The sequence below is a fragment of the Gadus macrocephalus genome, chromosome 13, assembly GCF_031168955.1.
Source record: "Gadus macrocephalus chromosome 13, ASM3116895v1".
NCBI lineage: Eukaryota > Metazoa > Chordata > Actinopteri > Gadiformes > Gadidae > Gadus > Gadus macrocephalus.
Window position 1 is genome coordinate 12,807,800 of NC_082394.1, and position 72,089 is coordinate 12,879,888.

The 72,089-nt window shown below is 43.0% G+C and overlaps 3 protein-coding genes across 4 annotated transcripts in view; 1 reads left to right on the forward strand and 2 right to left on the reverse strand.

The window, feature by feature from the left end:
- Nucleotides 1–2,396: 2,396 nt before the first annotated feature.
- Nucleotides 2,397–12,499, reverse strand: LOC132470771 (protein Wnt-2b-A-like). The gene is made up of 5 exons (XM_060069639.1): nucleotides 11,721–12,499; nucleotides 8,986–9,206; nucleotides 7,022–7,299; nucleotides 5,059–5,323; nucleotides 2,397–3,414 (listed from the first exon to the last, which is right to left on the reverse strand). Exons 1-5 carry the CDS (start codon nucleotides 11,885–11,887, stop codon nucleotides 3,191–3,193), a joined length of 1,155 nt encoding a protein of 384 aa, XP_059925622.1. The 5' UTR covers nucleotides 11,888–12,499; the 3' UTR covers nucleotides 2,397–3,190.
- Nucleotides 12,500–16,774: 4,275 nt separating this feature from the next.
- On the reverse strand, nucleotides 16,775–30,167 carry LOC132470673 (CTTNBP2 N-terminal-like protein). Of its 2 annotated transcripts, none has more exons than XM_060069478.1 (7): nucleotides 30,010–30,167; nucleotides 26,586–26,693; nucleotides 21,696–21,926; nucleotides 21,032–21,139; nucleotides 20,418–20,606; nucleotides 19,435–19,605; nucleotides 16,775–18,602 (listed from the first exon to the last, which is right to left on the reverse strand). In XM_060069478.1, the coding sequence occupies exons 1-7, from the start codon at nucleotides 30,046–30,048 to the stop codon at nucleotides 17,664–17,666; spliced, it is 1,785 nt and encodes a 594-aa protein (XP_059925461.1). In that variant the 5' UTR covers nucleotides 30,049–30,167; the 3' UTR covers nucleotides 16,775–17,663. The 2 variants fall into 2 exon arrangements, with proteins under 2 accessions (XP_059925461.1, XP_059925460.1); XM_060069477.1 differs by having other exon boundaries at nucleotides 20,418–20,648.
- Nucleotides 30,168–43,731: 13,564 nt separating this feature from the next.
- Nucleotides 43,732–72,089, forward strand: part of LOC132471001 (potassium voltage-gated channel subfamily D member 3-like) — a 61,001-nt gene continuing 32,643 nt past the window's right edge. Inside the window, 2 exon segments of the mRNA XM_060069963.1 lie at nucleotides 43,732–44,143; nucleotides 45,062–46,234. Coding sequence (XP_059925946.1) covers nucleotides 45,135–46,234 — 1,100 coding nt within the window. The 5' untranslated portion in view covers nucleotides 43,732–44,143; nucleotides 45,062–45,134.

Genomic DNA, 72,089 nt, shown 5'->3' on the forward strand with positions numbered 1-72,089 from the left:
TCACGCTGGACCAAAATGGGCTTGCATAACCTTGTCTTCCACTCACCGAAAAAGAAAAAAAAAAAGAACATACCCTATTATGTCTATGTGGCCATGTATTATATATTATGTCTGTCTGGGGCAGATAAACATGGCTTAGCTTGGAGCCTCTAATGTAGGTCTCTGTTGGTGGTGTCAGTAACACCCTGGGTATTAACCACTCTGAGACCTCCATTTTTTACACTGCTCTATCAAACCACAACAGACCTTAACTTGGCTCTCACGATTTGAGCCCAAGCAGTCTGATTATCATAGGCGTCGATTATGGGGGGGACGGGGTTACATGTCCCCCCCATTATTTGAAATACAAATTTTGTCCCCACCACTTTTAAAAATGTGCAAACCAATTGCGACTGAAAAAATCCCCACATACTCAACCGAAATCGTCGAGTCTAAAATCATGCGATAGGCGCGCACGAAGACATAATTTATTAGATAGACCTACCTAATAAACCGTTGGAACACACAAGACCGGAACCCATAGCAACGCCGGTAAACAAACCCCGACTCCCGAGAAGCCGAATCCCCATGAACTCCCCGCGCTACGACCATCCGGAGGCGCACAGAGCTTTTGGCGGTGATATTATATATACAATTATATTATATTATATACTATTATATATAGAGCTCCGAGAGTCGCAAACGGCAACAATCACTTTCTCCTCCATGCTGCAGTTCACCCCGGACTGCACTGCACTGAGTTTGACGGTTGAACGCTGATTGGCTGTTACGTTACACATGTCACTCAGTGGCCACGCTGTTGAACGCTGATTGGCTGTCATCACGCGAAATTCGTGTCAAAGTTGAAATATTTCAACTCGAGCGAATTTGTCGCGCCACAAATCCTCGTGAACGCGCTCGCCTGTGCACGGCGAAAGTGTGGCGCGACAAATCAAAACAAATCAAAAAAATTCGCCCGTCTATACGTTCGTATGGGATCTTGTTGCCTCGTCGCGTTTGGTGTGAACACACTAGAGAAGTTTCAAGATAGACAGCCAAAATTGACATTTTTATTCAGAAAATAGCCGGTCCTTTTGCTTCCTGTAAAAGGCATGTTTGTGACACGATATGGATCATCTAGCCTGCATGTGGAGGGCCACATAAGGTAAGAAATTGGTTTACGTAAACGTTGCTGCTGGTTCTGTTTGCTCCTGATGACCTGGCCAAAGGTTATCCACGGTCCTAAGCGATTTTGATCTGATTCTGGTTGGTGCTCCAGCTAGTATGCATTGTATAGATTGCAGCTAGAAGCAGCTACACACGGTGCGATTGCTATGCCAATGTGGTTATAGTTGTTTTGTCTGATTGAGATATGTGACGACTTGGAGCCTGGTAGGCCTATCCGGACATAAATATGTTCTCGCATAACCTGTGTGATTATCCTAAACTGTAAGGGATTTTATTTGCGGGCAATTTGCTTATGTTATTGCAACGAGTGAAGTCTACATTGGTCCTTCGCAAGTGTTTACTGGTGGTCAGGATTTGGCAGATGCAATTCTCCTCCGGGCGCTTTCTTTTTTTTTTTTTTTTTTTGAATGCAGCATCACATATGCTACCAGCAGCCCTTGCTCGTCTTCAAAAGGCTGATGCTCAGTAGGCCTACCTCGTTTCATTTCGTACCCCCTTTACAGTCTGGCATTGTCTGGTAAACTTTTTTGATGTCAAGATAAGTGTTAAATTGCCACCACTGTTCTTTGTCCTGTGTGTATTAGTATTACTTATCCCGAGCCAATACCCTGGTGTTTCCAACGCCGTTTTGCAAAACAAGCCAAAACACAAACTGTGTATTCAACTTATTGTTCAATAGGATTTTCAACACCTGACTATACACTGAGCATATTGTAATGCAGCGTTGAACGGATGAATAGCTTACATAAGGGTACCCAGCACTTTTCAAACCACACTCAAGCTTATGGTTATTGTCCCCACCACTTCTAAAAACAAACTGACGCCCTTGCTGATTATACAAATGCAAACCTATATGTAAACCTTGCCTGATGTTCATCAGGAATTCTTATTTTGTTTCACTTCCTAATTCTGTTCCTGAATGGAAGAACATTTTGAATTCTGGGATATTTGAGTTCAAAAACAATGCCCCGCCTACACACTATCACATTTTGTACATTAATTTATGTCGTTTTGTTTCACCTTTCCTTTCGTTACATATGGAAAGCCCTTGGAGAATATTGACTTGCATTTAACCACATGTATCTGCCTGCCTGAATGAGGCTCAGTTAAAACAATTGTGTTGTCTATTTCTCAAATGTGCTGGGTCTTGGCTTGGTCACAGGAAGTACTTTGACCTTCAGGGGCTAGCCATGGCTGCAGGTGGTCTGCATTACATAAAGAACACTCTCTTGCAGAATATTGCAGATGTATTAATCTTATCATGACATGAGGACACCGGGACATCCCATAGCAGCTTTAGTATGATAAATGTATGACGTTAAATAAAAGACATTAAGAAGCATACATTTGGGAGAATGTACATCAACAACAGGGACTGATACTGGACATTGGAACTGCACATATTGTTATTATAAACTGAAGTTCATTAAGTCATGTTATATTTGGGTCACAATATAGAAATGTTTGTTTCAACAAGGTATGTGGCTGTATTTTAGCTACAGACACCGTATGTCTGTGGTCTCGGTGTGTACGATTAGTCACAGTTTGCTTACTCCTGAATCAAGCATTTTGCTAGTAGTAGGTCCCAAATAGTGTATTTTCTCTCCAAACTTTAAAAGTGATCAAATTAACTCAGTAAAGCATAATAAGCTACATCACAATAGTATAACACTGAAAAAAGTACCTCACCAAAAATGCTCACCTCAGACGAGGTTAGGATACAGCAATGTAAATAATGTTCAATCTTTAGAAAGGACAATATAGTTACAGAAGAACATGTAAGGAGCACGCATTAATCGACCGGGTCCTTCTCAGGTTTGTGTTCAATCAAACAAAGCATTTATGTTCTTAAAGGTCTTTTCTTCAGAAAGTAATTCTCAATGTTTAAATATCAGAGGCATTGAATGAAGTGAAGAGGGTGGATCATTTAGGAAGAAACTCGCAGTCATCGATTTTATATTGGCAACCATCCACAGGTGGACAGTTTAACTGAAGGATTGGTCCATCTCGGCCAACCTCGGGTTCAATCCAACCAATCGGGTCTCTTGTGAGGCTTGCATGTGTGTACGTCCACCGTGTCCTCACAGTCCTGGCACTCCACGGCGCAGCACCACTTAAACTTGCACTCGCATTTGGTGACGCGTTGGACACGCATGGTGTCATACCCGCGGCCGCAACACATGACCTCACAGCTGTCTGGGCCTCTGGATGACTTGTCACACTCGCGACCAGCTGTGCCCAAAGAACCTGTTGTAAAGGGGGAAAAAAAATGGGAGTCTTTTAGCCCCTCTTCCAACAGTTTATGATGAAGGACTGACCGCTCAGGCCATTCGTTTCATTCTTCAAAATGCAAAAAGTACAAAAGAAAAGACCTTCCATCCTCGGTGCAGGTATTTTAGTTTGGTGTTTCAAAGTTAAATCGTGTATTTATTGCTTGTGGTGTGTTTGCATGTTTGTGTTCAAATTTAAAGTTGATGTTCCTTTTTGGGATGTTTAGTAATCACAGGGATGAGCTTTGGCCATTATGTGCATCTTATTAGTGTTCATTTGGAGTATTATGACTTCTTTCTAACCCATCAACCAGATGTATATACTTACAAACGCTCATCCAACTGCATGACAAAGTGTTTAACCTTTAATCCCTCAAAATAGTTACCCTAAACTCACTTTCTCGTCACCTCCTGTCTCAACGTTGACGCCGAGAAAAGGTGAGAGACTGACTGCACTTAAAGTCATTAAGGACATCAAACAAAGTAATCAGGCCCGGCCCAAATTTAGAGCAGTGCGTGTTAATTAAGCACGCTGAAGATCAAGCCTAAGATAACATGTCCTGTCTAATAACAAGGCGATCCTTGATGAGAAGCAAAGCTTGTGAAGCCAGATATTCCCCCTCGGGTCTTAAGAGGGGAGAGCTCAAACGTTACCAAAGGAAGGGTTTCAGAAATAAGCCTGCATGTATCCTTAGGGTGTGAATTCCAATACAATGGAGATTACCGGCTAGCAGGGTCATCCGTCCATTTTAAGGTCACCTCTGTAGGGTTAGGGTTTGGACAGGGAGGGCGGGGATGGGGAGAGCCCAAGCTATCTTTCAAGTGTCTCTTTCACTTCATCTCTTTCCGCTCAGACAATCTGCTCATCTAGCTGAAAAGCAAAGAAGCCCTAGATCAGAATATGTTTTATCCTTGTCGGGGCGGTGTCCTCGGTTATTAATTAGAAGCTTATTAACCTCCTCAGTGTTCTCCTAAAGGAGTGGGAAGAGACGCCGAGACAAAGTCTTCCAAGGGAAAACAAACACATAGAGAGAAAATGAAAGAGGTCAGCTAATTGAACTTTAAGCCGTGGAGGAATGCAACCTTCAGCAAACACGTCTGTGGTTATCATAGATTTTGTGAAACTGACACAGGGCTGCAGCAATTCATGTCGTCTCTTCTCATGTCTGGTGAGAAACCTCATATTTCACATACTTCTTTTTAATGAAGATTCAGTTTATTATTGCAGATGTTTGCCTGGGAAAATCTGTGAAATATAACAACTGGAGTATATTAGAGGACGGATAGTAATGTTTGTGGCGTTATTAGAGTTGCAGGCTGGAGTGGAAGTTAGTGCTGAAGAAAGTTTGTTCGAAAAATAACAGGTGACCCTGGGGAGCTGTAAAGCTGCACTCGAGAAAGTGTACATAAAGCCCGGAGCGTCACGTTTTCAGAGGTGTGCAACGCGTGTCAAATCCCCACATGAACCGCATGTGAGCTGTGACTACGTCATTTATGGTTCACCGCGGTTTAACGCAGTTCACGCGTGGCTTAAAACCACTTCGGCATAGGTCAAATTTCACTCAAACACACACACACACACACACTCATAAAAGTCTGCAAAGAAAACGCCAACCCCCACCTGCTGAGCGATCGGTGAGGCAGTAGTCGGGGGAGTTCTCCACGTACACCAACTCGTTCTTGGTGCTTCCCTTGAAGTCCTGGTCGGCCACGGTGAAGCCCGTCCCGTCCTGGTTCATGGTCACCTCGATGGCCGTGTTGTACTTCTTGCGCAGGTAGTCCCCGGTGCGCCTGAAGTCGGACAGGGCCAGCCAGCAGGTCCTCACGGCGCAGGAGCCGCTCACCCCGTGACACTTACACTCCAGCTTCATGAAGCGCTTCACCGCCTGGAGCAAAGGTCAAAAGGGACACAGGGGTTAAACCAATGATGCTTCCCCCTGTGGCATGCTGTCTGGAGGGATCTTCCCTTAGCGTGCCAAATGGTAAGCCCACGTGCACTGCTGGGTCGATTATATGGCTGGCCAGTTTATATCCGTTCAACCTTGGGATAATGGTTCCAGATAAAGGTTTTCCAGGGCAAAATTTGAATATGTGTATGTTCTTTTTAGAAATTGCAATTTCATATTGGTTGTCTTTCCCTGCCTGAATCAGAGCTGGTTGAGACCACTGTTTTAGGATCATAAATTCACACTGAAAAATGTGTTACTCTAATAACGCAAAAAGCAACTAGATATCACGTTAGGTGGATATCAGCGGCTTTGGATCCACTCATCCGTCCTTGTCCAATTTGGTAACGGCTGAGCTTCAATGATGCCTGAAGTTTTCCGATGACACACGGGTTCTATAGTGGGAGATTAGGCCTACTTCCAATCATCCCAAAGCCAACAGGTGGTTTGAACATTGTGCAAAGTTTTTATGAAATTGCACGGCAGGACTAGTGCTATTCAACCGAAGAAAAAGCACACCGGAGTTATTGAGGGGGACGGAGGGCCATTGAAGCAAAAACCATGGCATACATGGCAATTGGTATGCAGAGCTTTTTTGGTATATTTTTGTCTTGTTTAAACCCAGAAATAGCTGCTACATTTTTTCATTGTTAAAACCCTTGTTAAACCTTTAAGAAGCATGCCACAACCTCTTATTTTTACGGCCACAACTGACTAGTGGGAACGCCAACATGGGAAATCAAATCCTGGGGACGATTTGTAACCTACCCTTCTACCTGAGTTGCAAATCTTAAGTTTTTTGGGGGAAATTCGGAAAACAAAAAAGATGCATTCAAATCCTGCATTGAGATTTGACTACTTACCTGAAAAATATAAGAATATCCGGGCTCTGCACTAATCAATAAGTTATTCAACGAAGGAGACGGTGGATACGATCTGGCGCACCGCAGAAGCATGTGCAACGAATTAGCCCCGACTCGTTACCAACTGTGTTCCATTGGTGTGATGCTTGCTTTCATCTTGCAGTGATTATAGAGTATCCATTGCCATCAAAACATCAGGCACCAGACAGAAAGCATGTGAACAAGGGTGTAACCAATCCAAGTGAACGTGGAAGATGACCCGCCTCACAACCTCTCATGGCCACTACCTCGCATTAAACTGTAACGAAAACACCCTCCACCCACTAAACACCAATACAAAAACACATCAATGGGTCCATAGCATGGAAGCCAAGCCCGTGGGAATCCTGTTTGCCAAACCGGAGAGTAACCTTGCTGTACATACAATCAGCAAGTTCCATGTAATATAAACTTCCATTTTCTATCCAAATACTGAAAACACTACCTCAAAAAGCGACCATGAAAATGTAGGTGAGAGATTTGGAATTTTGAGATTAAAGTTTTAACCCCCCCCCCCCCCCACCTCCCAATGCCTGTACTGCATGCTGAAAGAATACTTTTTGTTCCTCTTCAAACCAATGTCTCCATGTGGGATCGAATGATTTGGTGGCAGACTTATTCAGCGCAGCACAATCAATGCTTACATCGATATCACAGACGATAGGATTAAAACAATGCTGGGAAGCAGATGCCCAACAATTAAAGCATGTCCAGACTGCAAGGATCCCCATCTCACCATGCGACCACAGCGGTTGTTGTGCAGGTTCATGAGTGCCCGCGCGTCCTTCACCATCCTCTCCCGGGCATCCACAAAGTCCTTGGCGAACTTGATGCCGTAGTTGATGTTATCGCTGCAGCCGCCCCAGTCGAAGTCTCCCTTCTCGTCGCTGGCTCTGCCGCGCTTCTGGCCATCACAGCCGCAGATCTTCAGCTCACCCTGGCTGCAGGCCTTGGTGATGGCGTACACCACGCCGGCCGAAGAGATTGCGTACACAAACGCTGCCTCCCGGCTGCCTGCGTGGACGCAGAACAGGGAAAGAAAAAACTTGCGTGAAGTCTAAACAGCGAAAGGTGTTATAAGGTTTTTTGCCTTGAAACGGTGATGAAGGGTGATAGCAGATGCTCGTTCCTCATCTGGCGCTTTTAGATATTGCACCCGGACCTTTTGTGTGAAACAACAAAAAGGATATTTAAAGTCACAGACGTTTATGACACTTAAATTCTCCATGCATGCAACGCAATTGTTGAATTCCAAGATAGGCACCATATAAATGTATTTAATAATAATCTGTCTGGCCGATAGAATGCTGCTATTTAAAGCAGTGGAATCCTCCTCCATCCTTCTGGCAGTGGCAGCATGAAAAACAGTCTGCGTATGACAGATGGACCGACTGAAGTAACGTGGAGTCAATTTGGTAAGCTCTCCGTTGTGCTCCGCTCACTTCCACCTCGTCCTGACCCCCAGGGACGGCCGCTTCTCAGACACACTGCTGTGTTTTTCTTTTGAGGGGAGCTCCTTTTTTTTTCTCTTTTGGAAGGGGGTAATGGGGTGATGCCGGGTGGAGGAGGGGGCGAGAGAGAGCGGGAGGAGACGGGGGGGATGGTGGGGGGGGGGTTATTTGGTCTGGCTTTCCCACCCAACCTCGCTGCTCCTCCGTCCTGCTCACGCAATGGAGCAGAACAGGGGCGATATGTCAGGGAGTGAGGCTTTGTCTGGCTGCCAGAAACATCTACCCAAATATTTACATCTCCTATTACTGTTTATACATCATCCGTGTGGATCTCTCGATCTGCTACTTGTTTTCGGAGAACGTCCACTTTCCCAATCTTCCCTTCTTGTTCCCGGGGAAGGTGAAACCACAGCGCTTTACTCCGCTGTCACCTCGCGGTCCCCAGCCGTCGCTCCGGGGCCACAGAGGGTGTGTATAGTTTAGAGCAGGGCATGGGGTTTGTCGATAACTTGCCCTCCCTGTGTGGCCGCCCTGGCGTGCTGATGAGAGATGGTCTTCACTCTCTTACATATTTTTTCTGTCTGTCAATGATGGTGCCCATTGCACCCCGCTAACCCTCCCCGGGAGGAGGCATCCTCGCTCTTCATTCCTTCTCAAGCTTTCCTCCTTGATCATTTCACGAGGTTTACTTTCCCTTTAGGGAGCTACGGTGAGGGGGTGTCGTAAACATATTGCCTGTGAAGCCCTTTAAGACTGTAACTGTGATGAAGGGCTCTACAAACCATAATTGACTTGGCTTGACTTGAGGGTTTTCGAGGAATCGATGCCACTCCCCTTTTGTTCCCTACGTGAACTCTGAGGTTTCTGAGGTTAATCACCTCACACTCTGGAGTCCCTCTGTGGAGAAGGCTAAAGCTAGCAGTCCCACATGCTGGCTTCCCACATCCAGAGCATGTTGGAAGGTATGCATACAAAGCATTGCAAAAGCAGTTTACTCTTTGAATAAGTATTTCATGGCATGCAGGCCTATCATGCAGACACACTCTTTAAGGGTTCTTCCAACTCCTTTAGGAGAACACTGAGGAGGTTAATAAACAGCTTCTAATTAAAAACTGATGACAACGCCCCAGACACGCTCGCTCGCTCACTCACTCACTCACTCACTCACTCACTCACTCACTCACTCACTCACTCACTCACTCACTCACGAGTGGCAAGCATGGCAAGCATGCACAACACATTGACTCACTTCGCAGCATGACGCGGCCGAACACGGTGTGGTCTCGCTCCAGGGTGCTGCAGTTCCAGCGGTGCTGTCTGAACTGGTGCTGGCACTCCCTGATCCACTCCTTGGCCCCGTCGCCAATGGACTGCATCAGGTCCGGGTGACGCTGGCACAGCTGCCGCTGCTTGTTGACCAGGCCTGGAATGTTGTCGCAGATCACCCTGGCGCCCAGCGCTCCGATGTACCTGCACCGCAAGGTAGACCGTTAGCATCCCGTCACACACACACACACACACACACCCACCCACACACACACATCGCTTGATAAACTAACAACGGGCCGCAGGGTGTACGTTTCGACAGGGCTGGACGTCGTGCAAGGGACAGACGTCATTGTCCCTGGGTTTCCTGGTGACGCCCATAGGGCCTAAAAAAATGTTTTGTTTGGTTCCGGTTTCCGACCGACCCTGTCAATTTATGTGCGACCCAAATTATTTTATGAGCTTTAAAAAATAAATAATAATAATAATAATTATTATTTTTTTTATGCAAACTATAATCACGTTTTGGTACAGCACCTCTTCATTCTGTACAAGGATGAGCGAATTTTCTCGTTTTTAAATGAAAACAACCTACCTATCATTCGCTGCCGCTGGAAAAAATAAAATAAAAAAATAAAATAAATTCCCTACCTACCCATGACCTCAACTGACAACCAACAGGAACCAAACTTTTTTTTTTTTTTAGGCCTAGGTTGAAATCGATGGAGGGGTGGATTTTTTGGATCTGTTTCAGGAAAAGGCGTGTCATGCCATAGGATCTATTGGATGCATAAAGATAGATCCCTTGCCACTTCTATTCCAACTTGATGAGATTGATATTGTTACAGTAGCATCATGGTTTGGGTGTTTGTCTCCGGGCCCAAAGGTTCTCGGTTCGAAACCCCCATGCCCATGTCTGCATGAAGACACCCTTGAGCAATATGCCCTAATGGAACTCTACCTGCTCCTGAATGACATGTATCTACAAAGGAATCCCCCGCTGAGAATCAAGGCATTATCTAAATCACTAAATACTTACAAAAACATTCCAATTGATAACGGTGAAGAGGGCCAAGTGAGGGGAAGAGAGGCTAACTTTATCTAAAGTGCAAACCCGTGGTAACCCACCTTCCCCGGAACATCTCTTTATTCCATTCACGCTCACTTACTCACTCACCCCCCCTGTCACACACCTGCACCCTCTATCCTGATATCATCACGGGCCCCTAATCACAGCCGCCACCGCCATGTCGTCCATGGCCACCGAGAGAGCAGCACCCACACACACACAAACACACGCACACACACCCACACACACCGCAGACACAGCTATTTCCACTCCTGTTATGGCTGTGCCAGTGCCCCCCCGCCCCCCTCCACCACCACCACCCCATTCTTACGCTGACACCACTGAGTCCAGTGAGCAGTAAAGCAGAGCAGAGGAACGGCCAGTGTTTATTGTGTGTTGTACACAGAGGCTGTGCCAAAAGACTCCTGTGCTGGCTGGTAGAACACACGCGCGCTCACACACACACACACACACACACACACACACACACACACACACACACACACACACACACACACACACACACACACACACACACACACACACACACACACACACACACACACACACAGTCACAGTCACAGTCACAGTCACATGCAAGTGATAAAACATGAGATAGAGACAAAAGAGTGGACTTTTGTGTGCTTGTGTCGGGAGGGGGGTGGGGGGGTGATGGTCCTGTGCTGCTCATCAAAATGTTGCAATTGCTGCAAATGAGTAGTCATTGGATCAGTAAATGAGTCCATGTGGATTCATTATCACATTTGTCCTTAAATAGCATAGGAATGGACTGGAGAATACCAAACAATGTGCTATTTATGGCTTAGACTATTACATTTAAACTATTAATAGTAGTTATGAAGTAGTTATTATAAAATAAATTATTACTGAAGAAGATGAAGGAGAAGACCTTAAAGGCAAATAGGATTTATAAAGCAGATTGTGTGTGTGTGTGTGTGTGTGTGTGTGTGTGTGTGTGTGTGTGTGTGTGTGTGTGTGTGTGTGTGTGTGTGTGTGCTCTGGTGTGTTGGGTGTACTGGTGTGCTCGTCGGATCCCCAAATACCTCGAGAGAAATCATCAAGGAACACTCATTCATGCATCGGTGCCTGCACCTGCCAATTACTCCAAACAAGATGGATGATAGAGGAATGTTCCCTCTTGCCATTTATCTTCATCCTTACAGGCCTGAAAATGCCTGCAATTGGGCGTTCATCTATTCAAAAAATGGCAGTATAGATTGCTTACCTATTAAATCCTTTGACAGATAAATTGCCATTTCTTGTAATTTTCGGATGATTTTTTTAGGCAGTGTCGAATAAACCGAAACAATTGACTTGTCATGATGTAGGAAGGGTAGGCTAAATGTGAATTGGTTTCGTCTTCTCGCAAACAAACATTCAGAATGGGAAATCCTATCAATGGACTGCTCCCTATTGTAATGATCATGCTTTAAAATATACAAACGCATTAAATTCAATGTTTACCAAACTTTTCATCGCATGACTTTAGCCCAAACGTCTTAACACAACAAAACGTTTTCATTCGCTTTTTGAGCCCATTTGGACGATAGAATAATGAACAAGAATGTTGCGATGATTTAACTTAAAACAATCTCAGCATCCACAAACACAATCTAAATCGCACTCACCACCACGATGAATCCACCCTCGGTGTAAACATAAGCAGGAGTAAAGTAAATGTGAAGCATATCCTGGACGTGCGTTTGGACTGCCGGTGCCGGATAATTGTCCCGCTGCGTGTTCCACTCCTGATCCCCATTGTTCCATTTCTGTGAGCATTTCCCAGACACAACATTTTTCTCCCCCTATTTATTGGCAACGGCGTGTGTCAGCCATGATGCGTGTCTGGTGTTTCTCTGCTGTCCATTGAAGATAAAAGATAAAAACAAAAGGAAGTTTGGTCTTAAGTTTGAGCGTAGGGTATTCTCCATTTAACGTTTATCCACAAACTTAAGCTAGGCGTCCGACGACTTTTTCCATGTCTTCGATGTTCAGTTGAATAAGTTAATATTATTTAGAAAAAATAAAACAATAACACATCCCCCTTCAGTCGTTGAAATGAACGCCAAAATAAAGGTGGGTAAACCAAAATATTAGCTGTCAGGTAACTGTGGCCGGTTGCGAGGCGCGTCGGTATCCAGAGATGCGGTGGACAGCCGCGCACCTTTCCACTTCGAGAATGAAGATGCGCAGGACGCGTGCGGCGCTGGAGCGCGTGAGCTGTCCGTGCCCCCTGTGTCAGGCAATTACAAATAGTGCCACGCTGACTTATAGACGCTGCTTGTGTATATATTTAGACAGATAGAAAGTAGGTCTTGTTATGTTATGAGGGCATAGCGCTAGAAATAAGCTATCTGTCTTGACTTCTGTGGAACATCCACTTGTCCGCTGTCCTTGTCGCTTTAGCATGGAGTTCATTTGAGACAGAAAGTTAAGGCGCGCGCACGAACACGCATGCACGTTCACACACACACACACACACACACACACACACACACACACACACACACACACACACACACACACACACACACACACACACACACACACACACACACACACATCGATTTATTTTACCATGCTACATTTAGCATATCAATTGACAATTTGATAATTCTATAACCATTTGCTATAACCCGGATGTCTAGCAATATAACTTGATGTATAACTGAGGGAAATGCTACACAGTTTAATTGTCTTTGTAACCAATTGACTAAATTAAGCTAATGAACACAAATGTCAGACTATCGTATGATAAACTCCCTCATTGGTTTAAGGCTTCATGGAAGTGCGGCCCTGAGGTCTCTGTTAGAGTCAGATTAAAAGTATTTAAGATGAGTCAAGAGTAAAGCCATGCTATGGAGACTTTTTAGTTAATCAAATAATCCAAAATATTCCTGTTAACAAATGATGACACTGTGATGATGTTTTAGTGAGGATGGACTCGGGACTTTGGGTGTTCCAACTCTTATCTGAACAATTCTGGTTTCGATCCCTAAAGTCCACAGTGTAGACCTGTGTAACGTCAGACACTTCATGTTTGGTCTGGTGTTAAATAGCAATGTTCTTTGTTTCAGGTCATGTCTAATGGGATTGTGTTGGGAATGGGGAGCAATTGGAAGCCGCAGGTGGTTATGTTGTGTTTTTTTGAGAAGTTTGGACCTTTCCTTTAATTAAATATGTTTTGGGGTTTATGTTTGGACCTATCCTTCAATTGTATCCTTTGAATTTCAACGTGGGTTTATGAACGTCTAAAACCTTCATCTGAGACATCTGATGACTTTAAAGGGCCCGCTATTTGACTCCAAGGTGTCTGGGTGATTAACGATTGCTAGTCCCTTGTTGCAAATCTGCCCTCCCCTGTGACTTGGTGACATCACATGTTGGAGTATCCCCCTAGATGTGTAATGATGGATCAGTCTACCAGCTTTGAGTGGACAACCAGCAACTGGTAGGCGTATAGATACATCATACATCTAAGTGCACGCTACCACTTGTGATGTCACCAAGGCACAGGGCAGATTTCGAAAAAGCTTGTAAAAAGCCTAATCACACTCACACCTGGTGATAGCATATGGGCCCTTTTAGTATTTATTTGTTGTGTTTCAAGCATTAAACCAAGGTGTATATATTGATCAGAACATCAAAGCCATAGTTTTGGTCGAACTGCATTATACCTCATTGAGCTAGGTATGAGCTATGTGGTTCAATGTTAGATGCTGTTATGTTTCTTATGTAAATTCACTGTAAGTCTGAGGATGAGTGTTTCGCTAAGGATCGCTTCATCAATGAAGAGTCCATAATAGTTCATGTTTTCACTGCTCATTGAGAAAGAACATCCATGGAAACATACATTTGTTAATGGACTCTGATTCTTCTCAGTTCGTTTTCTGCCAGACACAGGCCTTTTGGCCGTCCTCTGCTCATGTGGAAACAAGTTTCCTGTCTGACGGAGAGTTCTAGCACTAACCTGGATAGCTAAACAGTGTCTAACACACACACACACACACCTGGCTTCACTTGTGAGAAGAAACCAACTCCTTTTCCCACCAAAACAGTGAAAATGAAAATTAAATTTGATTTTAAAGTACAAATCCATATCATTAGTCACGCACACCTAAATAATGGTCAAGTAAAATTGATCTGCCCAAAAAATTAGTGTGTGTGTGCGTGGTTACCTATATCTTACATCTATAAGACTGTTTTGGGTAACAAATTGGTACTCTTTATGCCCTGTATGAGGTGTACTTCTTATCATAGTGCCAGCATTTTACCTGCCAGGCTGTCTTGGCTGGGCAGGTTGCTAATGTTTCAGAGAGCAGGTCTGCTTGTCCTTTAGTTATGTCATCTTTGGATATGGAGCCCCTCAGATCCTCATTACATTTGACCCTGTCTTTGTTTACCACGGGACAAGCAATGGATACTACGGTGACAACTCTATAACAAATTGCTTGTGAGACAGCAGGTGATGGCAGTGTTAACAGCAGTCATCTCTCTCTCTCTCGCTCTCGCTCTCGCTCTCGCTCTCTCTCTCTGGCACAAGGAAGCTCCAGCTGTGATATATATGGAACTCTGTACTAAACATCCAGTGTCCTATTCAGGGACCATCTTATGGTCAAGGCTAAGTTTGGAAATGGAGAAGGGGAGGCAGGGGTTAAGAAGTTTATGATGTCATTGTGTGTGTGTACATTTGCGTGTGCAATGAGGCGTATGCATGTATGTTTGTCGGTGGGAGAGAGAGAGACAGTACAGTAAGAGTAGGACACAAGAAGACAACCGCCAAGTAATATGTGAAGCACGTTAGACTGGATCACCCAAAGAGTCTAGTGAGCTATCTGGTGTGTTACTTTGTTTTTAATAACTTTTCTATTCATCATAAAGAAAAGCAGATGTTGGTTTGAGAGGGTGACAATAGTATTTTAATTTACACCATGTTAATTGTTACCATGTTCATTTCTGCAGTTTAATTGTTATTAGTTGAATGGGTACCTTATTACGATTCATAAATCGCGACAGGTTTTGTCCCTTCTACAGAACCAAAATTATGATCTCTGCATTGCACAACCTTAAACATGGCTTTGGCGACCTTGGAATGACTCTTGATTAATCCCCAAACCCACTTTACCAGACTACTTACCCCTTCACGCTGTGTGTAAATAGACTTAGAAGGCTCAGCTTTTCTGACAAATGTAAATTATAGTGTTGATAGTTTCCTAAAACAAGTGATTGGGAAGAGTTTTTCGATGCTTTGGACAAAAAACGTCAGCTAAATTAATTTCATGCAATGTAGAAAAATTAGGAGACTCTAAATAGCGTTGAAAGAACTACATTTTAATCGGTAGTAGCTGGTATTTGGTAACTTGCCCTGGACCGATTTGGTTACAACTTTGCTTCAATTGTGATCCTTTATTTCCAATGTGGGGTGGAATGTTAATCAGGTTAATAGAGCAGAGAAGGTGAACACTAAACGGCTACTTCTCTTCCTAGCAGTCAAAGTGAGCTCTAAAAACAGTCAGGTGCTCTTGGCTGTCCTCCAAAACAGACCACCTGGCAAGTGTGTGTGTGTGTGTGTGTGTGTGTGTGTGTGTGTGTGTGTGTGTGTGTGTGTGTGTGTGTGTGTGTGTGTGTGTGTGTGTGTGTGTGTGTGTGTGTGTGTGTGTGTGTGTGTGTGTGTGTGTGTGTGAGATGAATCATTTACTGAGATCGTAATTCATAAACTACTAATCTTGTATTTATGATGAGGCATGTGACATGGAAAATAGTTATTAGAATAGCTTTATTAATCCTTTTTTTTGAAAAGGGATAAAATGAAACTGTCTGCAAGTAGGCCACATGCACAATAAATACCTTAAGATTTGCTACTACATTTTAAACACAGGACTACATTATTTGTTTATGTCTGACTACCTGCATTTATATAACACACTGACCTCTAGAGGACACTTGTTGTACATACATTGCAAGAGCCCTGGTCAAAATACAAGTACGATTTTTTTTTTTGTAACAGACCGCTCTCTTGTTACGGTTATTGGGACTTTTGTATTGGCAGTTAATTGCCTATTACACAAATGATGGAGCCTTTCCTTTGGAGCGGCATGTAGTTACCAGTTGGTTGCTGGTTTAATAGGTCAATGGGTTTAACTCCATCGGATGTAGGTTGTTCGGTGTTAACTGCAGAGGTCCTGCACTTTGGTTGATCCTGCAAACGGAATTATTCAATGCACTACATCTTGGTGTTGAGGGGAGATGTGGAAAAGCTTTGATTCAAACCAAATCTTCCAATGTGTTTAGGAATGCTTGCATGAATTGGCTGCTTGGTCCTCTTATGTTTCAACCAATTGACCTTTTCACTAGCCAGTGATGTTATGAAATTCTTTCTACATGTAAAATGTCACTTGCACTAATCCCATGTTCATTGTTGTCAGGCCCCTTGACGTCTTCTCGTATGCTTTATTAGACTCACCACCAGTCACTATTCATGAATTGTGCTCGACCAGTGTTCTTTCATTTTTTGGTCTTTTTGTTTTCATGAATAACTCTCAGGTGATCTCTGCACTTGGTACTCTTTCCCTAAAGCACTCTCTGTGACCCATTATTCATGGTTCACAGAGTTTTTATTCATCTTTTTTTTCCACTTGAAAATAACAGATGATAATCATTGAATTGTACTTGAACTATAAAATAATGTGGTTACTTCACTTAGTTTAATGCATTTTATCATAAAATACAGGTCTTTGAAATGTAAGCATTTTTTTAACAAAGAATCAAGCTTTAATTTGGGAGTAATAATAACAAGACCTCAACTAAATGTATTAAGTACAGATATGTGACTACAGATATGTTTAATCTATATATACAAAAAAAAGTGTACATTTAATCTGGTCAATATACATTCGTTTTTAGATGATATTGTCCATTTTCATATTGCTTAGGATAGTACTTTAAACATAAAAATAAAACAACTTCTAGGCCAACTGATGATCGATAACCCCATCAAATGAATTAATAAAGTGGCAATCTTCAAGATTTGTTTAATTCTCTTTGGCAAACCCTTGGTGTTAAGCAGGAATTGTTCCCGTAGATCCTAACGATGTTGTGACCGGCACCCAGTTCCTAACATTCATATACTGCAAATGCAAGGGCTTTTCTCAGTCACCATCCTTTTTCCTGAAGCGGCAATATATAGTGAGATTATTTAAAAGAAAATCTTTGAGATTGCCACTTTAATGCCAGAAATTTGTTTAATATACATTTAAAAACATAGCGTGACCAGACCAGCATATTGGAATATATGGGAAATAATATGAAAAGTACCCCTCATACTCGTAATAGTGCATTTGATTATAAAAATAAAATAAATATAATTACATGGATTTATCTGAGTTATTTCCTTGATCATCAAGGCTGAAGACACAAATTCCATCATGGCATCATGTGATCCTGCGGTACAGCAAAGAGACGTGAAATGATTGGTCATCTAATTTAGCTATAACAGCTGTAATTTCAGAAGCCCGTTGAGCCAGCAGCTGCTGCGTTTGGGTGAACCGGTTCAGCTAGCCGCTCCGCTCGGTTCAGTTAGAAGACACCACTCTGTCCAGCTCCTTCACTCCCTCCTGGCTGGAGGTGAGGCCGCAGCTCGCCGCGATGGGGCTTTCCGAGTAAAGAGCCGCCGACCTGGCCCCCAGGGAAGGCGAGGCTGGGGCCTGGGCCAGGCCCGGCTTCTTAGGAGGGATGGGCGGAGGGTTGCCCCTCTCCGCCCTCGGAATGGTCGGCGATCGGACCCCCTGGGCCCTCCCGATGACCGGCGACAGAGGCGCCGACAGGTTGCGGTAGTCCGTGCCAAAGGGCGAGTTGTTGGGCGCGGTGGGCTTCGCCGAGGCCCCCTGCTGAGCGGTGGTGAACCGGGACAGCACCTGGGTGACGGTGCTGCGGGCCAGCTGCTTGACCGGGGTGGCCTCCGGAGAGACACTCGGGGTCGGGGGGGCGGGGTCCTTCGCTGAGGGCGGCGGCGGCGCCGGTTGGCCGGCCTGCACCGGAGACGCAGGAGACGCAGAAGCAGGGAGGTCGGGATCCACGGTGCCCTGGAACTTATGGCGCGCGGCGTGGAAGCGCTGGTGGATGCCCGCCTGGTACGAGGACTGGAAGCTGCCCGGGCTGCCGGGGCTGGGGCGCTGGGCGGGGGGAGGGGAGGAGCCGCTGTTCTCGGGATCGCAGGAGGAGGAGGCCGCGGAGCTCTGGGCCTCCAACACGACTGGAACGACGCCGCTAGGGCTGAGAGGCGCGCCGTCTGCTTCCTGGTCGGGGGGGTGACCGTTGACTTCTGGCAGGAACGAGGGGACGTTTGGCTTTCCTTCTCCTTTAAAGCGCTCGGCTGCTGCTTGCTCTGTTTGACTGTTTGCCAGAGGTTCGCCCGTAGCACGTTGCTCTTTTCTCTCCGTGGATCCCACGCACTCCGCCCTCGGTTCTCCTCCTGAAGCCGTCCCCTCCGTCCTCCTCCTCAGTACTTCCAGCTGAAAGGAGAGAAAACCAGAGTCAGGCTGGAGGAAACAGAAAGGCCCAATCCCATTTCTACCCCTTACCCCTTCCCCTTACCCCTCCTCCTTGTTTTGAAGGGGAAGGGGTAAGGGGTAAGGGGAAGGGGTAAGGGGTAGAAATGGGATTGGGCCGAAGTCTGGGACTCCACTGCCAAACAGTCGTACATTTTCCTTTGTTAAATATGCTGCTCCCCCCCGCCCACGTCCCCCCCCCTCCTCCTCCCCCCCCCCCCTAATTACAGCTATTAGGTTTAACTATGAGACTCCCCAATACTTGACACAATAGATCCTTTTCCAACCAACAACACGAAACAAATGGACTGGAATAACCTTTCCAGGTTCAAGCTGTTGTTTACCTTTACAGTTCCAACCAACTCATTGTAATTGGACAAGAGGCATTCCATAAGTGCTGTTAAAGAGCATATCAGCACTTGGACTTTTAACCATACATGAATAACTCCGCTTTACAGGTGTTTCTAATTACCGTTAATACAATTAACGAGCGTAAGCTGTGAACTCATCGGAATCAAGACAGGCCTGTCCACAGCACCGTAAATGCACAGTAAATGGAATCATACAAATGAAGGTACGTGATACAAAAGTAGACCAACTAGCTGGCCTGCATTAACGGATAGGCCGATAGAGAGAAGCAGGAAAGTGTGCAGGAAATTCAGCATTGGGCTTGCACCCCCGTAACTACGACCGGATCTCAGCCGTGCCGATGATCCGCACAGCAGCACTCACTGTAATGTGATGCTGCGTAATGGACACACCAGCAGCGATGGCATGGTGAACAGCGGCTTCGTACCTCTCGCTGCAAAAGGCAACAGTGAGCTTCCTCCTTCTTCAGCCGCGAGCGGAGCTGCTCTCGCTCCGTGTCGAACTCGGCCAGCTGCTCCTCCACCCTGGCCTCCATCCTCAGCGCTCTCCCCCTCTCCGCCTCCAGCTCCTGCTGCAGGGCCTGTGACACCTCCTTCTCCTGGGGCCAGAGGGTCCAAGGCATTTTAATACGGCGATCATAATAACATGTTTCGTGTTGTACGCGAGATGCACAGCGGTAGTGAGATATACCACCTTAAAAACAGGCCTTGAAACGTATGATAATGAATGACCTAAGGGATGCGGTCTGGGAGGTTAGCGCTGGCGGGGCTGCAGTGTTCAGTCGAGTGTGTTTATCAGAGTGGTCACATGTCGTGTCAGAGCCGCCGCACCAAGCCGACCCAGCGGGTTGGTTTTTGGACCTCCAACACAAGGTGGGTTCAACTTCAGAACCCAACGCCTCATTTGTGCATCACTTGATAACGTGCATTATACATCAACGTATCTCCTCCCCCAACATTAAAATCCCACTTTAGTGTCCGGTTTATAGATGTTAGCTTAACATCAGCGTCAACGGTATCAAGACACACTATTCTGATCCTTGCCTGGTCGTGACAAAACGGGTTTATCACGCAGCAAGACGCCACACTGACATCCACACTCGATAAAGAACTGACTATTTACGTACTTATTATTCAATCAGATGTTTTCATCTGAATGGATAATGAGTTTTATATCGATCTCATTAAATTACATAAATATCATTAATGAGTTGCTCTTGGCATCTTGACGTTGTGCTTTGACCACAAATCTTTCTGGCCGGGAGTTCCAAAATTCCCCGTCTGGCAATAACAAAGCTCCATCTTATCTTGCCCGCCCTAACGACCAAAGTCTAGACGAGCGGGCGTTTTCCATGTGAATGAGGTGTCCCCGCCGGGCATGATGGAGGCCTTAACACACGACGCTGCTTACCTTCTCCAGCTTGCGGCCGGCCTCGGCCAGGCGGTGGCCCTCCTCGAGGGCCCGGGCTCCGGCCCACTTGCACTCCTTGGCCAGGGCCGAGGTCACCTGCTTGCTCTGGGCCCGCTCCTCGTCCAGCTGCTCGGCCAGCCGCCGCTGGTCCTTCTCCGACCGCCGCGCCTGGCTCCGCTCGAACTCCAGCTGCACACAAACAGCAGGGGAGTGTAGCCAGTCGGTCTCTCTCTGTACAGGGGTTGAGTGGGGTTCAGTTTCTGTGACACGGCATCAGGGTAGAGCTATTATAGAGCCCACGATACGTCATTTGGCAAGCAATATGCATACGCGTGTGTGTGTGTGTGTGTGTGTGTGTGTGTGTGTGTGTGTGTGTGTGTGTGTGTGTGTGTGTGTGTGTGTGTGTGTGTGTGTGTGTGTGTGTGTGTGTGTGTGAATATAGGAGAGGAGTAAAAAATTGTATGCTACATCCATTAGGGTGACGTTCAGTCAACCTACTCTAAAGAGTGATGCGGCAGATGGCTGTGTGGCTGAATCAATTATGCATTGTTGCTCTTTCATGGGCGATTTGTTTCCAAGGTGATCCATCGATCACATTTTTCTAAATGGAGCACCTGTTGCTGTAAGCGCTCCCTCTCCTTCTCCAGGATATAGGTGACGTCATCTCCTTCGGCCGTGTCCTCAGCGTGCCTCCTCTTCTCCTCTTCCAGGTCTGCAATGACCTGATAATACCACAAGGGGGACACACAGGGGCATGAATGGTAAGACCTCCCCGAGACTCTTTTTCATGGGTTCTTAAAGGCAATTTTGGTTTGTTTGAAGCGATGCAATTTCGGTAAACAAGGATGCTGGTGGCAATTTAGTCCAACAAGCACAGATTCCATCCAATCGTCTTCACTAACAAAAACAGCTTTGATGTTGGCTTGAATTCCTCCTTTTGCAATGTTGCGTGGTACGCAGGCAAAGTTACATGGTATTGCATGCATGCTATGCACATTATGGTTTATGCTCATGAGCTCAATATCGCTCGATGGCACACTGTTTATTTAACTATGCTCCTTGATTTGACGTACGCGCAACGCATGCTAAACCAGTGTGAACCAGATCTAAGATGTATTTATTTTTCAATACCCCGCTTCATCTGCATGGGTGGGCCCTTATAAAATATAGCCCATTGAATGGAAAAATACCTTTACTGGGCACCTCAGCCTAAAAACCAGCGGAACAAACACACACACACACACATACACCCGCACACACACACAAACACAGACTCACCCTTCTGTGCCTGCTCTCGGCCGCGGCCAGCTGGGCCAACATCTTGTCCTGCATCTTCCTGCAGTGGTTGACCACCAGTTTGAGGACCACCAGGGGGTTGGAGGTGGAGTGGCCCATGAGGTGCCTCGTCTGGTCGCCCACGGCCTCGCTGTCCCTCTGCAGGGCCAGGAAGGGATCGCTGAGGCTGTACTTCCCGTAGCGCTCCCGGACATAGAGCTCCCTGCGCTGGGCCTGGAGTGGGAGGGGAGAGAAAAGCCCGGAAAACGCTTCAACATCATTACGGACCAAGGATATTATCTACAGTACCGTCTTGCTTTTTTTTTACTTAGATGGTGTTGAAGCTTATCAGATTCACATTGACTGCTACACTCCAGAGTAAGATATTTACAGGCTGGGAAGAGACATTACTAAGATGGTTCCGTTAAAGAAAGAAGAGAAGAAAAATAGAAAGAAGTACATGAAAAATGCAAACAATGAGGAACACCAGACTGATCTGAAGTCTGTGTCTGGCTCTGTCAGGAGTCAGTCCCCTCACAGACCCTGTTTGATGCACCATAGCAGTGGGAGGGAGAGCAGTGCCATGCCCCTCCACACGGAGCAGCAGCAGTAGCAGCAGCAGGCCTAAGGGGGCCGGCCACCACAAAGCCTGTGCTGTGTGCAGTGTGGCAGGGCTACAGAGGAGCTGGGGGCTGGTGGTGGGGGGCTGGTGGTGGGGGGCTGGTGGTGGGGGGCTGAGGTGGAGGTGGAGGTTTTCAACAGGAGAGAGAGAGAGAGAGGATCAAGAGATTAGAGAGGATAGGTTCGTGTGAGGGACGCCGGCGGCAGAGCTCCTGATGACTGATAACGAGGAGATCCTAGAGAGACGGAGACGGAGACAGAGAAGGAGAGAGTCTGGAAGCACGGGGAGGAATGCGGCCCATGTTCCCTTCTCTTTATCTGGGCTCCACTCCCGGAGAGCGTCCATTCTGTACATTCTCAAACTGTTATATTACACCCAGCTCATTCAGAGGGGAAACTGGATCTGCTTCATCATGATCATATGTTTTTTTTTTAACAATGGCCTGGGTTATTTCCCTTGACAACGTTTGGCACGAACATCTCAAACTGATAGCAGGCCCTTCTTCCCATGCTACTCATGGAGACGGTCACATGGCTTACTGAGATAACACAACAACACCACGAGAATGTGGGCTTCAGTCGTTACCTCAAAGCATTAGCACATGTTTATCAAGTGTTATTTCTAGAGTGCCGTACCTGTGATATGATATAATTCGAGCACGGTTCACACACAGAAGCAGCTTAGACAGGATGACTTTAGTTTAAAGGAATGACATTAACAAGCAGAATGATGACTAGCACACACCCTCACCTCAGTGCATATCATAATACGCATGGCTGCCATGTCAGTTTCATGGCCGTTCAGAACAAAGGACGTGAGTAGAAAATGCAGTGCAGGATTCAGATAAATCAACTGGGCTAGTTGCCTATTTCAGTAAATAGTCCTGAAATAGGCAACTTAATTTGAGTTGCAAAATCAGACTTTAACACTGTGTTAACAAATCAGTAGTCCTATTGCTATCTCAATACCAAAACAACAATAATAGCATTACCATATTGTAACCAAGAGGAGAACAAAAAGAACAATGTTATGATGGCAAATAGAAGTTTGGTGCTCAGGTGACAGGGGAAGCAGAGGGTTCATTTTCATCCAAAAAACCACCCTTGACTTTTTATTCCCTTTTTTTGTCCGGTGAACAGGAACCCTGTTGCACGCACACGACACATACAAACACACACGCTGTGTCCCAACAGCCCGTCTTTCTCACCCGCTTTCCCCTCACCACCACCACCCACGCCCCCACGCAGGCCTTTCGCTACACATACAGACTTGTTCGTGCGCGACACACAAAGGCAGTCTTGTTTGTCCTGCCTCTTCATCCTCGTCCTACTCCTCCTCCTCCAGCACCGCTCTGAAGACGGGGCGAGGGAGAGGAGATGACAGGAAACGCATTCCTTGTGCGTCTACCGATGAGTGTTAAAGTTCACCCAAGTTCACCCAAGCACACACACACAGCTCCTGTGTGTGTGTGTGTGTGTGTGTGTGTGTGTGTGTGTGTGTGTGTGTGTGTGTGTGTGAGAATGTCCATGTGGTGATCAAGAGACAGAGGTTGTGTCCTTCATGTTCTGTTCTTTTTAAGTTACAGTGCACCACATTGATTGAGGGGGACTTGTATAGATCTTTTTAAAGGCAGACGCTATAGTGCCTTCAGCCCAGGCATCATCAACAGAAGCCAGAGGGATTATGACTGATAGACCAAATCCCCACTCTGTGTTGTAATTGCTCTGTGGCATTGTTTAAAAATCTGGGAAAAGTACCGGGTAGAGTAATGCATACCACACAAACCAATCAAAACTGGATTTCATGGAACAATTTAAGAGACACATTGGCCTTAATAAGCGCTCTCTATGCAAAGTAATTTATTATTAAGACTAGGATAAATGCTCTCGACATTTCAATGTGACATTGATACTGCATGGAACAAAATAGTGAGTCCCTGCATCTGTAATAAGACCCGAGTAGCAATTATTATAGCCTAATTATAAACGACAGAAAAACTATTCCTGTGGGCAAAATAAATACTCCTTATCGTTCATTTGAATGCCTTTACACCTGCCTTATCTATGAATGGACTGATGGACTGGGAAAGCATAGGACTATCTATGGTGATAAACTCAACCCAATTTGAATATGTTGCTGTGTAGCTAGAAGAAAAATACAGCATGACACATTTTTTAAGGATGCCTTAATTTGGCGCATTCTGCCCTCCGCCCACACCCTGACAATCTGAAAAAAAACCCTGATCCGCTTAAGGGTTCATTTAAATATTTCCTGCCTGGTCCCCTTTGAACTAAAAAAGTAGTAGCCTGTGAAGTCCTCTCCAAATGAAGGCCAGTAGGCTTGATGACTGCGTGAGTGTGTGCTTCGCCAGAGACTGGCTTCCTTTCTGTGAAAAGCCACAGCCACAGAGAAGTGAGCAGCTGTGCTCGTGAATCACTAGCGGAAAAATGCAGTGGATGGTTTGAATACCACTGATAGTCTCACAGCTTTAATATGAAGACATTATAAAAGAAGCCAGCGACAACCCACTGCCTTTATATGACACAGAGCAGCTCACGAAACCTTAAAACGTGGACGCCATAGACTTCACACAATCTAAATAAAATAATGAGTACGATTAGATTCTAAAGACTTTTATTCTTAAAAGATCGTTTTTCAATGTTTGTGTATTTCAAGAGAAGAACTTAGGAAAGGATCATTAATCCCTTTAAGAGGGAGAGTTGGTTGAAAACAAAAAAAGGAAAACTACAAATAAACACTTGACTAAGGCGATTTGTGGCTGTGCTTAACATTCCATACATGGGCCCTTGCAACGCCACAGTCTTTCCAGTGTTCACCGGAGAAGGAAACGTATAAAATCACTGAAAGGGATTACTGTCTTGAACAAGAGCCAAGCTAAACCGTTTATATCCTTCACAATATGCGTGGAGTTAAAATGATAAAGCTTTCCCACTCCGATGTTCATTGACACCCAGCTCCTGTGAACAACCCTGTTTTCCCCCCTTTCCAGACTAGGGCTCGCGATTAAAATACAAACAAGCCACTGCCGACAACAACAACAACAACAACAAGTTCCAGACTGGCGCCCTGATCAGAAGGCAGGTGAACACTGTGCCATTGATTTCCAACACCCCTCCCCAGGGGTGCAGGGCAGGCCAGGGGAGCGATGAAAGCAGCGGAGCAGCCAAAACGCCCCTGCAGCTCCAGTTAAGGCCGGCGTTTATTTTCCTGCTCCCCCTTGCTCACATTATTGAGTCAGAAGACTCCCAGCTCCTCTTGCCTTAGATGGCCAGATGCCCCTCCAGAGAGATGCAGGAATGCGGTCTAGACTCTAGACACAATACACAAACATCCAGGCAGCAGAAGCAGGGGCTATTTTACACAGAGGGTGGTTGCTCCATTTCTCTCCTCCCAGCCACCCCCGCCCCTCCCTCAGCTCTGGTTACTTACTGGCACCAGCTATTTTCTTGTTAAACGGCTCAATTTTCATAAGAAAGGATGATGTAGGCCAAGTTCCAAAAATTCCCAGCCTTCCGAATCGCTGTGAACTATCGCCATTATATCAGCATGATGATTAAGTTAATTGGTGTGTGTGTGTGTGTGTGTGTGTGTGTGTGTGTGTGTGTGTGTGTGTGTGTGTGTGTGTGTGTGTGTGTGTGTGTGTGTGTGTGTGTGTGTGTGTGTGTGTGTGTGTGTGTGTGTGTGTGTGTGTGAGAAACAATAGCCAACAAATGTTGTTTCGAAGAAGGCAACTGAGGTGTGCTACATTAAAGTATATCCAACGTTAGGACAGGCTATTCAAATATTCGAAATATTCCAAACTGCATATTGCACGTTTCCAAGAATGACATTTTAATAATTACTTTTCCTTCTATCTAATTCATCCCTGTGTTATTAGAAAGTTTTTGAATTATTGCCCATCCTCGCTCCTGCCAATCCTCCAAGATGCTAAGGGAGTACTCGGGGAAAAAACTATAACAATTTGATTTATCAAAATAATCATATAAAAAAAACTATTTTTAAACATTCTTCTCTGCAGAGCAATCCAGTATGAAGAAAAGCACATATCTACTGACTACGACGCTCCACCAAACATGGTGGAGCAACAGTAACAGTAACATGTATTAACATCCATTCCAAACCCAACAACTCTGTACAAATTAAGGTCTTATTTGGTCTGATGTCTCTATGACTTTGTTCCCCTGGATGGGTCTACTATGATAATAGATGTATGGTGAATACATAAACACATCCAGTGTGGCTGTATTTACCTTGAGGGCATCGATCACCAGGTCTCGGGCCTCCAGCTCTCCCTCCAGGATGCTGAAGAGAGTCAGCAGCTCTGGTTTGCTCAATGTCTCCATGTTCAGCATGGGCTCCTTCACAAGGAGAGAAGAGTAATACCATGTTTAAATTCATGTTCTGTAGATGCAAATCCTGGTTAATATTCTTATGATTTGGTTGTGTTATTATGCTGATGGACGATGGAAAGGGATGTCTGATGTTTGTCTGACTTTCAGCAGTCCAAAGCGATAATTGGGTTTGGGTTGCTAATCATTTTAAACACATTGGACTTCTCTGCTTTTAATCAGGAGAACATTCACAAGCTGGAATCACACACACACACACATACCAGACATATGCCCATTACAGTAAAGATTATAGTAGGCATCAAGCACGTACTCAATTAAAAAATTCTGCCACCGGGACGTATTCATTGTAATGTAATTCAAGAATGACGTAATGCATGGCCTAACACACGACGGCCATCTAATGATATTACCTAAAAACCAAAGTCCCCCTCCTTAACAAAAACACATTATGTGCTCTTACGGTCACCGTAGAGGCCTACATAAACATTATTCATCTCTGACGTACGTCAGAGGAGGGAGTCATCCAGCGAGGCTAGATGTGTGTGTGTGTGTGTGTGTGTGTGTGTGTGTGTGTGTGTGTGTGTGTGTGTGTGTGTGTGTGTGTGTGTGTGTGTGTGTGTGTGTGTGTGTGTGTGTGTGTGTGTGTGTGTGTGTGTGCCATTTAGCCACTGACTCATCCTGTGATTCTTGAGAACAAATTCAATTACAATATAGATGCACACACAAGATGTCCTATTCCAAACGTTCTGCCGTTGCTCTTCGCCGCTGTGTGTGAACTGAGAGCACCACAGCTCCCACCGTGACAGATGTGGTCTCTGGGTTGGCCTTATGTAACATGACATTTTTCTAAACATATGGTACGGTCGTTTGTGGAGTGCACAGTCCCTGCCACCCTCCTTCACCGAAAAGGGCAGTTGGAACGCAAATAGGGCACTCTCCAGACCTCCAGCGGACAACCAGATGATGACCGCACATCAACAAATGTCGGGCACTCGTTGAAACGATATACCAGCTGTTAACGGTATCAAGTTGAAAGCTCCCTGATACTGGGAGTTAAGGACGATTGCAAACAACCGTTTGGATGTATCTGTTGACTCCTGGTGAGTCAACAGATCATTTCTGAGGCAATCGAATTGGTGCAGGACTGCTTGCTTAAGAAAGCATTCACAAATTGACCATGCATAGATATTAGACTCATCCCCTTTCTATCCTTTTTAGTTCATGTGTCGCGTGCAACAAGTCTCTGTTCCACTGGTGATGCCCGCTATGCTTTAAGCATCCTGTGGTCAATACAACTTTCCACATCATGGACTCATCAGTAGATGGAGGGGGCCGGCTTGAGGGGGGGGGGGAATTGGTTACATAATGACAGACGAAGCTGCGGTCCCTTTCATATGGGCTTGAGAAGCTTCTGTACCTTATTTTTTTTTACTTGAGAAAATTTGAATGCAAAAAAATGTATTCCCAGGATTTTGTTTTTCATTCCCAGTGGCCACTGGATGCTGAACCTTAGAGGCGATTGAACGGTTGAACTCGGCAGCCGTTGAGCAGATTAAATCTATTTTATTCTCGTTTACGTTTTGTTATGGTTTCGGCAAGACGTTTAAAAAAAGGAACCTGGGGACAGGGAGCATAAGCAGGTAAGGAAGATTGGATTAGAGCCACATGAAATGCTTCTCGCTTAGAAATCCCTGGCTCTCGTTCCCAGGTTGAAGTTAAACTGCACACAGCCTAATCCGTACAGAGACACTTAGCGCCCCATAGAGAGAGAGAGAGTAAACAGCCTTTTTGCCGGAACTCTTGGTCTGTGGGTTAACCACACGGGTAGAATGCTAATTATAAGTACAGCATACACATTATCCTTGGTAAGATTTTACAGGCTTGTTGCTAATTTCACAGGCCTCTGTAATCACTGTGTGTGTGTGTGTGTGTGTGTGTGTGTGTGTGTGTGTGTGTGTGTGTGTGTGTGTGTGTGTGTGTGTGTGTGTGTGTGTGTGTGTGTGTGTGTGTGTGTGTGTGTGTGTGTGTGTGTGTGTGTGTGTGTGTTTTCTTTATGGGTTTTTAAAGAACCCATTGTCACTTATTGGACAGGCTACAATTTATCATCATCTTGCTTGATCATTGTTTTATATATAGGCTATATATAATATAGTTTTATGTTAACCCTCAAAATATAATGTTTATTCGTAAAGCAAACAGCAAGCAACAGCATGGGAAATCAAAATATTCCCATACATTCCTTCGGCGCTCATTCGATGACGAAAGCCCTGCGTCTCCATAATCCGTGCTTGTTTTAAGCCTAGTCAGCCATGTGCCTGTGACTACAGCCAATTGTAAACTCATTAAAGCACTGTGCAATCTTCACTGCATCCACAGATCATCTGTTCTCTCCATGGCCCCTCAGGATGCAAGCGGTGTTGAATGTAAATCTGTTTCTACCCCCCAACTAATAGCACATCATGTGTTGCACTGTGTAAAGTAGAACGTTGTTGTCGATGTATCCCATCCGTCCTTGTTGATGTGAGGTTTATAATGTTCCTACGCCATTATTGTTGCGTAACTACACTGTCGCTGAAGTGTGGTACGCTAAAAGTTGATTAACTAAATCCCACTTAAAACAATAAGCCTGTGTAGGCCTATTAGTCGCAGTTAATACCATATAGTTAGGCAGATTAAAAGTGCATTGAGTTAAGAGTACTGAAATAGCCTAGCCTGCTATCTTGTGTCACTTCCCATTTGTCTTGATTATCAAAAATACCTATTGTACGAGTTGGTAAGTCACAATATCCATCTTCGTCAGATTTTGTCACATGCTACCGGGTCAGGCACCCACGGGTGGTTCGCTCAATATGTGAGACGGACGCACTTCCTCTCATGTTAATAATAGCCCAGAGAGGATGAATATCTGTATTGTTGCCTCTGTTGGATGGACTCATTCTCAGATAAGCTTGTTGAGGGGGAAAAGCAACAATAATAAACCCGGCTGTATGAAGTTCGTAGGACCAAATGCCAATACACGCATTATACATCACCTACTGCGCAACGCAGGATCAGATTACCTTTACTCTTTAACGTTAGTCTTTATTCGTAAAAAAAAAAAAAATCTATGGGAGAACGAATTGTCATTTGAAGTCTGATCACAACAGTCCAATGTTAGGAAGTCGAGCTTGGAGGAGCTCTGAGTCCAGTATTGATCGCTTTGTTTGGCATCTACTCTTGGACCATAGAGTGCAGCAAGAGTCGAAGTTACACTTTATTACATATTGTACGATCTAGAGAAAGACTGTGCGTGATCAAATATGAATAAAAAAAATCAGCATACCTTCATATGTCTCTCTGACGTCTTAATAAACACCAGCATGAACTTTTCGCCTCTAAGTTACTTTTCACTTGATTTTCCTAGGTCCCGACACAGCGGAACAACTGTCCTGGTTCACTTTGTTTTTGACACTCGAAGCAACCAATAGTCGACATGTATTCGAGAGCACTGGCCAATTAAATCACTCTCCGACGAAACAGGGCGGGGAATGATCGTCCTGTCTTGGATGTTGTTGGAATTTCTTTGTTACGAATACGCTTGTGTGCCGAATAGTTGTTTACTATCAAAGTTAAACACTTTCCTGAGTCTAAAAGTGTATAAATGAACAGGGCTAGGAGTATGTTATTTCGTAAGGGACTTACGAATTCTGTAATTCTGTGATTACAGAATTCCACTATAACAAACTCAAACTAAATTCACACTGATTTATGTGGAATAAAACATAAGAAATTAATAATAACACATTTCATAATCGTTATTTATTACTGTTGCGTAGACAACTAAAACTGGTTTACTTTGCGGGGAATTAAGAATATTTTGGATCCTTGGTCGTAATTCTTGTTATCTGCCAACAGAGGGCAGCGTTTAAACAAGTCAAAGCAAGTTTATTTGAGACTTTACTTTGTTTGCGCCAACTTAAAGGAAAACGTGGTGGGCTTATATAATCGTTTGATTCACCTCATTTCAAATCATAAGGTGAATAAACGTAATATTTCTCAAAAGCCTACCAAGAAAACAAAGAGTGCCATCCTCCGTTTTTCAATAGCCTTTGCTCTGATAGAGAGAGAGAGAGAGAGAGAGAGAGAGAGAGAGAGAGAGAGAGAGAGAGAGAGAGAGAGAGAGAGAGAGAGAGAGAGAGAGAGAGAGAGAGAGAGAGAGAGAGAGAGAGAGAGAGAGAGAGAGAGAGAGAGAGAGAGAGAGAGAGAGAGAGAGAGAGAGAGAGAGAGAGAGAGAGAGAGAGAGAGAGAGAGAGAGAGAGAGAGAGAGAGAGAGAGAGAGAGAGAGAGAGAGAGAGAGAGAGAGAGAGAGAGAGAGAACCAACCTCTTCAGCTCTATTATAGACAGTCTCTATTTCAGGAACTTCAATTAAGCCGCTCTGCTTTCCTCTGCCTGTGTGTGAGTAGGCTAGGTACCATCGTTGGCCTTGGAACATGCGTGCGTCATCCAACCCCAGAATGAGTTTGATTGTTGTTTCAAGTAACTCCAGATTTGGCCCTAATTAAGAAACATATGTTTTATTGAGACCATACATATTTATTAAACGATTGATGGTACAACATTTTTGACCTGTTTCATTTTTTACTATGTTTTTCCTCTTAAAAAGCATGAAAGGGTTAAAGTGCTTTTGCATATCTTCAAATGCACAAAGAGGTTCAGGAGAAAGACCCAGGAGATAACATTCTACAGTATCAGAATTTCAAAAAAAATTACCAACTTATCAAATATTAACGTTTCCCTTTCCCACATTGACCCATTCACTGACTACAGTCGTTTGTTTCGGACTTACTTGTACTGTCGCAACCAGTGGACTAGAAGAAATCGTCTTATATTGCAGGTATAGCCAATTTGCTTTTATTTAAGAGCTTATTCTTTAAATATACCCAACACACATGCCCCATTGCACTTGTGAACAATTTCTGTGGCGGCTTCACAAATCGAATAACCTTGGTTGGATTTCCCAGTGTGGTCCAGATGGACCACACTGGGAGTTTAACCACGTTTTATTCTCTTTCTTGTGTCGTTTTCTTCCTCTGGGCACAAGCTTGTTTTCACCCACCTGACATGCAGGTTAGACTAATTGGACACCCTTAAATGGCTCAAAGGTGTGTGTGTGTGTGTGTGTGTGTGTGGGTGTGGGTGTGTGTGTGTGCGTCTCTCTGTGTGCACATGTCTGTGTGTTTCCCTTGTGTGTGAGTGTATGTGTCATCCTCTCTCCTTCCCCTCTCTCAGACTGGGACCCAATTAGTGTTCCTGTCCCTGCCTTGGTCCTCTAGTACGCATGGCGGTGAGCACCAGGCATTATGCGGCTACCAGAGAATATTTCATCTCTCCTTCACACCTGCGGCTCAGCAGGAGCAGCCAGAGTGTAAGTGTCGATGACACACCAACGTCACCACCACACCACACACACACACACACACACACACACACACACACACACACACACACACACACACACACACACACACACACACACACACACACACACACACACACACACACACACACACACACACACACACACACACACACACACACACACACACAGAGACACACAGAGACACACACACACAACCACACAGAGACACACAGAGACACACAAAAACACGTACACACACTTGCATGCAATAAGGAGTGCATGCAAAAGCAGTTGGTGAATATAGCATCCCTGGGTTTCGGGTGGAGAGCCGATGCTGATCTAGGACCTAATCTGAGGCAGCTATCAGCATCTGTTGCCTCTGCTTCCCATGCAGATCATTTCGGTGGACTTTTACTTATTCATCTATTGCTCCATATGTGTCGCTTTCCAGAGCCGAGTCCCCGCACACAGGGTAGGGGGCTTGGGGGGGATGAAAACCTCCCACGAGTCAGTCAGTGAGTCTGCCTGCTTACACACACACAGGCACACACACACACACACACACACACACACACACACACACACACACACACACACACACACACACACACACACACACACACACACAGACACATACCCCCTTCCCTCCCCCCCCCCCCCATTTTCTGCTGCCACTGTTGCTCTTATCACAAACGGTGAGTAGTGTTGGAGCCGTGAAGGAGTTTCCTCATAGGAAGGACATTGATTGGTTTCGCCATTGGTCGTGTGAAATGCAAATTAGAAAGAGAAAATGCCCGACCTTGGAATGGCACAGATGAACCGTTCACAATCACAAGAGTGTCCCCAAAGGAGGAGCCGTTATGTCCATAACCATGGCGCTCATTTGTTATCACAAATCGACAGGTTGAATTTGCTCAGTGGGATTTAATCCAGACCACCACCTTTCTGTTTGAAGAAAGGGAAATGGTTTGGTGCTTTTGGTTTAGGCCTGCTTAGGGTGTCCTCAAAGGCGTTGAAGTCCTGAAGCGTTGAACCGGAGTTGGATTATATTGTTGGTGAGGCTGAATGTGATCTTCAGTTGAATCTGCTCTTCCGTGAGTTACACCGGCAAGGATGCAAGTAAGTCGTATATAACCGCTGTCATAGACCGATAAGATGACAAGCGAAGACAAACGACGGCGAACTTGGACTTGACCCGTTGATTTTACAGACAAAATGGAGCCAATGACAAATCACAGGTCTAAAGGAGCGTGGAGAAAACGGAGACGGTGTCCGAGCTGTTTTGATAGGATTTGTCGGCCGCAGAGGTGACATTTGAACTCCAACTGAGTATTTGTCCTTCTCCAGCACGCTGACCTAGTGAATTCCTCCTGTTCAATGAGTCGAATAAACCGCCTCAATCAATTTGGATATTTTTTGTGTTTTTGCAATTTATAAATATAACTCTGGAGGACAATTGTTTCGGTGTGGACCCGGTCTTAACAGGTTTGGCTTCAGCACAGTGTGGGAAAGGGAGGCTGGTTTGGTAAGCTAGTGGCATGGGGGGGAGCCAGACAGAGCGATGCAGCAATGTTAGCCAGGGAATTGGCTGATGGCTAAAGTCTTTGACAATCGGCATCTAAAATAGCAAATAGCTATCTAGAATATCCTTCTTCCAGAGAATATTTATTTAATGTCCAAAATAACATTAATAATTGATCAGAAATGCTACATTTGTTTTATATTGAAATATTATTACATTACAATGCATTTTATTTTTAGATATTTCTAACATGATCAAATATATAAATGGTACTCCTTCAGAAAACCATGAAAAGCAATAGTTGCGTTTATTGTGTTGCCGTTTAATTATAGCCTAAATATTAATCACAGACCAACACACAGACTGGCACAAAACAGACTTTGCCTATAAGTGATCATGATTTAATTGTGTTAATTTTGTTCTTGTAGACATATAGACTGGTTTGTCAGACTGGATACATGTTGTGTGAAAAGCGTTGTTTCAGTAAACAATGATGTGCTACCCAGCCAGCATCTGCATATCAGCAGTCGGATTAAAGCTGTCATGCCCAGGCAGACATCCAGGTTGAAAAAGCAACAGAAAAACAAAATTACGATATGAATGATAATTGAATCATGTAATTGCTCTTCAACAAGTCAAATTTCACGTTTCTGCCTCGCTCAAAGATATGTGGTGTGAATGTTAATTTTTATTTTTTGGGCCAATTAAAAGCACAACAGTTTTCCCAGTTAAAATACATTAGTACAGTATCAAGACATTCTCTCCACACTGTGTCGAACGAACCCCGTTCTCCCATGAATAATATAATTATGGCTCCAGTTTCCCCTGGTTGAAACCTGGGCCATGAATATTCAGCAGCATTTCATTCACATTGCATAGCACAGAGTAATTGTCTGAATAAAAGCCCCTTTTTATTTTTTCATTTTTTTTTTTAATTCAAACCTTTCTTTGCAAATTAAATGCCAGATAAATGCATTAATTTGCACCTTTTCCCATATTCGGGCTGTGGGTAATTTACTTTCCTGGGTTGAATAGGAGGTTGAGCAGGTGGGCGTATCCTAGTGGACATGCTTGGCAGAGTGTGATTCTGCTGGTGGCTGAATCACACTGGATTCAGCCCTGCAGAGGTACTCCTGTCACCCCAACCCAACCACCATCTCGCCCTATCCACCATATTTATTATATTTTTCTTGCAGGGTTTTCTGTTCCTTTTCCTAGGGGCCGATACCAGAACTCAGCCCTAACTCAAGGAACTAGTAACGTTCTCTCTTTAGGTTTGCTCCTGGTCAAATAGAATAGGCCAAACACTAGAAGGCAGTCATTTTAAGAAACTGGGAAAATGTACATTTTGCCAAAGAACTTGATTATTGTGCACTCAGGCACAGATACAGTTAATTGGAAAAACTGGTGTTTAGGTTTCACCAACAAGTCTTCGAAAATAACAATTAACTTTGAGCTGGTCATCTGGATCAATGGCCATAAATCTATAAAGTTTGCTTCAGCTTGAGAGGAAGAATGTGACCGCTCATATAAAGTTGTGTTTATACCACAAATGTTGTCATTATCGTCCAGCAGACAGATTGATTCAAAGGAGTACTCAAACCAGCTGAAGAAGATTGTTTGTTTGTTAGCCTCACTTGCTCTGGGTGTGCTTTGGTCGAGGGAGCCTTTCATTCAAGGAAAATAGGACAAAATGACATACTGTGGTGGTGAAGATAACTAGAGAGTGCAGCCTTTTCAGGCATCGTAGGGAGCTCAATGGAAATTGCAAACTCTCAAATGTAAACATTGAGGAGAAAAAGTTGTTTAATATTATACTTTTGATAATGGCAAGGTGGTCTTTTGTTTATTGCGCTTCATCTGATTCAGAGTAAAACGTAAATTGAAGCAAGGGGTGGAACAAAAAATCGGTCTAAATAGGAACATTTTGTAGTAATTCTGTGGACAATGCACATTTAGTGAGACCAGACATTTACCACGATTACCCACTGGAGAGGAAATTGGACAAATAAATCTGAAATCTTCCTCCCCCAAAAAACGTTAGGTACTCAGTCATACTTTAGTCTAATCTAATTGAGTTGGAAATTAAAGCCCCAGAATAAGGTTAGTGACAGAGCCTTTTATAAATGAGGTATAAGAATAGCCAAAGAAAATTGGATGTAATGATATCATCAAGTCATTCTGAAAATATGCTACAATGGGGAAATGTGAGGGGTGAACAACTTTGCTATGAGACAGTTAAGATAAATACAGCAATTGTTTTCATGTGAGGGTAAATTAATGTTTGTTTGTTTGTTTTTTTGTTTATTCTTGATTTATCCAATATATTCTTAATTGGCTTTGATGTTGTAGATTGTAATTCATAGATTTCCGAATAGCCAAAACTATGTTTTACACCTTGATAGAAAATAGCTGATATTGTTGCCGAAGACTTGCATAGAAATTGTATGTCTTTGTTCAACTTTATTGGCAGATTGAAGTCCTGGACACCCTGTGCTTTTCAATAATTTAAGATTGATGAAAATATCACTTAAATGCCATCGTATCTCCAGACCATCACATCTTTCTGGTCAAAGCGCTATTGTTACTGAACCACAACTAATCGGACGTAGTTCACCACCTTGCCTTCTATCTCCCTCTCTTTCTTCCTCTCTCCTCCCTTCCACTCCATTTGCTCCAATATTAAAGCTTATTCCTATTCCCTCATTTCTTCCTTCACCCTTAATCTTGATGGCGCATATATTCTCTCTCTCTCTCTCTCTCTCTCTCTCTCTCTCTCTCTCTCTCTCTCTCTCTCTCTCTCTCTCTCTCTCTCTCTCTCTCTCTCTCTCTCTCTCTCTCTCTCTCTCTCTCTCTCTCTCTCTCTCTCTCCCCCTCTCGATCATTATTTTATTTTGTGATTCACTATTTTCCGGCAGGTTTGAATGCACAACATAATGAATCATATCCCAAATCGACTTCATTATTTAATGTTGTTCCTCCAATTGAATTGAATTCGCAATATTAACCTGGACATCATCCTGAATATCTTCAAATCCTCAAAGCCTTGTCATGTATGTAAGTGTGTGTGTGTGTGTGTGTGTGTGTGTGTGTGTGTGTGTGTGTGTGTTATTTCAATTCCAATAAGGGGCTAGAGTGCCTACAACTGTATAAAATAACTTGTTTATCAAAAAGATTTCCCTGATTCTACCTGATTTAATGTTTTATACATATCTATATCATCTATTTATATCAAGGTGATGTCTGCAGTCTGTCTGTCTGCCAGGTGTTCTGCCTGAATGCCTCTGTCTAGTATTTATGCATGCGTAACATATCAAAACTTGAATCTTATAATTGAAAGATCCAAACAGATGCAAATGGTGGTTACTGAACCACACACAAACTAGTATTAACAATAACAATACATTTAGTATGTCAATGTTAGGGTTTTTCCCCTTTTTCTTAATATGTTGCTTATATTAGAATATTTTGAAATTAAAATTTCAACTGAACTGCACATTTTATGTGGTCAATCTTAAATATTAATAAAATACATTTTATAACTCATGTTTCAGGATAAGAGCTTGGAATATTCAACCTGTAGGTTTACATGTTAGGCATGAAGTCCAACCTGTATGTTTACAAGTTACACAGGAAACTACTTGAGTAGTTTATGTAAAATGATCAGTCCAAATAAATGGGTTCCTCTATAATAGCACAATTACAGTGTACTGGTGTTGATAACAATATCTTTTTTGTTTTATTGAAAGCTTGGAGGGTCTTGTAAGTGAGTTCAGATTGATTCTTTAAGATAAAGTTTAAAATTGTTGCCTCCTGAAGAATCTGGCAGAAGTGTAGTTGGAGGTTTTTTGACAGTGTTCCCAATCCTTTCTCAGATTCTCTCACGGATACTAAATAGAAAAGGGGAAAAATGGGAGTTGTTGAAACATTACAAATACCTCTGGGTATCAGATGTGATTTTACAATAAACAAGCTATCCGGGATATGTGCACAGGTACCAGTCAATGACACTTTAGTGTATGCAGCCTTCTTGAAGAACATTTTGAATCTTATTCCAAAACATCACCACACTATTCACTTTCATCAATGTTTGAGACAAATTGGCCCTTCATATATTGACAATGAGATGCAGAGCTATAAAAGTTATTTTTATTAAAAAAAACGAACAACATCCTTAAAATAAGCAACAAATAGCAGTCGCTTATCACTGGGTTTCTTGCCATCAAAGGTATTGGCACGATAAATAATTCCTGTTGGTGATTTCGCAACTTGATTGATCCAGTAAGATAAGTGTCACTCTTTGGCTCAATTGCTGAGCACCGGTCTTGTTGTTTGTATAGACATGAACAGATTCTTTACAGCAGTGGTTCTCCAACGCGGGTGCGCGTACCCCCAGGGGTACTCTGGAGTGCAGGGGGTAAAAAGAAGAAAAAAATAGCAATCGATTCAATCCTGAGAGCTAGACCATAGAACATTTAGAAAGTGAACAAGTGGTTGAAATGTGAATCTGAAAACAAGGAGATAGGAGAATCCGTGAAAGAGAATGCGCATCCAGAAACACCAACATTTCAGGAATAATATATTGGAATGGGATTCACCTCTACAGGCTCTCACCCTGTGCCGGCGTCGTGCTTCTCTTGTGGGGAGAAATTAGCGAACAGTTGCATGAAGAACAGGCCCATGTTTCTCACTAAATTGTGAGTATTTGCACACTTTAAATATTCATGTTGACACTGTCAAACAGAGCACACAGACAATATTTATGTTCAATTTATTTTTTTGTTATTTTTTGTTATTTATGTGTTTTGTGCCGGTGTAGGGAGTATTCAGCTGGAAAAGTATCCTATAGGTACACTAGTAGAAAAAGTTTGAGAACCAATGCTTTAGAGGAATGGAGATTATTTGTGTCGCCCAGGGGAAGTCAGTTTGTTGAACATGTCCATGCTATTAATGTTTTTGAGGATAAGCATGTTTTTTTTATGCCAAGCTCACACTACAGGACGCTGAAATCTTCAAAACATCCCATCTGAGGAAAGCAGCTCACATCTTTCAACTGTCAAATGACCGACTTTAAAAACCGCTGCAAGGTGTGGAACACACTAGCATATTTAGGGAGGAAATACAATTACCCCGTTGGTCTCACATCACAAGACTTCTTCAGGACAACAAATCAAAAATAGGAATAGGATGAATCTTTGAGTATGTCTACGGGAGTGTGAATACTGTCATGAAAGTCAGAGTAGGCCAAATGCATAATACCTGATTGAATAGTAATGGGCTACATCTGGTACATCTTTATTTTTAAGTCTATAGTCGGTTTACTCTCCAAAGAGAATATCCTGGCAATTTTAATAATTTTTAAGTTCAGCAAATATCGATAATGCACTATATTCTCATCAATGAACATTACGTAGGTTATTAATAAAATAATACTTGGCACTGCTGTTCATGAACAACATGGACTCTACTTCCTATCCAAACACTGGATTGCTATTGTCTCTGACATTGTGTTTAGGTTATGTTGGGTTTGATGTGCAGTGCACTCATGGTTTCTTGTTTATCTTTGCGAGAGAAGTATATGTGTGTGTGTGTGTGTGTGTGTGTGTGTGTGTGTGTACATGCAAAACAGAGGAATGTGTTTGAGAGAAGTGTGTGTGAGGGAGAGGGATGGAGTGCGTGAGAGAGACACATGTGTGAGGGGAAGAGAAGTATGTGAGAAGTGTGTGCAAGAGGAATGTGTGTGTGTGTGTGTGACAGAGAGAAATGTGTGCGCATGTGAGAGGAGGGTGTGAGATAGTAATCTGTGAGAGAGGTGTGTGTTCATCCATTAGGAGTGTGTGGGGCGACAGAGTTGCGTGTGTATGCCTGCGTGTGTAGAATGCAGACCTGCATAATGTGAGGCTAAATCTGTAAACAATAACAAATCATTCTCAATATCCAGTCTAATTTGAATTAAACCATGATCAATCTCATCGCCCTCTGGCCTTTGAAAATGTACATTTATAATGCAGATATATAATGTCTTAAACTATCATAACAGTTCTTAACTATTGTATAGTTCTCAACGACCACTCTCAATGAAGTATGATAAACATCCTATTTGAAAAGCATTTTATTTTTATGCTGACATCATTGAGTTTTATTTACTACAACATACATTGTTTTACACCATATGATTATGATATGATTCCACTGAATCAACGCATGCTTTGCAGATAATGCAGCATTTTGTATTCTACATTTCCTAGACTTCAAACATAAATGCACCAGAACATGTTGCTACTTTGACTGTACATTGAGCAATCAACGTTCAAATGTCAATACAGCCATCACCACACTCAAGGAGAGCTCCTGTGTGGCAACATGGAGCACTAGGTCATGCATCATTGTCTGCAAACCTTACAATAAACCGGTTTTCCAACACAACACAATCCTGCGTCCTTGTTTGTGGGAGTCCAATAAAAGTCACCCAGGTGGAGTGTGGCAGACACTTAGGTCGCGTGTAGCATGGACCTTGCTACAGATTTATTTACTGTGTTGCTAGGTTTTCAGGTGTTTGTCCACTGCACCAACGTAACCACACCCAACTGTAGAATATTGGCCAACACAGAATTCCAGAACAACCAACCACCACAATCAGGTCTGGTACACTGACTCGCTGTTGGTGTTTTATTGTTAAGGCACCTTTTAGAGCTATCATGTTCCCCGGAGATACGGCACTGTGTATGCGCCCTGTTGATCCGTTAGGGCAAGAGTCTTCTCATAATCCAGTGATGGAGTCGTCCAGTGGCCTGGGCGGGTGGTCAAAGGTCGCACTCCCCTGAGGCCCCCTCTGGCAGATTATAGGGGCATGTCTGACTGGCAGAAGACCCAGAGGCAGTTGAAGAATATGATGAAAGAATTATAACTGCACAATTGACTGAAAGCACCCTGGGGTCCCTTTAGAATGAGCTACTGGAAATTGCTGTGGGGAAGGAGGCTTTCCGTGCTTCCGCAAGATCCACGACATTGGATAAATGGGACAGGTTTTAGTGAGGTGAAGGGGGAGAATACAGTTTAACCGTCACAGTGTTTATGTCGAATGCACTTCAATGAAGCTACTTTAAAGAAATTGTGTTGAGTTCCTCGTCCGCTTTTCTGCTTGATTTGCTGATTGGGCCAGTCTGAAAGTACCGTAAATACGTTTCACGGATCAACTGTCATCTTTTGTGAGTGGGACAGAAGATTCAACACAATTCTACACGCAATGTTTTGTGTGTGTGTGTGTGTGTGTGTGTGTGTGTGTGTGTGTGTGTGTGTGTGTGTGTGTGTGTGTGTGTGTGTGTGTGTGTGTGTGTGTGTGTGTGTGTGTGTGTGTGTGTGTGTGTGTGTGTGTGTACAGTGTACTGTATATCTCTCTCAGACAACCACTTTGAAAAAATAATACTTTTTTTCCATCATGTGCTGCTGCCGAGCTATAGGGCCCCTGGTCTATATCTCTGTGTGTTTACATAGTCCTCACTGTGGTTTACACGCTGTTTACCCTACTGCTCCTGCAGGAGTTCATCTTCTGTAACAGACACCTTTTAGGAGAAGTCCGTATCTCTGCTCTTACAATGCTGTCTTTTACCGGCAGATCCTTGACCTCTTTGTGGCTCCTCTGCACCCAGACTTTCTCTGTCTTCTATCTCTAGATCTGCGCCTGTCTTGGCTGCTTGATTGCGGGTGGCAAAAGATGTGCTTTGCTTTTAGAACAATAAGAGTTAACTGTTGCTCATCTGTTTTCATCCTTTGTTGCCTTTAAATCTTTTGGTAAATGGGGATGCGCAGACTGACAACTTAATGCCGGGGAACCATCTCCTTTATCTCTGAGTGAGTCGCTCAATAGACTCCCAATAGATTTTGCAAGTGGATAACCAATTGATGAACTGGAACCACTCGTATCATATAGGGATTGAGATCAGATCTTAATATTCTCCATGAGTTTGGCCGATGGATTGTTTTTTTTTTGTTTGCAGACAGATTTCATTCAATGCGGAAACAAAGCCAAACTGTGTTAGTTGCAACACAGTTATCAACAAAATAATGCAATCTGATGAAACCAGAGGCTGGGGGATGGCAAAATAAAATGATGGATGAAAAGATAGATGGATAAACGGATGGGTGAACTGTTGAATAATTTGTCAATAGATGGATGGATGATGGATAGAGAGACCGCAACCGCTTGGTAGAATTCAGTTTATACCAAAAGCAAACTACTTTGTCAATAACTTTTGAAACTTTGTACACCTTTTAGGGCTTCCCATATTTACAGATGGCCAAGTTTTGAAGCGTGCACAGAGTTGGAACTATTTCCTCTAATGGTGGCTATAGGGAAATTACCCTAACTTACAGCTTATTACATTAAAATGATCAATTGGCAAGAAATGGGAAACAAGCTACTATGAATAGCTGTGGGAAGCTGAAGCATGGCCTTCAGTGTTGTTTCTTCATTGACTTGTTCCCAGGCTGGAGGTCAATCAATCAGAACCAGCAGTGTTGGTGACCGTTTGGCTTTGACCCATGTAGATGCCAGCCACAGCCAGGGGCCAGTCAGTGGAGAGGTAGACTTTAAATCAAATGAATAATATTTCCGAATCCTATTTGTGTCTTCAGTACCCCAAGTGCCGGAGAGTGAGTGACCGTTTTTTTAAGATGGGAACCAACCCTTGCCGTTAAATACTATACACCAACGTACAAATACAATGCAAAAGTAACAATATGAGGTTGTCTGTGACTTTGCTACCAAATGTGAGGTTGGAATGAGATGTGATCTCATAAAAATGGGCTGAATTACTATGGAATGAAGTCCAATTAATCCTTTACCTCACCAACATTCTGGCATTATTTTGACAACATTCCCAGAAGACAGGAAATTCCGATCATACATTATGATATCTGTTGGTTACATTTTCAAAACGGTTGTAGAATGGTAAAAAAAAATAATAATAATAGTGCAAATGTACCAAAAGGTGAAATTGTAAAAAACATTAATTTGAATAACCAACAAATGTAGAAGTATTGTCAAATGGCCAGAGGTGCAGCTGGAAATACAATTATGATGAAACCCTTTGCTAACTTACCCTTAACTGAAAATGTAGTAGATTTGAATTATTATTAATCATCACCACGGTTAAAAAGGGTGGTCTTCCCTTTCTGTTCTTTCTCTCTAGCATTTACCTCCTTTACCTGTTCCCAATCATTAGAAAACCCACTTTGATTTTAAACTTAAAAAAGTGATGTCAGTCCATTTCTCTAACATTTCATGTTAATTTACAGGATTTCCATCAGCATCGACTTAAAACAAGTCTCTTTCATCCCTAAACCCTTTCTCCCACCATCTCCCCTGTTTCCTATTCCACTCCATATTTCTCTGACTTCAGTGTCTCTTACCTTCATCCTTTCTCTCTCCATGTCTTGGCTATCTCTCTCCCCTGAAAGGCCACACACAAGGCCATCCACTCAAAGGTCTTCATCAGGCACACCCTGCGGGAGGGGGAGGTGGTGTACTGCCAGTGTATACTGGCTGAGATTGAAGTACAGGTGAGGTGATGCTCTATTGATGAGAGTCACAGTATAGCCTCCCTACGAGGCTATATGGTCTTCGATGCTATCTGTACGCATCGTTCACGGGGCTCTGAAGTGGAAGGTCAGTTTGAACAAACCACAATGGAGGACACCCCGTACCGAATTTGGGATGACAGCCTTGTGCTATTCAGAATATAGAATAAGTATTAGGCCTATTAAGATGACATCGTAACTCGAACAACAATTATCATAATCATCACCATTGTAATTATTTATTGTATTTTTCGAGCATTGTTCGAGCAAGTTCTTCTTCTTACTTTTATTATGAATAGGCCTAGTAGTAGGTATTTTGTGATATTATATTATCAACAGCAACTTATATGGGCCAACTGTATCTACCATATATTATAGTACATATGGGTAGCTGAATTTCTAAGTCTTGTTCTGACACAAGCTATGAATGAGGCACACTGGTGTGTAGTCAGGCAACTTAATCCTGTATGCATGCAAAAAGAAAGAAGAAAACTGCGTTCAAATGAGCTAACAGGGAAGCGTTCATAACCTTTGTGATGGGGAAGCAGAGGTGCTGGTGGCGGTGGTGGTGGTGGGTGGAGGGCTCTTGGCGGCATAATGAGACGGGCTGACACAGAAGGAGACGCTAGTACTTTCTGGGTGAGAAGGAGCGCACTAGAGCTCCTGCACGACACCAACACTACCTTTTTAATATTCTTGGGGAAACGGCAGAAAATCGAAAGTGCGTTTCGAGCTCTTAGCGAGCCAGTTTCACCTTAGTGGAGATCGATTTCTGATTTTTCGATCCGTATTTAATTGGACGAGCAGCGCCGTCGCGGGGTTCAGGACAAAGGTACAGGCGACACTCGGGTGGACTATTCAGTCCAAATGCATCTCCAGAGGACCCGCGCTCTGGTACTGTGGACCCATCCTAGGATCCCTGTCACCCTTTCTCCTTGAGTCAGGACACAATATCGGTGAGTCTATTTATTTAATTGCATTTAAACTCCAAAATGTAAGTCGTTCGTATTTTGCTGTGACGGAATTAATGTGTTCGCAATTAAGAAATGTTATCGGTAGCCTCGAACTCAAGCGTTTATCATAGTCCGTGGTCGGAGTTTAGGCAATTCTTGAAACGACATTGTCACTATTCAACAGGTTTCAATTCATGGCGATATGCACTACGCTCTGCAGGCAAATAATACATCGCCCACTGTGAAGCGCATGAAGGATATGGAACACACACATATATCGTCAATCAAAAACACACACACACACACACACACACACACACACACACTCGCACATACACGCACACATACACACGCACACTATATTGTAGCCTACTGTTGCCGAATCTGCAGCTGTAAGCCTAAATAACTGTCATTGACGATATACGGCCACCCCAAGTGACTTAAATAAGAACATGCAGAAGGCAGATCATAAACCTAACTGCTACCGCAGTCAGCAAATCTTCCCTTTTGTTTTTTTAGGTACTTCTTAATTTATAGTGACTCATTTCTGAGAGTGTGACAGTTATTCAGTTAAAATAACCAAACATGTTTGCAGTTGTGCTTTTTGCCTATGTTTTATTATCTCACGTTGACTTCAACAGTGCAGTGTCTGGCTGGTTGCCTTGCACTCGTGTTGCCGTTGCCATAAATCAGCTTTTCCCTCAGTGCCGAATGACATTGCAATGAAACGTCTCCCTTTATTTTATTGTCAGAATAAAGTGGCGGTGCAAATTGGGAAGGAGATAAAAGAGGACTTAATTAATCAATGATGCAGCTGGTAGCTAGTACTGTAGCTCGTAGCAGTTAATCCAGTTTGCTTTTTTTGTTAATTCTTTCAAGGCTTTTCACAAATTCCCTCTTTGAATGTCTCAATTTGTTTAGATGAAAGTGGATCTCAAAGCGAGAGGCGTGTGACGGAGGGAGCGGAAGACCTCCTGCGAGAGTCTCCTCCGACATGGCAGGTGTGTCCGCATGGCTTCCCTTCGCCAGGGCGGCAGCCATTGGCTGGATGCCCGTGGCCAACGGCCCCATGCCTGTGGCGCCGAGGGACCACAGCAAGAGGAAGGACGAGCTCATCGTCCTCAACGTCAGCGGCCGGCGCTTTCAGACCTGGAGGACCACGCTGGACCGTTACCCAGACTCCCTGTTGGGCAGCTCCGAGAAGGAGTTCTTCTTCAACGAGGAGACCAAGGAGTACTTCTTCGACCGTGACCCCGACTCCTTCCGGAGCATCCTGAACTTCTACCGCACGGGTAAGCTCCACTACCCGCGCTACGAGTGTATCTCGGCCTACGACGAGGAGCTGGCCTTCTTCGGCATCATCCCCGAGATCATCGGCGACTGCTGCTACGAAGAGTACAAGGATCGCAAGCGGGAGAACGTTGAGCGTCTCCAGGACGACCAGGAGGAGAACAAGGACCTCAAGCTGCCCAACATGACCGCCCGCGAGACCATGTGGCGGGCCTTCGAGAACCCCCACACCTCCACCATGGCGCTGGTCTTCTACTACGTCACGGGCTTCTTCATCGCCATCTCTGTGCTCACCAACGTGGTGGAGACGGTGCCCTGCGGCACCTCCACGCAGCAGAAGGAGGTGCCCTGCGGCGAGCGCTACACGGTGGCCTTCTTCTGCATGGACACGGCGTGCGTGATGATCTTCACCGTGGAGTACCTGATGCGGCTGTTCGCCGCGCCCAGCCGCTACCACTTCATGCGCTCGGTGATGAGCATCATCGACGTGGTGGCCATCCTGCCCTACTACATCGGCCTGGTGATGACGGACAACGAGGACGTGAGCGGCGCCTTCGTCACCCTCAGGGTGTTCCGCGTCTTCCGCATCTTCAAGTTCTCCCGCCACTCGCAGGGCCTGCGCATCCTGGGCTACACGCTGAAGAGCTGCGCCTCGGAGCTGGGCTTCCTGCTCTTCTCGCTCACCATGGCCATCATCATCTTCGCCACGGTCATGTTCTACGCCGAGAAGGGCTCGTCGTCCACCAAGTTCACCTCCATCCCCGCCTCCTTCTGGTACACCATCGTAACTATGACGACGTTAGGGTGAGTGGATGCAAATTCCCCCCCCCCCCCCACCTGATGCTTGATAAAACGCATGATGCAAGCACACGGCCAAACAAGCACGTGCACACGCACGTTTACACACACACACACACACACACACACACACACACACACACACACACACACACACACACACACACACACACACACACACACACACGCACACACACAAGCACACATACTCTCAAGTCAATAAGCATATATGCACTTTTCTAAGACTCATTTTATATTATTACTGGCAATTTCTTTATTTTATAATACCCTCCTGCTTCTCCCTTCTAGTCCACTTTGTGTCTTTATGCAACATTTTTGCATAACTGAACACCTTATCTAGCCGGGTTGTGACTATAATATGTTTGTGATTGTTGTGTTTCTTTGGGGTCAGGGCCTTCTGCGCCTCTGCCCCCACTCTGTGGATCTGCTCCCCCTCCATATCCGCTGTGCCACTTCAGTGGAGTCCTTCAAAAAGCTCCTGAAGGCACACCTCTTCTTAGAGGCCTATGGCCTTTAACCTGCCCCCCCCCCTGTGTACACCTCTTGTAAAGCGACCTTGGGTACCTTGAAAGGCGCTATATAAATTGAATTTATTATTATTATTATTATTTATACAAATGGACTCTCCACGGAACTGAACCAGGATTTGGAACCCACATAAGCCCTGCCTGTCTCAAACAATATATGAACGGGCCTGCAGCTTAATTGAGCCTGTCATAATGAGTCATGCCATCGCTGGGTAGTGTTGCATTCACGTAGCGGTATCAACCCCTTTGTTTGCCTAACTTAAAACAAGCCAAATAAGGACATGTTTGTTAATGAGGGGTTGGGCTTGAGTCATCTGAAAGGTGATAATGCATGCAAGTGATGAGAAATCCCATGATTTGTTTGCATACATTGCGTGTTGCGTGTGAGCTGACTGTGCCATAGGTTCTTTTTCATTATTCATTGAGTGCAACTTTCACCTCCTCAAAGTACATGAATGCAGCCATTTAAACAAAGCTTCCTGGTAAACAAAGCATCCTGGTTGTTTTGACTTGCAGCCAACGTGACATTATGCCTTACAAATGACCAAATTAAACATTTGTGACTTCATGTTTTACAGATGACAGCACAAGAGTAAATATTGCATCTTTGTCCCACTGTGTGTGTGAGAGCTACAGTATGGCCCCCTTTGAATTGCCTTAAGAAACAGAATAATCAAAGTGCATCGCCTCAAGCTTCCAAAGAATGAAGCTGCACTGTTTTGTCGTATTTTTGTGGAAGACATTAGCGAGGCACCTTCCATACAAGAACATGTACCTCACAAGGGCTTTATAGTCCCACTCTGGTTTTAACTTCCTGAGACGACATCCCGAACGGCAGTGATTTATGTCCCCTCGTAAAAAGTTATTTCAAATCCGCCCGACTCAAGTTCTTGAAAACCAGGAAATGACACTGCATTGGGTGACACTTTTGTTATTCGTACGGGGGTTTCTTACTTGACAGTGCACCATACTGGCCTTAAAGGTGTGTATCTTCTTAATTGAATGGACCTGAATTATCAGGTTGTACCACCAACAGGCATGATCAAAAGGTTAACATGAATGTTTACATCAATGAATATTCACCATGCGTTTTTTTTTAAATTATTATAATTTTTTTTTTTTGGAAGAATGCTAGGTTTGGAATACATTCATATAGTCTTTTCCACTTTTGTATTCTCCCTGCTCTTTATGCAGACCATTGTCTGTCTGCCTGAGATAATCTTTGACTGTATATTCTTCATCGATAGATAAAAAGACTGGGCTGGGAGGGACCACTGAGACACTGTAGCTCACACTGCTGTTTAACACGTTAGCCAAAAAGGCGACCCTCAACCTTCTCTCACAGCGCGTGTTCACCGTTGTCGGATTCCGGAACGGGGGGCTTATTATTAACTGCAAGTCTACAGCGAGTAAGAGCCTTAAGAGGAAGCATACAGTACCTTAAACTCGCCAAGGAATGTAACTATCCCGCTCCTAAAAACTGTACCGTTAGCAACCTCAGTGGTCTGGGTCTTGTTAAGGGAATCATAACAGTTATTACATTTATTGTCTGACCGATGCTGTCAAAGCAGGTGTCTTTGGGCGTGGAGAATATAAAAGGTGCACTGTGTAGAATGGACTTGCCTATAGTGGAATGTAGTTGGCAAAAATGTAATATATTATAATAATTATGTTTTAATTAGTTTATAATCCCATTGAAATAAGAACCCTTGTGTTTTCGTTACCTTAGAACAAGCACTTTATTTCTACATAGGGAGCGGATCTTCTTCGAAGGGGGCGGCCATGTTGCCCCTCTCTCTTGAGCTGTTGCAAAACGCCCAACAGCTCAAGAGAGAGGGGTGATTTTAATCAATCCAAAGAGAGCTCTAGGAAGGAGGGGATTGTTTTATCCCCATGGCTACGACCCATTTGTTATACTTTTTTAGTACCGTCGTTGTGTACGAGCATTATAATGAGCGATGTTGCATCGTCAACATCGACCACTGGCAAGACGGCGCTCCACACACCTACACACGACGGGGCTTCATGTTCTAAGTGTCTGAGATGCATAACCTTCCGTCCCAGAGAGCATTGTGCTGTGGACACGTATAGTACTATAACGCCTGGTGTGTGTAGGTGTGTGTAGGTGTGTGTAGGTGTGTGAAGCTACGTCTGTTCAGCGGTTGATCTTGATGATCGAGTCCTAGAGTGGCTGAGGCTTCCTGGACCCTTATAATATAACGCCACGGTGTCTTAAGCAACAACACTCATTACAATGTTCAGCCCCATTATTGCAAAACACTCTTTTGTGATAGTTACTCTTGCCCTGGGATGGGCACTCATGGACCTCCGGCCTACTTGTCAAAACCGCTGAAGTGCCACAAGGGTAAGCAAATGTAATTACAATGTTTGCATTATTTGTTCCTTTGATTTGCACACTTAAGATCTCAAAACATCATTGCCTGAAATTGTCTTTTGTCCAGTGCTGTTATTTGGGAGTCAAAAACCGCATAGTAAATTAAAAAGTGTGCGTATGTGCGTGTGTGATACTCAAAACAATGAAGGACTCGGACACATCATACACCAGAGGAGTTGTCCTTGCGCTCATAAGCATGAATGACACTTGCACGCACGCACGTACACAGACACAGGCGCAAGCACACACACACACACACACACACACACACACACACACACACACACACGCATGCATCATGCACAGATTGTCGTAACTCTTGCATCAGCTCTGTGACCTGGCCTCCGTGAGTCCCTCTGTGGGAGCCCAGACAGGGCCGCGGGGTTGGGCTGGGTAATGGGCTGGAACCCAGGGCACATGTTGTGATGGTCGAGGGTAGTCAGTAGCCAGGGGCGGACTGGCTGGCTGGCGTGATCAGGAGCTTGGTTGCCTCCGACCATCAGGCAGTGGCAGAACCTAATCCACTAGGATGATGGGAAAGGAGTTAAGCCCTCTTTCTGCTACAGCCCCTGTCCCCTGACTCCTGCTATCCGTCTCAATGTGTTTTTTCCCTCTTCGTCGTCATCGTCTAATCATCATCTGTGACTGTGAGTGTGATCTGTATAAGTTGTCATGGGACCCATGATACATGGCAGGGCTAGCAGGAGTAGTCATTGTTGTTCCTCAGAATATCTTGTATTTAAGATTTAGGAGCTATTATTTGAGTGTCATCTGATAAATGTTAGTGAAATGGTCTGTGAGAATATCTGTTTCAAGTGGACTGGGCCAGTCTCTGTATGAGACCACTTCGATTTTGGACAACTCAATCAGAGTTGTGTGAGTGTATTGCTTCTCAACGTAAGAGAAATGTGTGGAGGGAGCAGAGAGCGAGTGGGAATTTTATTGGTTGTTGGATTTTAAAATCTTGCTCTCTGCTGTCCTTTTCCGGTCTATCTCTCTATATATATATTTTTTGTATTTCTTTTCTTCCTTCCTTCTGTATTTCTCTCTTTACAACGCTAAAATCTTGCAAACATCAACTTCAATATGCATGAGTAGACCGGCAGGCAAAAAAGCTGCTAATCTAAATAGCAATATTTAAGTATGCAAATGAATGCCACCGCTTTTCCCAATCATCCCCTCTTTAAAAAGGATCAAACCAATAGGGGGAGGGGGGGGAGTATTAACAAAGAGTGCTGACTGTGTTATAACCAGAGGCAGTCACCCTCCCAGTTGTGGAGTCCTGAGGCCTAAAAAAAAAAAAAGTTTGGTTCCTGTTGGTTGTCAGTTGAGGTCATGGGTAGGTAGGGAATTTTTTTTATTTTTTTATTTTATTTTTTCCAGTGGCAGCGAATGATAGGTAGGTTGTTTTCATTTAAAAACGAGAAAATTCGCTCATCCTTGTACAGAATGAAGAGGTGCTGTACCAAAACGTAATTATAGTTTGCATCAAAAAAAATGCAAACTATAATTTTATTTTTTTTATTTTTTTATTTTTATAAAGCTCATAAAATAATTTGGGTCGCACATAAATTGACAGGGTCGGTCGGAAACCGGAACCAAACAAAAATTTTTTTTAGGCCCGATGCTGGACATTCACAGAGAAGTGGCAGAAAGTGAGAGGAAACGCTGTTATGGATGTAGGTCATGTTCCCGTCTCTGCCTTAATCAGTGGCTATATATATATATAAACTGCTCCTCCTTTAGAGAGACATTCAGTTAGCTCATTCTTGGCTTGGCATGCTTCTGTGTTTTCCATGTCTCTCAGGCACTTTTAGGGACTGAGAGTGTGTATCATTGGCTGTATCATTGCTGTATGAGTGTGTCATTGGCCACTTGTTTGAATATGCTGATAGGCCTTGAAAATGAATGTGGGAGAGGGAGGAAGTGAAATCTGTCCCAAACCTCACTACTTCCTAATGTTGTTTCACAATATATCATATTATATGTCATATCATATGATTTTCTCTATGTTTAACATGCACGCACATGCTGCACACATGTATGCAAACATGCGCACAAACACCTTCAAATTATTACAGAAGGTCCTACCCAGAGACTAGGCCAATTTGTGGTGTGTGTGTTCCTCAAATGCATTTAAGAGTAAGTGTCATCTGATAAATGTTAGTGATAACAGCACTGGACAAAAGAACATTTCAGGCAATAATGTTTTGAGATCTAAAGTGTGCAAAACAAAGGAACAAATAATGCAAACATCGTAATTACATTTGCTTACTCTTGCGGCACTTCAGTGGTTTTGACAAGTAGGCCGGAGGTCCATGAGTGCCCATCCCAGGGCAAGAGTAACTATCACAAAAGAGTGTTTTGCAATAATGGGGCTGAACATTGTAATGAGTGTTGTTGCTTAAGACACCGTGGCGTTATATTATAAGTGTCCAGGAAGCCTCAGCCACTCTAGGACTCGATCATCAAGATCAACCGCTGCTCAGACAACATGCATCATGCAACAGTCATTTATAAATGCACACACACACGCACATGCACGCACACATGTATATGCACGCATGCGCACACACACCTTCATATTATTACAGAAGGTCATACCGAGAGACTAGGCCAATTTGTGGTGTGTGTGTTCCTCAAATGCATTTAAGAATAAAGGATAAATAGATCAAATGCCTATCATCCACCATTCAATATTTAAACTGTCGGAAAACAATCATGCCTTGATTTCATCTGCGCAGAAGAACAGACACCCTCCCAACCTGAGTAATTCAGGGAGGGCTCATTAACATGATTTATATTTTATACATTATAAATGTTATTCTGAAGACTAATTTAGTAAGTATTTTGTGTGTATTTATTTTGATTCATTATATGCACATATTTGTGTTTTGATATATGGCTTGTCTTCCTATTTTCAAATGTCATGATAAATCATACTGTTTCTTAATTACTTTATTTTGTTCCGAATGCGAGAGGCTTGAGTGACGCAGATGATGTTACGGGCTGTGTGTCAATTTGTGAGCGGAGTACAGCGCATCATTTGGTTAATAATTCAGCAACACCTGGAATAAGAATTTGGATGCAATGCTGCATGTTTTATAAGCAGCGGGAAGTTTCCATCCGCCCCAGACCTTGAGTTGGTGGTGCAGCCCAAGCATTCTTCAATGGCAACCTGCTTTCAGAGAGAATTAATGGGACATTTTGTTGCTCACGGGACCCCAAGGGTCAGAGCGAGCCTCACTTTGGAGAAAATTAGTAATATTCCTTCTGTTATCTGGCCAAGGAGCACTGCAAGCTAATTTCCCAACACAGGGCTTTTTAATGGAACCTTTCTAATGATAGCTGTGGAATTTAATTTAGCTCCAACCGAGGTTCATTTAACACCTAAACTCATTTAGGAAGAATTATACTTAAGGAGGATTGCAGTGTCGAGAAAGCCTAATGACCCCGTCTATATTGGCACTCGCTCACTCTTTGTCACTCTTTGTCACTCTCTCTCTCTCTCTCTCTCTCTCTCTCTCTCTCTCTCTCTCTCTCTCTCTCTCTCTCTCTCTCTCTCTCTCTCTCTCTCTCTCTCTCTCTCTCTCTCTCTCTCTCTCTCTCTCTCTCTCTCTCTCTCACTTTTGCACTCACTCGCTGTCTGTCTCAAGTTAAATGAGAAGACTAATTAATCTCCTTATTGTGTGCATATATGCAAATACATTGACAACAACTGTTCTCAACACACACACAGACACACACACACACATACACACGCACACACTTTACTGCAGCAATTGCATTCCTATATACTATTCTATATGACATATATTTTTTGCTGCATCATTTATCCTTTCTTTGCTCTTTCTATCTCCAGATTCCCTTAGATTATCTCATAGGCTTCAAAGTTGTATCTCAAGCCACGGCAATCAATGGTAGGCGACATCAACCTTGATGTATCGTTCTTTGGCCTGATTTCACCTGACACACGATGTAGTCAGATAGTAGGGGCTTCATACCCATTTATGAAAGTCTTGAGTCTGACATTTGGGCCTAAATTGGATTAGATTTTGTGTTTATATGGATGTGGTCGGATGGTGTGGTCTAAGGTGATTGGTTTTTGGGAAAGTTTCAACAAGAATCTCACTGACCTCAAAATCAGATTCAAGCAAGGTCCTAAAACCAAAATTCAATATAGTTTACAATTTATTCACAACCTTTCACATCCTCTTTGGAGCTGCATAATTATATATTCTCATATTTCTAACAACATAAGTGAGATTATCATCTAATTCTGACCCAGAATTTGAGTTAGCTGGTAATGGCAAATGACAGAGCTTCCATCCCTTTATCGGGAAAAAAACGAAGTGTATCAACGCTCAACAAAAAAGAACAAAGCACCTTGAAGGATGCAGTGTGTGGCGTGCTGTCCTCCTCTGATCGAGAGGGCTATTTTTAGAAGCCCTGCCCTTATCTCGCTATACAGTCCGCAAAATGCTTTGCTCCGCTAGTCACGGCAAGGTAAAATACACGTACTAATAACCTGCCGTGCTTGTCTGTGCCAAAGGAGGGGTATCTACAAAAACGGTGAAACCAGGCTGCGTACAAGTCTCGGGATGCCGTAGCTTACCTCGCAGAACACACACAGGTCCCCGGGAGTGCAAGAACCATGATACTGACTTAATCGCAAGCGATATGCTCACACCTTTGGAGCACGCGGTAGCAGACAGAGGCGGACTCATCCCTGCCTTGTTACAGGCCGGCAGCCTTTCAACGTTCTCGCCTCCTCATTGAACCCAGCTTTCTTTCATCTTCTTGTCGCACATTCATTTTATACCTTAAAATTAGGGATAGGATGGTATGAAGCCATTATCATGGCTGGTTATTCTTCCGGGTTTACAGTTATAGCTCGCTATTAGGATGTTATTAGACACATTCATGGAAATGTAGTGGCAATACTGTCCCCTTCACCAGATTAGTGTCCGTTGTTTGGAAAAGTCAATTGAGTGTGATTGAGCCGCCCACTGCTGAGGAAGAGCCCACCACTACCTGGCCTCATCCTCATCCTCAGAACTGTTTATCCGGGGGTCGGTCGCGGACACTGCCTGTCCTTATGCCAGCCATTATGGATGCATACAGCATACGGTAAAAACAACATCTGATTATCATGTATTATGCAATTGACATGCCGAAGTAGCTAATATTGATATTTGCTGTGATTAGATGTCTATTTACCGCAATTAAACATATTCACTGTAATCATTAAATAATCAAGCTTCTTTGCATACAATCTGTTTAAGTTGTAACCTTCAATTAGCTCGTAGTGTACACTCTCAAGAGCCTGCCCACTCACACCGACCAGCCAGCCCTGCTATGCTAGTTTGTGTCAAACAGATGTGCAGCCAGTTGAACAGAACACCGTATAATTTTTTATTCTGACAATCTCCCGCCTACTGACTGGGAGGGGCTCAAATGTACACAAATAATAATAATAACCTTTTATGTTGTTGATTACTCAGTTAAGTGTGTGTGTGACACACACAAACGCCAAACTGAGTAATCAACGACTGGCTGTTATTACAAACTCAGGCTCATGCTAGGAATGAGAAAATGGGAGGTTGGTTTAAATGTGCGTGCATGCGAAGAAACACACAAACACAAGTCCAAAACTCGTGCTCGCAGCCGTGATGAAGCCCTAACCTGTGTGAACTCTGGCCAGAGTGTTTGGATTATCAATGTGTGTGTGTGTGTGTGTGTGTGTGTGTGTGTGTGTGTGTGTGTGTGTGTGTGTGTGTGTGTGTGTGTGTGTGTGTGTGTGTGTGTGTGTGTGTGTGTGGTCTGCTTTGTTTCCATTCATTATTTGCCTACCTGCTTCTAGATGCGTTAACTGATCAGTACCTACCATGTGTGTTTGCCAGCATGTGTGTTTGGAACACATTTGTGTATGCTTCTTTGCTTCCACACACTATGCAGGTGTTTTTGTTTGTGAGCTTTTGTTCTGTTTGCATACACTTCTCCTTATCAGCCTGCACTTGTGTTTGCCACCCGGTCTGTGTTGCTGTGTGTGTGTGTGTGTGTGTGTGTGTGTGTGTGTGTGTGTGTGTGTGTGTGTGTGTGTGTGTGTGTGTGTGTGTGTGTGTGTGTGTGTGTGTGTGTGTGTGTGTGTGTGTGTGTGTGTGTGTGTGTGTGTGTGTGTGTGTGTGTGTGTGTGTGTGCGCGCACCTGCAGTATTGCCATGGGTATATATACGCCCACCTGACATTATAAACAATGCCAGACTGTTTATTTATGGTTCCTATTATAGTGTTAAAAGCTTCTCTGAGATACAGTAGCAGCCTCCTTTTCTTCTGTTACTCAGCTTTAAATAGCAATTTATATGCAGCCACAGTTAAGCAAATGGACAAAGTAAAGTGTATTTATTTAAATAAATAATGAATTCCTCTAGCATATGTTAAGGAGAATGTGCTCTTCTTTCTAATTTAAGAATTGGTGATATTTGCCAAAGTTATCTTTATGACAAGCCGTGAAGCACGGCGTGATGAGCTGTTCCTCATCTTGGCGTCATTGCAGTGTGTCAAAACACGGTCACACACAAAATGTTGCTTTAGTTGTTTTTCTGGCTGGAGGACCACACTGGGATCTCCAATGCTTTTAATCGACCGTTTCACCAATTGTCACACCAATGTTGTCAATGTCAACAATATATATATGGTATGTAACACAATATTACTCTGACATTAAATGATCAGTTGTAGCCACTTCTATTTGAGTTGTTTTTGTTGTTGGTATGGATTGTGAGAACAATTATGTAAGGATACTTATGGCATAGACTTATAAAGTACTACATTTAGTATAACATATTCTGAGATCATCCAGAGATCATTGGGTCGTAGTTAAAGTCAGTTACAGTCGGACTGCCCGGATACCAAGACCGAATGATCATCAAGAGATCTTAGGGTCTTAGTTAACGTCAGGTACATTCAGACTGCCTCGATACAAAGACCCAATAATCATCAAGAGATCTTAGGGTCTTAGTTAACGTCAGGTTCATTCAGACTGCCTTGATACAAAGACCCAATGATCATCAAGAGATCTTAGGGTCTTAGTTAACGTCAGGTTCATTTAGACTGCCTCGATACAAAGACCAAGAGATCTTAGGGTCTTAGTTAACGTCAGGTACATTCAGACTGCCTCGATACAAAGACCCAATGATCATCAAGAGATCTTAGGGTCTTAGTTAACGTCAGGTTCATTCAGACTGCCTTGATACAAAGACCCAATGATCATCAAGAGATCATAGGGTCTTAGTTAAAGTCCGGTGCAAGCCTGGATACCAATTACTGGCTTCTCATGGATGAAGGCTCTTGTGACAGCATTACAACTCAATGTCTTAAAGGGACTCTCACCTTTGTTGCATTTTTACACTTTTTTTGGATAAGGTTAAATTGGTATTAATAAGGTAATAACACTCTAATATGCAGGACAGACCCACCAGGAGTAAAAACAATATTACTCTCATAATATTTAGTGAAAACTTCAACCAATAAAATTCTTCGGACCGAAGGACCTTATTGGCCGACAGACCTGTCTGTTTGCTGCATGGATATATAAGGTTTTCCGTCTGCTTCATTCGGGCCCGCGTCATCAAGGCGCGTCCTCAACTAGAGGGTTTGTTTTGATTCCACGGCAGACAGTAGCGAGTAGCGACCGTAGCGACCGTAGCGACTGACGATGGCAGACCAAAGTGGTCCACGGCGTACTGAAACTGCACCATTCAGTCCGATTAGGGGACTCATCTCGGACTCGGACTCACAGAGTTACCCTCCTCTGGAGCCTCAGGAAGACCTCCAGACTGTTGGCCACCAACTGCACCATTCAGTCCGATTAGGGGACTCATCTCGGACTCAGACTCACAGAGTTACCCTCCTCTGGAGCCTCAGGAAGACCTCCAGACTGTTGGCCACCAACTGCACCATTCAGTCCGACAAGGGGACCCGATTCGGCCTCAGAAGCCAAGTGGTCCCGCTCCCCTGGATGATTCTCAGGACCTCCAGACCGTTGGCAACCAATTAGGGGACCGATTAGGGGACCCGTTTCGGACTCAGACGCGACGTTGTCCCGCTACTCTGGAGCTCCAGGAAGACCTCCAGACCGTTGGCACCCAACCGCACCATTTAGTCCGATTACGGGACCCATTTCGGACTCAGACGCGACGTTGTCCCGCTACTCTGGAGCTCCAGGAAGACCTCCAGACCGTTGGCGACCAACCGCCACACTCAGTCAGATTACGGGACCCATTTCGGACTCAGACGCGACGTTGTCCCGCTAATCTGGAGCTCCAGGAAGACCTCCAGACCGTTGGCAAACAACCGCACCATTCAGTCCGATTAGGGGACCCATTTCGGCCTCAGACGCTACGTTGTCCCGCTACTCTGTTTGTAATGCTCATACACCTTTCTTATACTCAGTGGGACCACTGTCCTTCAACATGGGGCCTCAAAACGGTATCACACGAAACCCATAAAATTACAGTGAGCCACCTGCTAAATTTCTTGTTTACTAGACCCCTGGTAGATATTATGACCCCTGGGAGTCTAAACACAACCCATGGGAGTCTAGAACTTTTGTACTCAAAAAAATAACGCTTAGTTTTGTACTTTTGTAAAATAACGCTTAGGGGGTGGGGCATTGGAGGAAGGCGGGATGATTTGAATGTGGTGTAATTCTCAAATGCAACAAAGGTGAGAGTCCCTTTAACCTTAAGTCTTTTGTTCCTCTAAAAAAATTAGGAGAGCAAATATAATTTACTTTTATATAAGTAATATTGAATGACTATTAATTATATAATTGTTACTATTACATAATTATTAATATAATATAGTTATTATGATTATTATATAATAATATAATGTATTGGTTGTGTGTGTGTGTGTGTGTGTGTGTGTGTGTGTGTGGGGGTGCGTGTGTGTGTGTGTATTTATGTTATATATATATTAATTTATATGTGTGTGTATATGTATTTATATATATATATATTAATTTATTTTATTTTTTCTTGAACATGTAGACATTAACAAAATAATGTTTAAGAATCAACATAGACATATATAACAAAATTATATATATATATATATATATATATATATCAGTGTTTTATGAGGAGTTATTGAACTGAGAAATTGAGGTGTCACAATGTGCCATCCTCACCCACCAAACTGCCCAAAGCATGTGCAATTATAAGGCACTTATGTTACCATAGTTCTCCTCAAAGAACATTTTCATTGCCATAAGTTTGATTTGCCAGTTGTAGGTTTGGCCCTCAGTTGGCCACATTTATTTTGACACTTTTTTGTTGGAACAAGTCTGGTTGTCAAAAGTGCCTTACTTTAATGTTTAAGTGCCTTACTTTAATGATTGTGGTGAGGAATTAGTTATTTTTAAAGGTATTTATCTGAAACAGAATATTAGTTTGCTAGGATTAATAAAGAGGGGAAATTGCTGAATTAATAATCGTTTAGTTGCATCTCCTGTCAGACCAGAGCATTATACATTAAACGGACATTTAACATTTAGGTCATTATTTTGTATAATTTAAGGCTTGTTTCAGTGATCTTCGAAAGGTGTCCTTTGCTTTTATTTACAATTTCCAAAATCTATTTTTCATTGTTCTGACAGAACAAGGGATGTTTAAGTACATATTAAAATTAATGACTAAATGTTCCTTTCCAACTGTGAACTCTACCACATTAGCAGGGGTGTCCTGAATTAGCATTAATGTTAGTTGGCAGAGTGACAAAATAATTAAAACAGTTTCATGAATAAAACAATTTGAGAAAACATGGGAGAAGTGGAAAGAAGTAAGAGAGGTCTTTGGCAGTTCCCTAGCAGCCCCACAGAACATTAATCAAGTCCCCCCCATGCTCACTCTGTGTTAAGTTTACACATTGACCCTGGTTTCATGTATGGTACTTTATGGGACATCTCTATTGTACTTGGTATAGTACTTTTTTATGGTATTTGGTATGGTACTACTTTATGGTACTTGGTGTGGTACTTGTTATGCTACTTCTTTATGGTACTTGGTATGGTACTACTTTATGGTACTTGGTATGGTAATTGGTATAGTACTTCTAGTACTTGCCATACTTGCCTGGTATGGTATTGTTTAATGGGAATTGCTTTGGTACTTGGTATGATACTTATCTACGCAACTGGGTATGGTGTTTCCCCCTGTTGCAGGCAAATTGGAGATTGTTGTGTGTGTGTGTGTGTGTGTGTGTGTGTGTGTGTGTGTGTGTGTGTGTGTGTGTGTGTGTGTGTGTGTGTGTGTGTGTGTGTGTGTGTGTGTGTGTGTGTGTGTGTGTGTGTGTGTGTGTGTGTGGGGGGGGGGAAAGGGGCTCTTGAAATGAATGAAAAATATATGAATAATAAAAAAATAGCAAATGAAAATTATTGAATAAGGTGCAAAGCAGCAGTCTGATTGCATTTTAGCCGGAGGGCAGTCCTGCCCCCTGTCCATCTGTTCCCCACGGCTGTATCCCAACCAGGGGGCCAGAGCTCCCCAGCCCTGCATGCACGTTGCCCACACGGATGAAAGTGAAGTGGCTGGATCCCACCGCCCTCCCAGAGCGAAGGTTTTTCAACAGCCTTCCTCGGGAAGTTAGGATTTAGCTTCTGGTGTGTGCTAAGTTTATTTTGTTGGTCTGTGTGTACTCGCTCCTTGTTGGGCTGGAATTGTTTCCATGAAGGCCAAATCCAAGGTTTGTAATTGAATTTGGCTGAAATTAAACATAAAAAAACAATGTAGGAAGCGGTCCCGTTATTTTAACAGACTCTCCATCAACTTTTTTGCATAATGAAATGAAAAAATAATTTCACTGTCTGCCGGTTTCACTTTTCTTCCTGTCACACTTTGTTTGCCTCGTATATTGTCTAAAGTAAAACCAATGAAGTAAATAATCCTCAGTGAAATGCGCTTAAACTCTTTCATTCACACCCTCCTGTGGTTTTCTTTGTTAAATCCTAATTGTCGCCTCTCAACATAATTCCCTAGTGCCATTAGCCCACAAAATGGAAAGCAATCTATGAAAATGTTATTGAGCATAGTCAAAGAAACTATAGTAGATAATAGCAAACCCACTGGAAGTATAAATTGCATATTGACTGTAGAGCTCAAGCTGCGCCATCTGTCTCCAGCCAAACAAGCCTGCAATACAGACCTGATGTTTTTCTTAAAACTAAATGACAAAGTGTACCAACAGATTGATGGACGCAAAGCGACAGCTGGGGATTGGCTGATTAATTACCCTGGAGGTGACGAATGCACCAATGGTGTCCCATTTCCCCGGATCAATTTGAATACCAATGGAAGCCAATAAACAGTAGCAGATGTACATGATGGAGTATTTTATTTATCCTGGGATAAACACATAATCATGAGCAGAAAATATATAAAAATCTCCCACAATTAGCAGACACCCCACAATCTGTCTCACAATGAACATGGGGAACATGTCTCTCACAGGTAGTCTATAGTCAGCCTCACTCAGTCTGAAAATATCATGTGTTTTGTTCAGTTTTACCTGCTCTATTAAATAGCTTTAGTATATAACAGAGAAAAAGGGTTGTATTCAATGTCCGTTATGCTTTTATGATAAAAAACATACCTTAATGACAAACATTAACCGTAAGCAATCAAATTATTGATATTCAAACTGAGATTTTTGTAGCCAGTCGTCTGAATGGCTCACCTGGCATACTGCTTTTATTTGGTTATAGTGAAATCGCGTTAGACTTACTGAGGCTGCATCACCGTTTTTTAAGCATTCCTTTGCGACTTTTGACATAAGCCACTGATGGAAGATGTTCTTTTTTGATTGAGTCTAATTATGTCTACCTTCTCTGTGGAATTGAAGTAGTGCAATTGCACCTCTGTCCAAGATCCTATTTGAATCTATGGGCCCTATCTTGCATCCGGCGCAAGTGACTTAGTCACTGGCGCATGTGTCGTTGCTAGTTTACAACTGGCGCAGAGCGTTCTTTTCCCACCACCGCCACTCGCCGGTGTATTAGGGATTGATCATGCGCCCCAAGGGGCGGTTCGGCGGAAGGAGGAGGCGTGTTCTGGCGCAAACGGTATTTTGCCGTTTCTGAATACCATTGCGCTACTGACCAGGAAATACCTGGTTTAAAGTCAGTGGCGCGTTGTTCAGATGCTATTTTAAGGGCGCATGCATACATGCGCATGCGATGCATACGGATTGCTTGTGCACCTCGCGCATACACTTTGCTTCTCCCATCTACCTAGCCGCACATTCTTGGTAAATTATTTGGTAAAGAACAGCTGATGCAGCGGTAATAAGTTGTACTTTTAAATCAATGCATCTGCAAACAACGTACAGCAAACACATATTTTCTTGACAGAGACATCGTGTAGGCCTACATGCCCATAACTTTTAGGATTGATGAGTATTTGATCGTGAAAAACATTGTTTTACCGCGAGTGAGTGTTAAAAAGAATGAATGAATGCGGGCGCGCGTGTGTGCTCTGTTTAAACACACGCAAACTAAACACGTAACGCATAATACAATCAATGGCAATGTCTATTACCGCGGGGACACATGCATATTAGGATAGCATACAATACTGATAAGAAACAATGTTAATAATGTATTGCGTATATCATTAAATATAACCACAGTTGCCGCATATCATATGTTATATCATATACGTTTTCTTTGCCGAAATTTATTTGAGGACTCAGTATTTCTGAAGTTGTGGAAGAAAACCCCTTATTCCATGTGTGAATTAGGCCATATTATTTGGCAATAAACTGAGCCATTTGCAGTTTGAAATTCATGTGCATCTGTCTCATCGGAGACTGCAGACGCGCTGTCAAAATATCAACTCGTCCGATTCAAATGCGCTCATGGCTCTTAAAGGGGATGGGAGCTGGCACTCTCATTGGTTTGTTGGACGTTACGCCCAAACCACACCTACGGGTAACTAGGCTGCTTCAGACCAACCCTTTTGACACTTGCGCCGCGACGCAAGTGTCATTTATCCGCCTGTAAAATAGCGATAGCGCCGTAGAACCGCCAACAAAGCTACTTGCGCTTTGCGCTTCCCACTTGCGTTTCAGACCGTTAAAATAGGGCCCTATGTGTTGATCCATGACTTCTGTCAGTTAACCCACATTTCTTTTACCTCTCTTAGCCTGTAAAAGCACCTAGAAGCTTTCTTCTTGCACTAAGGCCTCCAGGCATGATTGTTGGCATTGATAAAACAAGCTTTAAAATCTCACACATATTCTGCTTGTTACATCTTTTATTAGATTTAAACCTGATATATGTAATGTATGCTCCACCGTGGTTATGCAAACTGATACAGCTGAACTCCCTTTTTATGACTCTTTGGAGTAGGGGTGACCTTGAATCTTCGATAGTAAGACATTAAGACAGCATCGTCTTTAATGCTCTAATGGTTGTGTCGGTTAATTGTGCATCTGTAAAAGAAGAACATTTGATTGTTGGATGAGGATGCATAATGAGTTATACCACAGCATTGCTTAACTTTCAGAAGAAAATGCCCTCAAGGAACTCAATGTTTATTCGTGAGGTTGGAGGTTGGTCAAATCCGGTGTTTTGTTTTGATTTCGATACATGTCCTTGTTGTTTGTTTGTTTGTTTGGTTGGGTTTAAAAGCAGTGCCACTTTCCAATCATTTTCTTTTCGAAGAAGAGCACATTCTAGAACATTAGTCAGAAGAATACACAATGTCAGGGAAGAAATCGTCTAAAGTTTGGCAGCATTTTGAAGCCATTAAAGATGATCCAAAAACATCATACCAATTTTGCTTGTGTAAATTATTCTCTCCATTGGTGCGCTGTTCTGCTCAATTAAATGGTTCTGCATTCGTTCTGTGCCCTATAACCCATCATTCATATGGATAAACAATATGTCATCAGTCAAACGCTTCTACATTCTCTTTATCAGTGCAGATTTGTCATGATCAGATAAGAGGTTGGTAATCAGACAGACGGGAGGCCTCTGTCTCCACCCAGACCGGCCACGGTTTGATTTCATATTATTTTTAATGTTATTTCTGTCAGGAATCATGTCGTAGTTTCAACCAATTATTTCATGAAATGGTAATAGAATTTGGTTTGTAGTTCAGTTATGTTTTTTTCAGGCAATCCATGCATGGCCATTGTATTTATAGTCGCCGGTAGGCCGTAAAATAGGTTGGATGTTCAGTTTGTGCCTTCTCCGCAGTTTAAACCGTGTGCCAGGGCCATGATGACATATTTGCTCTGCAAAGGCTCACACAGTTCAAACACAGCGTCTATAAATAGGTTCAGTAAAAGTAAAAAGTAATTAAGTAAAAAGTATTTATAAAAGCACATTTATAACTGCACTGCTCTGACCAAAGTGCTGTGCATAGTGCATTCAGTAGGCAAACATGAAGGCAAAATAACAACAACATTAGAATAAAATAAAAAGAAAGGCAGTAGTGCAGAGGTCAGATAACTAATGGGGAGGGAAGGCAAGGATGTACAGATGGGTTTTGAGCCTTGATTTAAAGGCATAAATGGAGGGGGCATCACGTATGTCGGGTGGCAGTTGGTTCCACAAGCGAGTAGCAGCTGCTGCGAAGGCCCGGTCACCTTTTAGTTTGAGTCTGGAGCGGGGGATGTGGAGAAGACCCTTATTAGAGGATCTTAGGGACCTAAGGGCTGAGTGGGGGTGTAAAAGGTCTGATACATAAGATGGGGCCTGACCATTGAGGGCTTTGAACACCATAAGAACGGTCTTAAAAATGATCCTTTGTTGTACTGGCAGCCAGTGAAGGGAAGCAAGAACGGGTGTGATATGCACCCACTTTTTTGACCCAGTCAACAGTCTTGCTGCTGCATTTTGAACTAATTGGAGCCGTGATATGAGGGACTGAGGGAGACCAAGGTAGAGGGAGTAACAGTAATCCAGCCGTGATGTTATGAAAGCATGGATAACTATTCCCAGATTGTGGTATGATAGGGAGTGCTTTATTTTAGAGATGGTTCTGAGCTGGTAGAAGCTGTTCTTCACGACGGAGGAGATTTGCTTGTAAAGCATAGCTCCGAATCAAAAATGACGCCCAGATTTCTAGCAGATTGTTTTATGAATGTGGTTAGACTACCTAGGTCAGTGAAGATGTTTTTTTTTAATTTGGAGGGGCTAAAGATGATAACTTCTGTTTTGCTATTGTTAAGTTGGAGGAAATGATCCCCCATCCAGTCATTTATCTCCCTGAGACTCTCTAGGAGCGTCTGAAGGCAGTCCGTGGATCTCAGAGGGATATATAATTGTGAATCGTCTGCGTTAAGTCGGTTCAAGTTTTATCATGAATGCCTTATTTAGGAAACAATACACAAATAGATGGTGATGCTTACTATGCAAGACCCTGTTAAGGTGATTTCTGGCCTGTGGGTTGTCATAGAGGAAAGTTGTTCCTACAATAGCTTTGTTGGTGATGATTACCGAAAATCGAGTTATTTATTTTTTCTTCAGCAATACCTTGCAGCTGGTTAATTGATTATAAGATAGACAATAATAAAGTAACAAATTGCTCAATAAATAAACGTAGAGCTTGAATATCAAAGGACACCAATTCTGAAACATTCTGTGGTTTAGACTATCCAAATGGTTTGTTTGGATACAAAAAACATCTATCTCACACAGACATTATCATGAAAATATCAGCCAATTATGTGTCATAAAAATATCATCATTGCATTCTAGGTACTTAGGGAAAAACATTTAATCAGGGTTTTGATAATTCCTATCATTGTTGCCTCTCCAGCTCTAGCAGAACAGCAACAGCAACAAAAAGAATGGCCTTGCCATTATTTGCAATAGACTGGAATAAATAACCTGAATAATTTCACCCTGTCAATTTCCCAATGTTGGAAGTATACCACGGATGTGTTAAATATTAGACCAGCATTATTTATTGTATTGATTATAACTTTTGAACAGTGGAGGATATTGGAGTGCCTGGTGTTTTCCAACTCCAAGCCAAAAGTTACTAGGTTCATTCCACTCTCTAGTCTAACAAAAGCACAATTCCCTGTAAAAAAGCCTTTCTTTAACCAAGCCAGTTTCATTGAAATTTAGCACCTCTTTACGGAGACCTGTTTGCAGCATAACATTTATAGGTGGCATTGGCCTACAGTGTACTAAGGAACATATAGGCCTAAGCATTTAACAATGTGTCCATGTCATGTAACATTCTACCATGATGCGTCTTTATAACTTTATTACACGGTGTGGGCTCACTACCTGAGCGAGTCCGATTTAATTGGTGTATGACATGGAGAACAGGATGTGAGAAAATGGCTTTGAATTGGTGCCACGCGCGTCCCGAATGAGGCTCACCTCTTCTGATCTGTGACCCGTGAGCGCTCTCCTCCTTTGAAGCCTGGAAATATCTCTCGTCCTTCCCTCAGTCTCAGCAACATTTGCTCCCTTCATCCTGGAAATCCTTGACATCTTTTTTTTATTTGAGGTTACGTGAGAGCTTCAAAAGCTCCAGCTAAATTAAGCTGATCCCATAACGACGAATCAGTACGACCGGGCAGAATTCAATTACATAAACCTGAGCGTCTTCAGTGGAACTGTAATCTCAGGAGGAGCTTTCTTCAACCGCACGATCAACTCTGACTGGAGATAATGGTGGATATCATTAAAGTGAGAGTGAACCCAAAAACATGTTTTTTCGTTATGTTTCTGTGAACGTTTTGCTCTTTGTGAACGAGCGCACGTCCCGTCCATTTTTTGACCTCAAAGTACCGGCGATGCAGAGAGAGGGTATGCTACCGCCACGCCGCAGCTCTGAGGTCAGTGGCTGGGGAGGCTCAGAACATTAAAATCCATATTTACATATATATTTCTTCCCCAAACGTAACTGTTTCCGTTGTACTGTGGAATATTACCTTCTTTAATTTCCATCATAACCTAATTCACAGCCCCGATCAAACCGCACATAAATAAAATATGGCTATTATTCGAATGACAAATGTTACAAATTGGTGTACTAAATTAGCAATCTGAACAGTTTGTATTTAATAGCTTGAAATCACAATTCCAAATAACTGTTATTAAAGTTATTCTTCCCACAGCATTGTATACTGAGTCTTGCTGAGTGCCTCATTAAGTGCCAAAGATATACGAGTATAATGTTTTCTTGAACATGAAATCTTGTGCTTTGCATGTTATTTTATTACGTCGGTCCAAATGCTGCTTGGAGAATAGCAGACAAGGTAAACAATATAGCCTGGGCCGGCTAGCGCTTGTCTTGCAAACAGTCACTCTTGACTTGATACCAGGCCCCCAGGAGCAGTGCATACTTCCGCAATCCACCAGTGCTCAGCGGCCAAGCCTGGTATTGCAGTTGTTTTAGCGGGCTGTGGACGGGTCCCTCAATTCATGGGGCCCAGAAATAGATATCTCTGTTCACTCCATTACAAGTGGGGAACAGGAAGGTGTCTCCGCAAAAATGTCTGGATATCAATCAAAGGCTCATAATTATCTTTATACCATGTACTAATAAAATGTAAGGTTTCTCTTTTCAAAACGCAATCTCAAGCGTTTGATTAGCCATTTTATTTTTAGAAAAAATGCAGGAGAAGCTGAAAGGAGTCGTAGTGGAACAAAGGTTGTTTCGGCGCGGCATGCGAGAGGGCTCAGAGCACAGCTCCGTTAACTTCTCGTGTCCGAGGTTTTTCCTTTTGCTTTACATGAATGATGTTGAAGGTTTTTAGGCACTGTGGTGACTTTTTATCTGTTAAAGTCACCCAGAGATTTGTACACTGGTTCAGCTTTTGGACGCGTGCACTCAATAATTCACGTTCCTTTGCTTGCGGTCATTGCGATTCACCATTTATGTGTATATATTTGATTCCCATTTCAGAAACAGAAAAAGATAGTAGAAAACGAGTGGTAAAGGATTTTTGTTTAAATTCAAGGTGTTTTTCTGCATCAGGTCAAAAAGAGACAAACTAATCTAAAATAGTAATATAAATAATAAAAAATGTTAAATAATTGTTGCCAATATGGCAGGAGTAGTGTAATTTAAAGATCCCATATGGAGAATCATCGGGGGGTTTGTAACTTATACTACCATGGTCCCTAAACAATGCCACTGTGCTCACTCAGACCTCTCGCTTATGATGCTACAATGCTTACAATGCTAGAGAACGAGAATATTTCTACACCCGGAACGTCATGCACTAGGGCGTGGCTAGGTTCCCATGATGTGAAAGCAAATCTCTCCTTGATGTCGCCCTGCGCCATTGAGCAGTTTTCATAGGAATGATTGGACGCCATGTTTTAATCCGCTGTCCTTTTCTTTATAGGTCCATGCTTGATACCAGTGCTGCCAGATGGATCACACATTTGTCCCTTTTATGTTGATTTAAGCTTATAATTGCTCTCTATTGTTTATTCATTATTAATTTGCTCTGAACCAAGTTTCCATTCAACTAAAGAAATTAATAATAATCCATTCCATTTCACTAACACTGTGATAGGGTAACTCATGCCTACCTTGTGTGGATAATATGTAGTCTAACTCTCCACTGATTGAGCTTCGATAACGTCAATCATGCTGACCATTGGGTCTTCACTTTACCTTTAACCATTTAAAGTTTGCACGACAAAGAGTTGTAGTTGTTGGTTCGATATAGAGAATAACACTGCCTCATAATCAGTTTTGCCCTTCATAATTAAATATCACCTTAGGATTTCTCCCAAGAAAAATTAAACCTCAGTTCTTGTCAGTTACAATTAATTAAAAATGACTTGCATCTTAAATCTCTCAATACAATCGATACTTTGAAGGTTGCGGTTTTTCTTGGCAAAGAATCTGTCAGTGTCACTTTTGTCAGGTACTGAGCTCCTCTGTCACACCATTATAAATCATTATTCCCTCACACTGAAAATTACCTTTTATTCAATAGATTTTACTTGAATGAAAGGATTATGTATTGTGAAAGCAGTAGCTTTAGCCTGATGGTCAAAAAGACCAGAAGAAAGAACTAAGTTCCTACTTGTATATCGACTTGTTAGGCAGAAACATATGGCTTTTTGCGAGTTGACAGTCAAAAGGATTTTAGAAAGATCAGCTTTCATGAAAGACACTGCTGCGACACATAAATAGCATTTTGTATTATTGGCTAAATCCTATCAATAAAACAATGAACATTGATTGAACACCAAGCAACATGGGGTCTTGGAGCGGAGAACAAAAACTGAAACTTTTCTTTCCCTGGATAATTCCAGTTATTTTTAAGTTTCAATAAATCATTCTGATCATAGTCATTTGAAACCATCATGAACGGGAAAAATATGAAAGAAAATATAGATATCGCGCAGGTACAACTATTTCCCTCATAGGTAAAAAGAATAAAAATATATATTTTGCACAATGCTACCACGTCCATCTGAGACATTAGCTGTTGACAGTGACAAACTGCTTTGTGTGAAATGTGTTATTGAGGGAGTAAGGATGATTACCATAGTGACTAATCATTTCTGCCTTTTTTTCTCTGTAGAAAAATGCAATGCATGCTTCTATTCAGCTGTCACAAAAGGTCTCGTTTTCTTCCAGAAAATTGACAGACTATTGTCTGTGAAGAAGTTTTTCCTTTATGGTTAAACTTGTTAACTTTCAAAATCAACAATCCGTTCTTTGGTGGGGCCTTTGGATACACAGTGAACACTTCTGAAAGAATGTTGCTGGGTGTATAGGATTTAAATTAGTAGACATTATGTTTGTCTTTGAGGCCCACTCAAGCATATGTGTGTTGCTGCAATTTAAGTACAAAGATATATAAATGTTACCACTCTAAACTTTGTCGCAAATATTTCCTGATAAGGAAAACATTTTGGATTCAGAGTTAACAAGGCAATGCTTTCTGTCCTTTCTGTGAAATTGAGAATTAGTTGTTATTTCTGGCAAGCCTGCCAATAATAGATACAGTACAATGAGGTACTCATACTCAGGCTTTTTGGACTGAAGGAAATAACTATTTTCATAGTAATCTAGGCAAGGCAAGGCAACTTTATTTATATAGCTTTTCATACACAACGTCTCAAAGTGAAACGTTGTGTAGAAACATTGAAACATTGTCATCTAATAAAATAAAATAATAGATAAGTAAAAGAAAAACATTGGCAAAGTATAAAAAAAAAGTCTCTGGTATCAGATCATGTATCTCTCTGATACCCATGTCGGGACTCCAACCCGAACTTGGTCCTTTCTCTGGGACTCCAACCCAGACTCTGGGGGCCCTATCTTGCATCCGGCGTAATTGACTTTCTCACTGACGCATCTGTCGTTGCTAGTTTGCAACTGGCGCAGAGCGTTCTTTTCCCTCCTGCGCCACGCGTCGGTAAATTAGGGAATGATCTTGCGCCCCAAGGGGCGGTCCGGCGAAAGGAGGAGGCGTGTTCTGGCGCAAACATTCACCATCACCCTCCACCTGCACATATACCACTCATGGAATTATCTCTTATTCCTCTATTTATCATGCTTAGACTTTCCTTCTCTCTTTGTGTGTGTGTGTGTGTGTGTGTGTGTGTGTGTGTGTGTGTGTGTGTGTGTGTGTGTGTGTGTGTGTGTGTGTGTGTGTGTGTGTGTGTGTGTGTGTGTGTGTGTGTGTGTGTGTGTGTCTTTGTTTTTTTTCTTTCTTACCAACGATCCTACAAATATTCGCCCTTACCAAAATAGATCCAATTGCTATGGAAATATATCATCACTTAGGAATCAAGACTTGATGGGTCATTGGTCCAGAAACATAATGCTTATAGCAATCAAACGGGCAGGCAATCGCAGTTGAACAACCCACATTGAAATCACCTGTATGACATTGGACACTGCCTTCAAGGCAATAATGCAAATAAACATAACCCATCAGTTGTATGGAAACATAATCCCCCCTCGATTTCACAGCCCGGTGTAACCGTAGATAAAATAGGAGGTATGTCAGCCGGCCGGCCATTCCATGTAAGTGGATGGGTCTTTTATTCCAATGCTTTCATCACAAGCATCTTGACCTATTTTAAAACGCTGTATCAACGTCAAACGGTGTCTGGACCCCGGATCCATCTCTCCATCATCAAGTTCTCCATCAGAACCACCGACCACTCGATCACCACAATGTCCATCATTCCCCCTTTTATCTTCGGAACCTTCCCTACCTTCAACAGAGGCAGATAACCCTTGGTAGTTTACACTTATGGTGACCACTTGAGTATGGTGACCACAAGTTGGTGGTGTCACCATTGACACCAGCAATTATTGGGGGAATCTAGTTTAAAAGAGTTGGAATTAGCCAGGTTGTGTTGCAGAGCAAATCCTCTTGACCTTTAAGACCTGCAGAAGGACAGACCTGCTTGTGGACATTGTCTGAGACAGACTTTCAGTACATTTCTCAAATCAAGGATATTTCACTGTTTTGTTGAAACCGTCCTCAGATTCAACATTATCACCATGTTTTGAGTAATATAACTGGAGGATATTAATACTTTTTCTTCTTTGCATGTTTCTTCTGTTCCTTGGCCCACTCGGCACAATACTGGCTTGTCTCGCAGTCTGTGTTCGACTTTTACCTGCAAAGACATATCCTAGATAAACATCAGAAGATTAACTTGCTGGAATAATAAGCTGCCTCGTGCTTTAATGTAAGTATCCTGCTGTTGGGTGGAGTTCCTTTGTTTGCTCGGAGGATAAGGTTTATGGAATTATACCTGTTGTCAGTGTTTGTAGCTCTATTTAATGCAACACTCAATAATGTCATAAAGACCTGTTTCTCAGATGGAAGATAAATAACGTTTCAGGAGGGCTGAGCCTTTCAAATAAGCGCTTTGCTTTTTTCAGCATGGGTTGGAATCATATGCTAATTATATTGCAGAGCTAAAAAAAAAAGAAGTCTCAAAGCGTCTGCGTTTGAACAATGAGGTTGGTGGCAGGGTTAAATAAATACATTTTCCCATTGCACCATTCCTCAGAGAGACTATAAATATTTCCCATAGAGTCCCACTGCATTAGGACCTGGTGTGAGATAGACTTGGCTTTTATCTATGCCCTTACTTGATAATCCAACGCGTCTAGAATGCTGTTTGCTTTCAAATTCAACATCTGAACCACATTTGTCTCAAAATGGTTGATGTATTATGGATATAAATTAATTAATTAAGATAACAATTATGTCAGGACAAAGATTGTGATTAGTGAAAGGATTTCTTAGAAGCTTCCGTCTTGGCACTTCAAATAGAATAAGTGAGGTAATTATTTTCTAATGAAAGCTCTCAATTTGTTCATTTATGTTTATGCCAAGGCTTTGTTACAATCATAACTGATTAGTATCCAATTAACCTTCTGCTGTGTGTCCCACAATATTTTCATTGATTTAACTGACCTACGTTAATTCAAAGATTAGGGCTTGAAGACCAAGACCAAGATTAGGGCATTGAATGCAGCAAATAGAAACAGCATTTGATTTAGGTATTATCTATACAATGTGTCTCCTCTACCTCTGCTTTCAGCCAGGTTATGGTTTTGCACCATGGCTCCGAGTTTTCCAGGTCTATGTCTAGGTAGTAATTTTAGAAAAAGCATGGCAATGGCTCTAGGGACAATACGTCAATGTTTTATGATGAACTATCTTATATTTCCCAATAAAGTATTGTCTTCAAGTACTAGAGTGCAATCAATAGAGAATATGTTTGTATTATACCTGGTGCCTCTGAATGACTTATTCAGTTATGTGGAAGTTGACTTAGAAATAAGAAATAGCATAGATGGAGAAGGGTTGGTGCTAGGAAAGGATTATTTCCCCAATGGGGTCTTCCTCATCTCAGTGGTGTATAGGCTCATAGATCTAAGGACTAT

Bases quoted from the DNA above. Each gene is read 5' to 3' on its own strand.
- LOC132470771 (XM_060069639.1), bottom strand. From the start codon at position 11,887: ATGTTGTGTCTGGGAAATGCTCACAGAAATGGAACAATGGGGATCAGG. The intron at 9,207-11,720 runs GTGAGTGCGATT...CTTGCGGTGCAG, and splicing joins AGGGTGGATTCATCGTGGTG to GTACATCGGAGCGCTGGGCG. The intron at 3,415-5,058 runs GTGGGGGTTGGC...CCTTTACAACAG, and splicing joins CCTCACCGATCGCTCAGCAG to GTTCTTTGGGCACAGCTGGT.
- LOC132470673 (XM_060069477.1), bottom strand. From the start codon at position 30,048: ATGCTGGTGTTTATTAAGACGTCAGAGAGACATATGAAG. The intron at 26,694-30,009 runs GTATGCTGATTT...CTCCTTGTGAAG, and splicing joins CGTCAGAGAGACATATGAAG to GAGCCCATGCTGAACATGGA. The intron at 21,927-26,585 runs GTAAATACAGCC...CTCCCACTCCAG, and splicing joins TGGTGATCGATGCCCTCAAG to GCCCAGCGCAGGGAGCTCTA.